This window comes from Mobula birostris, chromosome 19 (genome assembly GCF_030028105.1).
Source record: "Mobula birostris isolate sMobBir1 chromosome 19, sMobBir1.hap1, whole genome shotgun sequence".
Classification (NCBI taxonomy): domain Eukaryota; kingdom Metazoa; phylum Chordata; class Chondrichthyes; order Myliobatiformes; family Myliobatidae; genus Mobula; species Mobula birostris.
Genome location: NC_092388.1, coordinates 10,827,446 through 10,889,932, shown reverse-complemented (window position 1 = coordinate 10,889,932; position 62,487 = coordinate 10,827,446). Strand labels below are relative to the sequence as shown.

General features: G+C 37.9%; 4 protein-coding genes and 1 long non-coding RNA gene across 5 annotated transcripts; 1 reads left to right on the top strand and 4 right to left on the bottom strand.

The window, feature by feature from the left end:
* Window positions 1–5,661: 5,661 nt before the first annotated feature.
* Window positions 5,662–14,907, bottom strand: LOC140212432 (homeobox protein Hox-A9). Its single transcript, XM_072283214.1, has 3 exons — window positions 14,853–14,907; window positions 7,873–8,439; window positions 5,662–7,015 (listed from the first exon to the last, which is right to left on the bottom strand). The coding sequence occupies exons 2-3, from the start codon at window positions 8,411–8,413 to the stop codon at window positions 6,774–6,776; spliced, it is 783 nt and encodes a 260-aa protein (XP_072139315.1). The 5' UTR covers window positions 8,414–8,439; window positions 14,853–14,907; the 3' UTR covers window positions 5,662–6,773.
* A 22-nt stretch (window positions 14,908–14,929) lies between these two features.
* LOC140212433 (uncharacterized) lies at window positions 14,930–19,264 on the top strand. Its single transcript, XR_011889718.1, has 3 exons — window positions 14,930–15,223; window positions 15,324–15,391; window positions 17,917–19,264. It is a non-coding gene; the product is annotated as an uncharacterized lncRNA (long non-coding RNA).
* Window positions 15,162–18,727, bottom strand: hoxa10b (homeobox A10b). Its single transcript, XM_072283211.1, has 2 exons — window positions 17,899–18,727; window positions 15,162–16,322 (listed from the first exon to the last, which is right to left on the bottom strand). Exons 1-2 carry the CDS (start codon window positions 18,653–18,655, stop codon window positions 16,048–16,050), a joined length of 1,032 nt encoding a protein of 343 aa, XP_072139312.1. The 5' UTR covers window positions 18,656–18,727; the 3' UTR covers window positions 15,162–16,047.
* Window positions 19,265–28,491: 9,227 nt separating the features above from the next.
* hoxa11b (homeobox A11b) lies at window positions 28,492–31,621 on the bottom strand. Its single transcript, XM_072283212.1, has 2 exons — window positions 30,933–31,621; window positions 28,492–29,757 (listed from the first exon to the last, which is right to left on the bottom strand). The coding sequence occupies exons 1-2, from the start codon at window positions 31,579–31,581 to the stop codon at window positions 29,525–29,527; spliced, it is 882 nt and encodes a 293-aa protein (XP_072139313.1). The 5' UTR covers window positions 31,582–31,621; the 3' UTR covers window positions 28,492–29,524.
* Window positions 31,622–43,284: 11,663 nt separating this feature from the next.
* Window positions 43,285–44,577, bottom strand: LOC140212303 (homeobox protein Hox-A13-like). The gene is made up of 2 exons (XM_072283006.1): window positions 43,929–44,577; window positions 43,285–43,529 (listed from the first exon to the last, which is right to left on the bottom strand). Exons 1-2 carry the CDS (start codon window positions 44,575–44,577, stop codon window positions 43,285–43,287), a joined length of 894 nt encoding a protein of 297 aa, XP_072139107.1.
* Between the last annotated feature and the right edge of the window lie 17,910 nt (window positions 44,578–62,487).

The following is a 62,487-nucleotide window of genomic DNA, read 5'->3' as shown; positions in this document are numbered from 1 at the left end:
TTTCATTTTGTAAACCACCGCATTTCCTCTGCCATAGATATTCTGTGGAAACCTCTTGGAGTTGCTAGGTAATCTGACTAGATCCCCGCAGGGGCTTTAACCCGGCATCATTTCCTCCTTCTGTTTTACAACTTTTTTTTCATTCTCTCTGTCTCCTAATTCTCTCATTAGATCATGGAAGGTGTCTCCGAAGCGAGTTTCCTTGCAATTGTGACAGTCGCTGTACTTTGGCTTTGGTTGCTTCCTAGCCGAACTTTTGCCTCAATGCGCAAGATTAACTGTTATATTTGTTCGATGTTATACGTAGGCAAGGAACCCCAGGCCACTGTACATACAGCAGGCACACAGTCTAACAACGACGCACCTGGTACGTTAAAAGTAAAGGCTTATTGCAATAAAATATGTTTCTGCATTTGAGTCTGAAATCCTTTAAGAAGCACTTGCTTTCATGTTATTAAATGTTATTTTCTTTTGAATTCTGGTTCTCTCCGGCTAGTTCTAGGCTTTGCATCCGCGAAGATGCTATATCGGGAGGTTGCTGGATTGCATTCGTCTCTCGATCGTTAAAAAAATAATCTTTAGTTTATATACCTCCAGGCTATAAAACTGCTGGTAATCTCCATATTTCCTGTACATCCCTAAAACGAAACGACGTGCTAATGTAAATACCGCAGGAACCGCTTGAGAGATGGTTTTATGTTCTAAACTTTTCCTATAGTACAAATAACTTAAAATAAATCCGAAATCGGGCTGCCAAAGATTGTTAACACACTGACAGGATGCCGGAAGAATATATAAAAATAATTTTTAAAGTAAATTTAATTAACTTAATCAGAACGCATATATATAGCAGAGAGAAGAACCATCAAATAACGTGTAAAAATCATATTTTCTAAGTCTAAACATTCCTCGCAGAAAATAGGTTACCGCTACCGATTGTTCTATGATTAGAAATAATTGATCTCCGACGAAAACTTGAAGAGACACTAGTCAATAGAAGAGGGGCAATTGAATTAAAAAGTAAGGTAATTGAACGGAATAAAATCAGCATTTCATCTATGCAAAATTACTTCAATAATAATAAAAATTGTGCTATTAACTGAAGTCAAATACACGCCAAGAACACCGACGTTCCTCAAAGTTCCATAAAAATCATTTTCAAATAGCATGAAGCAGAAAAATGGCAAAACTATTTTGTTCCAATTTTCTTTGGCACAATATTTCTCTATTTACCAGGATTGCTAGTTTCTTCGTACGGTTGTCCAATGATCATTCCGAACGCGTGGACCTAGTTGCATTTGTTGTTAAATATAGAAGAAATAATAATATTCCGTCCAACATCGTCAGTATGCTTATATTCTGTTATCTAACTAAATTGTAACCTTCTCTATCAAGCACTGATGCTGTTTATTTATCAACAATGCCAAATTCTTATTTTCTTTTTATTACCAGGAATCCATGGGTACATTATACGCAGCATTGTTGTAACAGATCGAATTGAAGGACGTGCAGAAGCAAAGAAAGCGAGATACACGTTAATGCGATTATATCAAAACATTGTGGCCGTAATTCCAAATATTGCCAAAATTTTAGAAATAAAAATGATTTATAAAGCTTTGCAATTATTGCTGGTCTCTAAACAATTCTGCTGTTATATCTTCAGCAGTTCTGGCATATTTGATCTTGCACGATTGAAAATCGATAAATATTCAATTACTAACAATTTCTCAATTGCATAAATAGATAGACAGGAAAACAGACAGACAGAAAGCAGACAGGCCAGCAGAGAGGGAGACGGACATCGAGACGGAAGGACGTATTCACAATAATGGGTAGCAACGCAATATTTAGTAGAAATTTTGGCAAATTTCATGTCATCTGGAAAATTTTGCATTTTTGGAAATCCTATCCCGTTCAACGATGAGCATTTTTTTCTATGACATTTAAATAGACATTTAAATGTTATTGGCAGCCGGTTGCAAATACATGAAAAAAATACTTTATGGAACATTAAGATTATGTTGCACAGCAACAGATCATATTGAAACTGCAGCTGTGAACTTTACACTTCAATAGACAAAGTAGCAACGAGCACTTGATCACGAAGCATATATTTGAAATGCGATTGAATAATAATATATATCTTGGCTGTCAACATATTTTGAAATACCTTTATATCAAATTCCATTACAACTCATTTGCTGTAGTTTGTAATCTCTTATGGAGCTGTAAAACTTCCAGATTCCTCGCTGCAGCTTATTAAAAAAATGGAAGCCTAGTTTTGCTAAATTAGCATAGCATTGTGGCAAGAATGTGCAAACACACGCGTACGGATACACGTTTAAATATATACAATTTACGAGCGTCATTTTTGAAAATATATCGTGAAATAATTATCATTCACGTGTTCGTAATTCTGTGGCTATCCGACGAACTTTTGAATCCATGTACACCACTTTTCAGCGTGGTGAAAGAGCCACGGCTTTGTTCCAAAAGGTAAAAGCGAATATGCTTCCAAAAAGCGGTTGTGCGTTTTTGACTTTCAAAATAAACTTGAGTGAATTTCTTTAAATATTCCGATTCTGGTAATAAATAGGCCTTCTTTAACGCCGGCCGCCCCCTTATTCATTCCAAGACCAATGTGGGGAAGTTCCTATAGAGACTGCCCTTTAAAAAATTATATGCTTAAATGTCGCAGTTTGACCCAATGTTAAAATATTATGTAGGTGACAACGTATGTGTAAAAATAAACGTGTATCCCCTTAAACCTTTTTATTTGGTTACCATTATCAAATTTAAATAAATTATTAATGATTTCATGCAGATTCTAAAACTTATTTGAATGAATTTACCGGGTATTTCACGACGTCCCTATTTAATACTTATCTACATTTAAAATGCACTATCTTATGTTGCACTGAGTTATCATCTTTGCAATCTATAATTTTCTGACTTCATACAAAATAAAATTATCGCTTATTTCAGTAATCTCTTGTTCTCATTCAGACCAGATCACAGCCGCGCGAGTGCGCGCTCACGCACGCGCGCGCGCACACACATACACACACACAACACACGCACACACACACACACACACACACACACACACACACACAAACACACACACACACACACACACACACACACACACACACACACACACACACGCACACACATTTTTTTGCGTGCATCATTGGGCGAACTTATCCTGCCTAATTATGTATTATATATTTTTAGTGTCAGGTTGGTGTTTTTAAATATAATCATCTGAATTCTGATTATAAAATATATGTGATATGGATTTTATTTTCCTTCGTTGTGTTGCATTTAACGAGATTCCTCCTGCTCTTCTTGAAAAGGAAGTCACCATAAATAATTAACGTGCAATCATATGCATGAAACTGCTTGCGTATATGTCTGAATGCATGAATTTGTGTTATAGTTGCGTGGATGAGCGGACGTATTGTGCACGTAGTTTATATGCACGATTTTATGTGCAGATATTTAATGATTCGTTTTCAAGTAACTTTTAATTGCTCTCCAGTACTGCAAACTGCACAGTAGGGCTGAGGAATAGAGTGGAAAATAACCAATTTAAAACGCCTTATTGTACATTAAAAATAAAACACTAAAGTACAAATGGTTTTCAGACCCTCTGTGAAGTGGAATTAATCTGTTCACAAATGAGTTGATGGATTCAAAATGAATATACTCCATCGACCACAGTCCGAATTTACAAGTGTCATTTGTCGTAGATGTTTTCATCCTATTTACAACCTACTGTATAAATAAATCCCGGGGTATAACAGTATTTGCACATTTTGGCAGCTTGGCGGCACTCTTTTTAAACTCTTTTGTGGATTAATACTGCCATCTTCTGGCTGTAGGGAGATCCTGCTGCAAAGAAACTGCTGGCTGGGAATGCCCAGAAAGCCTTGTCTAAACTGTGTTCAATCTAATAACTCTATCGATTTCACTCAGATATTTTCTTATATCTACCCAATTAAATATCGAGCATTTTAAAAACAGACTTAAAATAACTATATATCAGTTATTTTTGCCACTAGACGCAATACATTGGTAAAGAGATATGTGAGGGGCCCACGTTAGAGACGAGACTAATAAAGGTCGTTATTTCCGCAGACCCTTTTGTCTAAGCAGCCAGACAAAACAAATGGATGGCCTTCCCTGGAAAAATACTGATTGTAGCTGGACAGTTGTAAACTCATTAAAACCTGAATTCCAGACGGCTTGCCAGACCCTTTATTTTATTGCAAGTCTCCCTGTTTAGTCTTTGAAGTTCCATATGTAACAACAGAGGGCGTCGCAACATTATAACCCTCCAGACTGAACACTTTAAAAAATAAAATAAAGCAATTTCAATTTACCAACTGTTTTAATATCATAATAAAATTTTATTTTAATTACTGTAAACCCTATTCGTGTGTTGACGCTAGACATGAAGAATACTTCGATCGTCAGTGTCGTGTTTATGTACTTCGCCCCTTAACCTCCAGCGTTTTACACCCCATAAACGCTTACAGCAGTCATTTTATTTTATTGCGGTACACCACTCTGAATTTTACTAACGACAGCCACTGCCAAGACTTGCAGCTACTCGGGCCTTTGCGTCCAAATTCCAAATCGTTTGAATCCCACTAAATCCATCCAAACTGTCTTCGGGGATTTAAAAAGTTTTAGGGATCGTACAATTAGTAAGGAAGTTGCACAAATGGCCAAATCGTGTACATTTTGTTAGGGGAGGAAAATCAAAGACTATTTTAACTTTCTTTGCTTTCAAAGGCTCCGATTCTTTTGTGCTGATATGTTGAGGAAATGGCGGCAAGGATTAGTGCTAGACTGATTTTTTAAAAATATATAGATATTCGTTTCATTATAATGTGATAAAATCCCAATAGCATTGGAGTTTTTTTTCACGGGCAACCGGATCAAGGTTATCTATTTCCACTCCGAGTAAAATTACTGCATTTCTTGCATAAGTAACCCACAACATATCGTATAAATAGCCAGCCGCATTGGAGCATGGCCAAGCGACAAATACAAGTTGTTAGTGCGCTTTTGCAGGTTCTCGGGTTAATTGGTGATAACTGGGCGTTAAGCTCAGATGTATTCAGACCCTGCGTCATCAAATCCGCTTCCAAAACAAAGCTACTACTTCAATGTTTATGATTCTTTTTTTCCTCCACCCGGAAACCTCGAACTCTAGTTTTAGTTACGAGTAAACATCTCATGTTTATTCCGGGAAATCCAAAGAGTAGATCAAATTTTGAATACCAGAACTTTGGAAAGAAACCTAATAGCTTTTGTTGAAATAATCGCTAAATGTTACAAAACTATGTGTTGATATCACAGACTAAGTCTTGGTGCTGAACGGATTTTTCCTTGAAATTGATATATATATAATTTTTATTTCATCATCCCTTTTGTTGTAAAAATTTGGGTTTAATTCTAATATTTTAAACCCGTAAAGAATAGTTGGCGAGTTTCGAAAAATTCTGGAATTAGGGCTCAATAGATGAAATATATTCGGGGACAGAGTACCCCGGAAAGCATTTCCGTACATTGAATTCCATGACGAGAAAACACGTGTATTATGTAGTGAAACATATATTTTATTAGACAACAAATAAAATGACATTTCATTACAAACAGTATAGTTTGGTCAATATGACACGAGGTATTCATTTTAAACGTGTACACAAGTTTAAATGTGTTAGCTTGGCAGGTCTAAAGAAAATCCCATTTAAAACACATTAGTGGTATATGCTCTTTCTATTGCACCCAAATATTTTCCTTGTATTGTACACATTACCTTTATTGACAATATTGTTTTCTTTCCATCGCATAAATGCATCTAGACAGTTTTTAAGAGTGACATTTACACACGAAACATAGGTAGTTACTAGTTATACATATAGGTAGTTTTAAACCAAATCTTATACTTTTCTTTGCACCACAACACCGATAAATACAAAGTGTCTGAGAACTTTATTCGTGCTTTCATCACAATAGACAATAGTATCGTTTAGCAGAATGTTCAGCGCTGCTTTTTTATTTTAAATAAAACTTATATTAGCATTCTATGCAATTCAGTTTCATATACTTGCTGAAGAACAACACAATCGTCATGCACCCAGGCAAGGCCGTTACTCAGCCTCACAAAGACAGCATAAAGCCCGGCGTTTTTTTTTTACAAGTTAATTCACAGTGAAAATAATACAATATATGTCCCAAGTTCACCACGAAAATAACATTTCATGTCCAACACACAGCCTGTTAGTTTTATATTAAACATCCTGAGTTGAGCTGAGTTTTTTCTTTTGTTGGTTTACTCGATCTTAACTCAGACACCGCCCAAGCACATAGGCCCAGTCACAGAGATAATCACGACAGACACAGGGATTCAAGTATATAGGCAGCCTCGTTTGCTGCGTGTAAAACGAGTAAATATTAAACTAATACAGTATTACTGAATTACTGCCCGCACAGAATAGCGGTAGATTAAGAGAAGGTAGTTTTCATGTAAAGGTAGCTTCCGTAGCCACAGACTTAACCTTGCCGTAGATGTCTCCATCTTTGGTTCCCATCTAACCAATGCATTAGTCTTTCCCACCAAGTGTAGTCCAGAACTGGCAAAGGAGTAATTTGTGCTAATGGTATGATATAATGTTCTCAATGTCTTTCTAAGCAGGGTCCGTTTCGATTGTATTTGTGAGTTAGTCCTTTCCCCTTCCAAGATATTTTAATCCGTGTCACCGGTCATCTTTAGGTCGTTCCTTGTTAATCTTTTTCATCTTCATTCTTCTATTCTGAAACCAGATTTTAACTTGCCGTTCGGTGAGATTGAGGACTCTGGCCACTTCGTATCTGCGGTCTCTGGTGAGGTACATATTAAACAAGAATTCCTTTTCCAGCTCCAGCGTCTGATGTTTAGTGTAAGGACAGCGTTTTTTTCTGGTGGACCTTGCATGCAGCCAGTTAGCGGAAGGGTTATCTGAAAGTGTAAAGGAAACACATTTACTTTATTTCCCTTCCCATGTTAGTCAAATATTGCAATATTCCCAGAATCAAAACACCTTTACAGATAATAGGGGGTGGGCAACTCTGGGTTGATGAAACTGTTTTCTGCAAATTCATATGTTCACACTGATTATCTTATGTATTTACATTTATCTTGTTTTTTAAAAATATTATTTCTTTCTTATCATATTGTGTTTTTTGTGCTGCATTTGATCTCGAGCAACAATTATTTCGTTCTCTTTTACACTTGAGTATTGGAAATGACATTAAGCAATCCTGAATCTTCAATCTTTGAATTATTATACTTTTACACGCATTGTTCAGTTCAATGAAGAAAGTCTCTGTACAGAGTTTAAAACGAAGAGATAAAATAGCAGTATTAGACAAATTGTTAATCAAGGTAAAACGTTAGCTAATTGCATTGTGTGTTGCATGCATTTCATCTTTCCAGTGAACTTATCTCCATCTCATTTACTTGCACTTGAATTACGGGGTCTGCAATTAATATCTTCCCCTTCCTCTGTTATAACGAAATGCATACTAGTTCAGTTTACACACGGTTTCTGTCCATGGAAATGCCCTAAAACGTACAAATGAACCTTGATCAAATACCTTGAATTTATGCATAATATTCTCTCTCTCTCTCACACACACACTCACTCACTCACTCGCTCTCTCTTTCACACACACACACACACAAAACGCATAATTAAAAGGAGAAAGATGTTTTTTTATTACTGCACGCAATGAAAAAGTCAAGTATATAAAATGACTCTAATTTATAATCCTTAGAAAAGTTTTTAAAAAAAGACGCGAGATTTCCATACTTACTTGGATCCAAGTGCAGTTTATCTGCGTTTGGCTCAACCTCTCCATTATTTTCAGAAAAGGAAATCTCGGCCAGACGTTTATCACCGGGAGATGGTCCACAAGGATAATCTGAGAGGGCTAACGTGTGTGTTTCAAACGTAGTACAGTCATTCCTGCGGGCAGCTGCGGGCTCAGGTTTGATACCGTAGTGTCTACTGGAAGGTAACCCGGGGAAGGACAAGGTTCCCGGCATGGGATCTAGCCAGGAGCGCATGTACCTACCATCAGGCGTAGCGGCAATAGGTGCCTGGTGCATGTATGGGTGATAAACGGCGGGCATGTTGGCAGAACTCTGAGCATGAACCGGGTTCCAGGACGTACTGAACACGGTCGCTTTAGATTGGAAGTTACATGGGGAAAAATCGGGGTGCTCAGCGAGAGGTGCCTGCCTGGAAGACTGAGCCAATGGACCCGAGGCATATCTGGACGACAGCAGATCCTCGTTTTCATGCATTATAAGAGAGTCGACATAATAATTGCTGATAGTCCCCGATGTCGACATTCTCGGCAAAGACACAGCAAGCGCCTCTGAAAATATGAAAGAGCAGATTTCAATATAACAACTTACCGCCGGGACAAGTACAGTCCGCTAATATGGTGCAAGCGCACTTCCACGCCATTGGATAAATTACCCACGTGACTCAAAAAACAACAATAAAAGATAAATCAATCCGCAGCTTGTAGCGGGGTCAATCTTTTATAGTCATAATTTTATATAGCAAGTTCATATGTTTTTTTATGCAAAGGGATATAATTTCTTCTATATAAACCCGTCGATTTGTTTCTGGCAACTGAAATGTGAAAAAGTATCCGGTTGTATTTCTTTTCTGAGGGGACTACTTTATATCATAATCAATCTTCCCCTCAGATGCTCGTTTTTTTTAACGAACACCTTATAATCGTTAACCTTCTCATAAAATATTATGGAAAGAGTGAAATTATAAACTGCATAAAAACAACGAAGAATGTGTGTTCGGGCAGGTATTTATTATTTATGCTTGGTAAAAACTAAAATTCAAATGCATTTTTAATAAATGATAATTGTTAACGAAGTTTTAAAGACTACCCCTGAGAAGTGTCGTGTGTACCTGCATCTTTTATGCATCGCTCCTTTTAAAAACGAGTTCCACATTAAACCCACTGTGTCAATCTCCGTTTTATAACCGTTTGAGCAATTAAACTACATGTTAGCAAACTATGGCCATTGCAAAACGGCTCTTTACCTACAGTAAACCATAATAAATTACAACTTCCGCGTACAACGTGCTATTTTTGGTAGACAGATGCAGATACACGGGGGATATTAATTTGTTCGGAAATCCAGTAGTCCACACATCTTTCTCTTCGGATTCGTGGACAATCTCCTTCATACATTCACTGGAGGATTATGTGGGCGAAAATTGCAAAGCCTTCCTTCACTGACGGTATTTGGAATTCTCGTCTCTTATATGATTCAGATAGATTCCTTTCAATGGCAAATGAAAACAAACCATTAGACATTGAACAAATATACGAGGCCTATTTCTGTGGATTTCGCCAGCATCAGTATTAATGGCTTCATTTATTACCTTTTCCCCTCGGCATATTAAATATTACAACGAAGTACTGTGCTTTAAAACCTAATTGGGCCTAACCATCTCTCTCACGCACACACGTTCTACCGATATATGTAAGATGTGTGAATGTGTATCTCTAAAGCGACGGATGATTTTACTCAACAAGATTAAAATTAACATAAAGGATATTCCTGAAAGCCGGTATTATGGCCTGGTTCAGAGTTTAAGTAAATAAATATACAATATATTTAATAAAAAATCTGTGAAATTACTTCAGAAATATTTCGTAATAATTTTCCGTTATTATTATAACGTTTTTGCGTAGAATAACTTATCATTGCCGTTCTAACAGGAAATATTTTCTTTTATATCTAATGATCACACGTCGATTCATTTATTTGTTTGGCTTTCCTGCGCTGTATTCGCAGAATAAAATGGTAGTTTTTTTACAGTGTTTCATTGGGACAGCTTTTTAAATGTGTTTGTATGGAGGAAACATCTCAGAATCTGCGAAAGAATTAATAACAGCTATTCTAAATGACTGGCATTGAGCCTAGTTCTGTTTTAATTAAAAATACCCTTGGTCTTTCAGGCCAAGTAATTAGATTTGGCTGTTGAAGCTGTCGATTCACAACTCAGCCGTAATGTTTCAGTTTTAATTTTTATCTTTGTTTGCGGCTATTTGGCCAGCTATATGCGGTTAAAAATATTTCTTCTGCTTAAAATGAAGGTGGAAATAATATCTTGGTGTACCTCGACAGTAGCAACAAAGTCCTCCCCCGCAATCAATGTGAAGTACTTGAACTGTTGCCTTATATCTGATAACGCAGAAATAGTGAAGACACAAAGACAATTATCAGATGCCACTTAAAGCCAACGTGCTATCGCGCTTGTGGTGAATAGATAGCTCCCACACATGCACCCTCCTTAGTACGGCTGCCCTTACAACCATCCGATGATTGTATAAACCTGCAAATAACTGAAACGCAGCGATCTTTCCTCTGGATTTCTTTTAATCTGAACAATTATATTTTTGTTCTTACTCCTTCGACTTTTCAGCGTTTAGGGAGAGTGGGCCAGGAGGGAGATTTTTTTTTGTGTGGGTGGTATGCTGGTGTTAAGGGGGGTTCTGGGGGGGGGTGCTGAAGTCTGAGTCTAAAGTGTCTGCGGGCGAGGGGTGGGGGCGGGTGTTGGGGAGCTTCAGCGGTCGCTTGCGAGCGGACATGAGTATCTAGACAGCGCAATGTTACATTGAAACTGGTGGAGTGATGAGGTCGAGAGCAGAATCAAGATCCATTCAAGTCCAGTGCTGAGCCTAAGGGAGAAAAAAAGAGACGTTTGCGTTTCCTGTGCAGATTGTCTGAAATTGGGATAAAAATGTTGATTTTATATATACATAAAGTGAAGCCACGGGGCCCTGAATCTGTACTTCGCTAAACAGAGCCGTTCATCTAATTAAAATTAAGGTTTTTTAAATGAGATTTTTAAAAAAACGACTAGCCATTAAAACAAAAGTTGGAATGCGCCGCGTCTAGCTGTGATCCTAAAGATTTATAGTTTGTATGTAATGCTTGATTTTAAACGATATAGTTGAATTCGTTGCAAGTAGTATAATCATTACTTTTTTCCTACCAAAACCTAATCCATTCCCTCACCCCCCACCTAAAATATAGTTACGAATTTTGATAGTCTGTATTTCAGTTTAGATATACAGTTGCGACTTTTGTTCAGGCGTCCTGGACGGGAAGCTCACATGTCGTTTGCAAGCTCCAGCTCTCAAGCAAGGGCATTTTAAAAACAGCATAAAGACAGAAAATGTATGACCGTTCTTGGATGCAATTCCTTAAGTTCTCCAATAAATTGTTACAATGCGGCAAGGATGCAGATAATTCAGCGTAGAGGAATGCAACAAGGCATCCACTTCAAGTTTAAGATATATTTGGTAGACAGATATTTCGTATCTCATTCTATGACAAGGCGAATGGATTAAGGATAAAGCTAAATTGCTCTTCCTGTGCAGTGTCGAATTGGTCTGGTTTACTTCTACTTTAGAATTACGTTTATTGTAAATAAATAGCATATCGTTATGAATTCGTGCAAATATTATATCAATGAAAGTTCGGACAAAAGTATTATACCGATGTTTTCTCAGCAAAAAAAATATTTTAATGCTTTATTGAATTATCCAGACAAATTGGATATTCATTGAATGCACATTGTAGTCAGACTAATTTGGAAAGACTGAGAGAAAGCTGACTGATAAAATTTTTAAGGTTGACATAGCCTGGAAATTTCGACTTTTTAGAGGGACTTTACAGCCTTATCATTTAAAAAATGCTGACGCCTATGTTTCCGTTCAGATAACATCTGTGTAAAATTGCAAAGCCCAATTTGTACACTCACAGTACGTGAGGACGATAAACATCTTTCATCGTGTTCGTGTCTAATTTGCTATAAGCAAAATAATTTGACCAAGACTCAACGGTGTATAAACTATATGATTTACATGCTGGCGATATCTACATGGGATTCAAAATTGGTCTGAACGCTTTGGAGCTAAACGCTCACGTTCAGTTGCGAGCAAGTCATGTCTGATGATAGTCTGAGAAAAAAAACAAACATTATATTGGAGTGTGGTAAGTTTACGAATAATTGAATCGCATTTTAGTTCATTCGCAGCAATCCGAAATTAAATACTCAATGTAAAACTGTGGAGGACTGCATGCACTGGTATTTAACAAAAAGGAAAGCGAGCTTTTAATTTAACATTAATGAAAGCGACAACAAAGCTGTCGCGGTTTCCTTTTTTATAAGATTATAAATCGTATGAACCTCGGAGGTGACTGCGAACAACGCAAACGTATTATAATACAAAATGTAACCAGAATGATATTTAAAAATAATATAATTTGTTCTATCAGATTTGTCAAATAAGTAGTAGTTAAAGGACATTAAATTGGGAAAAATAGCATTAAAATATGGATGATATAAAGCACAATTCGATATTTATTCGGATGCGTAATGATTTAAGAAATATCTCCAACTTCTTGGTAATGTATTCGTCTATAGAATCGAGATAAATGAGAGGGAATGCATTTAGTCGAAGGGCAGCGTTTACAGCATTTTAAGTAGGGTCCGCCAGTTACCAGAAGGGATGACCAGTACAAACTTGACTTCCTTCGCGGGTCAATAAACCATGCCGTCGATAGTTTAAGGTGGCACAGCGGCATCAGGAGAATACGAACCTGCTGTGGTGAACCAACGCACTTATTTTTTTTCGGGAGATCTTCTTTTATATTGAACTGAGAAAATAATCAAGATAGGTATTTCTGCTTTACGTAAATTCTCCTTCGACAACATGCTGGATGACATAATTTAATATTGCAGATGAGCCTTTACCCATATATGAATTAAACAGAAATAGTTTCCTCGCAAAGCTAATTTCCAATCGTTTACAGGAACATATGGAAAATTGTATGTAAGGATATTTTCTTTTTACAATATGCAAGTTCTGCATTTTCTCCATTAATTTATTCTGCTCGTTTAACTTCAGAACAATTATTGAACATACATTAGATGAACAATGAATTTAATTTTGCATTCATAAAACAGGACAAGAAACTATGTGGATATAATGATCCTTGCTTTGCATAATGACATTGAAACATCCATTTTAAATAGTTTAATTCCAAAGGATGTTCATTTAACTTAACCAACAAAATAAAGCACCAGTGTGCTTATTTACTTGCTTTGCTTAGATTAAAGCTTCTGTTTGTCTGGTCTAAACAGCCCAATATAATGGGACAAGTCTGCTTTCTGTGTTTAGTCTAGTTTCAGCAGAGCCTGAGCCTCCGACTGAGCAGCGCTTCCACTACGCTCCGCCGAGGTCGCTGTTTCCAAGAACAAACCAAAATTACGCGCCTAGGCGCCATGTAATGATCATAACCGAGGCCTTGTGCCTTTCAAGTAATTTCTTTGTCTTGCACATGGTAGAATACATATGCATAAAATGCGTATCTTAAATCATGTTGCAAGGACCTTTTTTCTATTTCAAATTTTCACCACGAATTACAATATGAACCATGCACAGAATGTATCAAGCAAATATGTGACTTTTTTTAGCTATGCTAATGTAACTTGGAATATTTATCACTAACAAAATGGAAATCTGAAATGCATCGATTACGCCGCCGTACGTATGAAACTGCAGCGATCTGCAGCAGGGTACCGCGGACTATCATCGGTGCTTTCAAATAATGTTTCGACAGCGCACACATATTGAAGGGAAATCGAAATGTATCATATTTAATTTAAACATGAACTTGATCCTTCTTAGGAAAAACAAACAGATCGAATGTAGAATGTTATATTCAGGAAATTCCACATCGTTCGGAAAGCACAATCCAGCTTTAGTTTATAAAATAAAGAAGAATCTCTTGTGCTCTTTAAAAAAAAATACCATTGCATTAATTTCGGAATGGGCGGGGGTGGAAAGTTATACAATAGGAATCTACTATATCGTTTTGCTACACGTTTTTATTCCTGTTACAGAACTTTACCGCTGGCCGTATCAAACCAAAAGCTTTTAATTTTTTTCTTGCTTTTTTTTAAAGTATCTGATGTTTCTTTCCAAACCAGCTCAAGAACTCACTGGCGAAGACGATAACTGCAGTAATTCAGGCAGTTTCGTGTTGTAGAGTTAGACTTTACCCCAACAACATGAAACTACCTAAATCACAGGTCAGTTCTATCTCAGATCTTTAGATTCCTATCACTGTACATAAGTAGGGGGCAATCTGAATGCACATTCAACAAGCTTACTCAGATAAAGGTCACAATCATTGCGCTTCCCGTCAAAATCTTGCATACATTTACCAGAATCGAAGGACGCTCCAACATGCCAGGCTGTTTGTCCCTAAAATTATTCCCAAATAATCGAGGGGTTTTCGGGGTTTTGATGCCGGATTCCAATTCAAATGAATAAATTGAATTGCAAATTCAGCACGAGAATACTTGTTAGACCCCACTAAATATGGCGGGGTTCTTTATTATCCCTGTGCAGGATTTCACGCGATCTCTATACATGTCATTCATTCTAGTAATGATAAGCTATTGTAACTTGCGTGCACTGCAATAATAACGAGTTCAAGGTTTGCCCGAAGAGCTAGTCAGATGGCACAGACAATAAATATATATTTTCTTTTTCTTCTTCTTCCATATTCCCCACCCAAAAAGAAAATAACCCATACAGTAGCATTAACTTTCCTTTGCTAAAACCACAGATTACATTTAAAATATACCAAAAACACGTGTTTGTTATACATGATCCCATACCTATTGGTTTAAATATACGATAATGGACTTCGCTCTTCATACAGATCTCACCTTCATCCTGAATACTTCCAGATGTTTGATCTGCTAGAGTATTTCGATTCTTCAAACTCTTCTGAATTTTGCAGATTTAAAGATCTGGAGTGCATTTTGTTCGAAGAAAACCAATGTCCTACATCCGAGCGGTGCGCTGCTTCCTCTGTCTTCGTGGCTGTTCGCTCAACTGAAACCACTCGTCCAAGACAGCAACAACCCAGATATACTAGCAAGTCATAAAACTCAACAAAAGCCGACAAACGTTACAGCACCATTGCTATATAGCCCAGACAAATTACGACCGTCTAGGTAATATTTAAATAGATTGCAACGGTAATTGCCAGTCTTAAACCCACCATTCCTGTAGTAAACCTTCTCAACAGATAAAGGTAAGGAAAAAACACCGAACACAAAATGAACTTTAAAAAAACAATGTGCATATACCTATCTCAAAGGACTCCGACGAAATACGTTTTATTCATCTTCCAGGGAACACAAGATTTTGTTAACGTACACAGTGCAGCGGCAGTTGGATCAAGCAATTTCTGAGTTTTCCAGTAAGAATATTTCTCTTTTTTTTTCAAAATCAAAAATGAATCAATTCTAGTTGATTTTATTTTCTTTTTAAAAGGGAATCGGCGGCACGGAATAAAGGGTCCCACGTTCTACTTCATTATGTTTGCAACAATGTTTCACATTTAAATGTGCAATGGTGCTCCCGTTCATGGCATGTGATATATTTATGTAACAACACACTTTTACAGCATATTCACATTTAACTTTTATCGACATATCGGTATATGGTAGTAACATTATCCTGGAACTATTTTAACAGCATAAATGTATTTAAATATTACAATGTTCGATTTACTTAGCTCATAATTGGTAACTAGCACAATTAAATGATTGTTGACACGTTCATCATCCTTCTTCCCCCCCCCCCAACCCTATTCCTCCTCAGTTGTTTGGAAAATCGTCATATCGGACGATAACTTCTGTGCATGCCTTACCCATCGATGGCCACACTTATTATTATAGATACAGAGACAGACTAGCTCCACAAATAAAAACAAAACACATAAATCGTATTTATCTACAATCAGCACAAGGCTGAGGCGTCAGAGGTAAGTGGAAAAGGTTTCAGTCTTTTATTAACACTAGCATAACTTCCCGGTGTCTCCGGCTAAAATATTCAAACCAGTGTCTGTGTTTATCATGAAAAGCTGAAGTTTGCTGTGAGCTCTCGGATCCTGTTCTCACGGTTCATTTTCTTGAGTTTCATTCTGCGATTTTGAAACCAGATTTTGACCTGTCTGTCAGTCAGGTGGACACTGCGGCTAATCTCTAGGCGACGCTCTCGAGTCAGGTACATGTTGAAAAGAAATTCTTTCTCCAGCTCCAGGGTCTGATGTTTGGTGTAAGGGCATCGTTTTTTCCTGCCACTCTTTGCAGTCAGCCAGTTAGCCCCATTTTCAGCTTTCACTTCCCCTGTTGAGTAAAAGAAATGGCAGCAAGCAAAAGGAACGAAACAGAGATAGATAGATAGATAAAGAAATAGATAATAGATAGAGAGATAGAAAGAGAGAGAGAGAGAGAGAAAGCAGATGATCAGAGAAACAACAAAATGTTTCGTCAAATAATTTTCAATGGGAAACTACTTGTTCAAAAATGGATACTTTTACCTATGTTCTCTAGGCCATTGTGCCCAAAAATGAGGTACACCATCTTTAGTTGCAACATGAAATATTCAAAATACTGCATCTTCTAATTATTTGAAATTTTCACTTTTAATCTTATAGAAACATGGTCCATTTTTTCCCCAGCACCTGTCAATACCTTTACTGCATGTCTCCATGGTACGGAAAAATAATACATTTTGAATTATTCCGTGATCTAAGCCAGTCTGGGTGTTTATGTAGTATTACAGAGAACGTGGAGTCTTTTAGGATAAATTAGTTTGAAAATTGTACTTTAATAGAATTGGACATAATTTAAACAATTATCAGAAATCCTATGTACTCAGAGTGACACTGTCAGATTCATTTCATTCCATTCTGTAAGAGTGCAACTCATTTCCCCTATCAAAGTGCTAGATTTAATACCAACGCAGTTGGTTATTCAATTTAAATATACTCGTGTAATTATCATAAAATACAATATTTTGCTTAGCACTTCTGCTATCATTTCAAACTTTTAAGTGTTCGGTCCTATTTCTTGCCATGTTTCACATGAAATAAAACCTATCTTCATCCATGCCAATAATCCAAAGAGATTAAGTGGGATTCTTCATTTAAGCGAACAACTCCAAATGTACCAGATCGAAATGTGGAACCCTTTACTTGAAAGCTTTAAGAGTCTTGCCTTTCCACTTCTTTACTTTTTTCACTTGAACTAACTTATTCGAACTTTTTCTTATGAAGTTCGTTAGAGCTACAACTAAAATGATCGGTGGGCATTTCAACTTTGTATTATGGTGTTCCCATATAGCTAAGTGGATGAATTTTACGTACAGTAGGAAATAAACTAGGTAACCTCTAAAACTGTCTTTTCTCATCGATTCTGATATTTTTAACAAAATCCCATGAGCAATAATTCTACACTGGTTTAATAACATCAAATATCTTAATGCAAAATATGACAGCATTATCTTTTATTATTTTGAAAACTTTTCCTATTTTCTTATTTTAACCCTGTTTTCTCGAAAGACGCACTAGATCATAAAACGTCCCTGGTTTCCTTTGAGTATTATTTATTGGCTGTCTTTTATTTACTTTGGACTCTGCGTTCAAATATGCGGTACACTTAAATAACTGTAGACGGGATTCGTGGTTTTGTAACTTATCTGACAAGTTTAGAATCTGAGTGCAATTGATTCCGGAGCGTGGGCTCACACTATAAACTATACTAGGCATTAATTTTTACAGCATAGCTCACGCCCAAAAATAAAAAGTTCACAGGGTCAGAGCGAACCCCCCCTTTGTTAGGCTTGTTGGCTGTACCTGCCACGTCTACCCATTTCAGATTGCTAGCTCTGTAAACCGTCCACTGTCTCTCATGTACCTACCTTTTGTTTCTTTTTCAGGAGAGTTTTTGCTGCTCTCTGAGGGGACTGGAGAAGACTCCTCGTTTGCTGAGGAAGCAGGAGCTTCTGCCTCTTCCCTTTCGGAACCGCAAGTTAAATGGCCGGGGGATGTCCCTTCGCTTCCTTTCCTCCCCAACTCACTCGGGGTCGAAGCTGAAGAAGGGGGTGTTCCAAAACGGATCTGGGTCTGAGGCACGAACGGAGAGGCCCCAACCTGCCCAGTGTTGTTATAGAGTGTCTGTTTGGATGCCGGGTAGGCTTGGGACAGACGGAAATAGCCGGGCACAGGAACCCCGCCGTTAGTAGTAGTGTCACTAGTGGAGCACGACTCTGACGTGAGCCTTGGAAACGTGGAAAGATCTGTTGATGCCGCGCTTTTTGGACATTTCTCAGAATCATATAAGCAATAGGCATTTTCTTCTTTGATATTCTGGGGGAAGGAACATGCTGCTTGCTGGGTTGCAGGTTGATCCATGCGACAAGATCTAGGAGGATCTGACCAGACTTCCATCCCGCTCATGTAGGGATGAGAAGTCAGGACCATACTCTGAGAGTTGTTCTCACTGCGTTTGCTCAGAGATGGGAAAAGTCCACAGTTCTGGATGCCGTATGATAGATCAGAACCAGGCGGCAGGTATACGCTGTTGTTGGGATAATAGGTTCCTTCTCCGCCACGACCCACGCTGATCAGTGAATCTACTAAAAAGGAGTTTGCAGCCGGGCTGTCTGAGCATGACATTGTTGTGGGGTAATTTGGCGAAAGCAGAAGATATCCAGTTCAGGCTGACATTTCTTGTGCAAACACGTTGAATATGATTAGAGATACCTCCGCAGCACGACAGGCGGGACGAGCCAATCAAAAGGCAGAACTGGGCAGAAGCCGCTCCTCTTTGGCGAGGCTACGTCACCAGAACTGCAATAAGGTCACCATATGTATTCGGTAAACTGCAAAAAGCGTGTAAATGCATCTTTATTTATTCAGTTCTACTGTATTACAATTATGGCCTTCAAGTAAAAATTTTAAAAGGCGCAAAATGCTAATTCAATATTACAAGTTTCAATTTAACGAGAAGCCACATTAACAATTACAAGCAGCCGTTATTTACATACTTTTAATTATTAGCCAATGCAGTTGGCAAAAAGAACAAAGTTTTAATTCTATATTCTACAGTTTTATTCGGGCGTAGAGGTTTCACATGAGGATACTCGCGAGTAAACACAAGTAATCTTGACTTTCACCGATCTGATTGTAATTACCCAGCCGCCAGCTGCAAGAGTTTCATAGTGGTCACTGTAATTCAGATCCACGGTGTCTCTTCACTGATTGTTTCTTCCATTGCTATTCCTTGAAGAATCACCTCTGAAATAAAATCCGTGGCTCTATGTCTGGCCTGCGTAGCTTAGAGCTTAGTGGGTTAATGTAACATTCTGCAGCGCTGTGGGTTAAGTGCGGAAGGTCGAAGAAACACCCTAATAAAACAAGCATTTATTCTTATCCATCTATTTCTACAGCATGGATATTTGGTGTGACTGAATTATGACAATTCGTGGTATTTTATCCCAAATCACAATATCCAGAATGAGTTGTTGCGAAATACTTCATCCATCTGCCCATCGACCGGCTGAGCCAGAGTATACATCGTTTACCATACCTATAAAATCGACCTCATCATTTCGTCTTAAAAAATAGAGTGCGTTGCAGTTAAACAAAATTTACAAGCGTCTTAACTACAACCCGATTGAGTTTAAAACAAAGCGGGAAGCGGAAGCTTCCTTCAGACTCTGTCACCCCGTCCCGTTCAGAGGCAACTTAAAAAATGAGGACAGAGAGAAAGCCAAACTGCCATATATTTTTTTTAAATATCAGTATGGAAATGTGGTCTTCGATTGGTGACCTTCTCTCCCCCAATTTAGTATGCAGGATGATTATGCACAAATTAATGTTAATATTTGTGTATTGTTGTAGGAATTAATGCAACAGTAATAAGTGCCCCTCCCAGGCAAACACATAGACACACACACACACACACACACACACACACACACACACACACACAGAGAGAGAGAGAGAGAGAGAGAGAGAGAGAGAGACATCCACATGGTCCTAGACAAGGTAAGAACTTAACCGGGTGTATTTGTGGCTATACGTGTGGTTGTGGATCTGGGTAGGAGACAGTTCTGGGCGTCAGTCGCATTGACTGCATCTTGCTCGGCCACCTCTAATAAAACGTAGCTAGCAATGATGCCGAAAATGTAGTCGTTAGCTTAGGATGTAATATTCAGCCCCAAGCATGACTGTGTTTTGCTACGAGCCATCTTAAAGCCGGAATCAAAATGTGCACCCTGGCCGCCCCACCCCCACCCAGTACCCCACTTCCACTAGCACCGCCACCACTCCACCACCCAGACCCCCCCCCCCCATCTCTGCACTATTATTCCAATTATAGCTATTTTAACTTCTGGCGCTGGATTAAAACTCAGAAAGTATTGTTAATCTAAAGGAAGGTTATTTAAAATATCGTTTCAGTTAAGGTCAGCGTGATATAAAGGCCGGCTTTACACGCGTCGAGGAGCCGTCTCGGAGGATTCCTTATTCTCGCTTGTTTCCTAAGCACTAACGACTATTTAGAATTATCACGGCAGTCCAGAAAACCTATAAAAATCCGAATGTTCTGTATAGAAAAAAATGAAAATATTCCCTTTGCAGTCCCACTGTGCCCATGACACGTGTGATCACGGGAGCAGACAAAGATTTAATGGGGGAAAAATAACAATTATCATCTCTGCCAGAGTCTCATATATAAGGGTTCGGACTACTGTACACCAATGCTAACAAGCGGCGCATTTATGTGCTGGAGACCTGATATTTATCTGGTTCTCTTGGTAAATGTTTCATTGCTTAATAAATTGATACCATATTTGGATAATTTTATTGGTATGTTTTTGGAAAGGTTTAAACGTCTATAACCCAATTTCCTAGTAAATCTGTAATGGGGACAGTGGATTGGTTTCTTCAGTTTCTTAGACACTGCAAGCCTTTCTCAACTTTATGGAGAGGGATGGAGCGAGGGCCGTGAGTCTCCTGTGCACATTTAAAAAAACCCACACCAGGAAGTAATTGAAGCAGCAAGGATTTGCAGGAAGAAGTTTCTTTTTCTTGCTACTAAGGTGTACGTGACTGTTAATTACGACATTGGTAACAGTTAGGAAACGTGGTTAGCACTGCCGAGGACGCAGGGGAGATGAGACGCCTTTATCGTGCAGTTCAGGGGCAGAGACAGAAAAAAATACTAAAGAAATAGCTCTAGAAAGTGCATAATTCCGAACAAGTTAGACGGCACTTTGTGTGGCGATCAGTGCGTTCTGTCTGACATAAAAAAAATGAGTAACGAAGAAAATTTTCTTTACGCCATGCTATTTCGATCGTGGGCATTGCAAGATTTCTACATTTTTTCCGTCAGCGCGTAAATAAAAAAAACATCCGTCTTAAAACGCAGCAACAACTGAGGTAAATAATGCCTTCTCCAGTCAGTGATAAAGGGGCGAACCTAGATAGCAGAGGGGCGAATCGCGGTTCTTCAGTAAATAAGCGATTTCAATGTCTGAGCTGTGCTGGCTGTCTCACTTATGGCTCCGACTCGTTATTACCCTAGATCGTGAACTTAAGACTGAAGGCCAGACTGAATGCCTTTCTCTCTTTTCCGGATAAAGATACAAGGTGAAAACTCACGCATTCACCTCTTTCAGCACTGAGTGAGACTGCTTATAACAATTTTGTTATGGTTTTTTTCTCAATAACAAAATCTACCAAAACTTCTCTGAACTTCAAAGCAGAACTCCTCACCCTTGAAGTGTATCGGCCATTGTACTGTATGTGCGCATTGAAACCTTTTCGGACACGGAACTGGAGCAAACATTTACAATCTGTGGGCTCTGACTTAACGTAATATCAGTTCCTTGTGATGTGCTAAGATAGCTGGAGAAGTCGAAGACACACCATTGTTTTTTTTTGTGTCTCAACGATAAATCTAAAAACAATGTCTGACCTTAACTGCTTTTGTATTCAATAGTTTTGCAGGCAACCATCCCGAGATCCCAATATAGTTGCCTATCAGATCCCTTTTCGGATAAAATGTATCCAATATACATATTAAGGTGTATGGATCAAGCTGGCGACTGAGAACCCGTGGAAATAAAGTGCTCTTTTTCTTTATATTTGTTGCTCAGAGAATAAAGCACTGAAACAGAAACACTGTTCTATAAGTTTAGAAAGTTCTGAAGTAAGAACTTTATATACAGTTTACAATTAAAATACAAACTAACGCCAAAGATCGCAGACAAGAAATGAAAGAAAACAATACCAAATTCAGTAAATATTATTTCCATCTAAATCTATAATTCTAACTAATCTGGTTAGTTGTCGCCACAACACTATTAGAGGTGAGAAATATTTTTTAGGGACAATTTGTTGCATGTGTTTTAAAATTATTTAAATAGTGAGTCCAAGCCGTTAATCTAAAGACATCGTTTACATTCAGAGTTGAATGCAGAATAAACTGAGATCAAGCCAGAAAACAATAAGAATCCCTGTACTGAACAACAAAATGAAATGAAATATAGAGTAATAACAGAAATGGACGTATGGCTGTTTTACGGCTTGGAATGAAGAAAAATTAAGAACGTTATTTTTCAATTGCCTGCTTAAATAGAATTCCGTGAACATGCCTCAAACAATTTAAAACAGGGACAAAAGACTTGCATTTAAACAGCGCCTTTCACAACCTCGGGACGTCCCAAAGCGCTTTACAGCCAATGAAGTACTTTTTGATGTGCAGTCCCTGTTGTAACGTAGGAGACCTGATTCATTTGTTCTACTTCCATCTCAGCTATTATACTGCTATGTAGCAACAGTATCCCCTTTTAAAAAAGACTAAGAAAAAGCGATTGGATTATACAATTTCAAATGAATTAATCGACTTTGAACGTGAACAATGAACAATATTCCACAAGGTAAAGGTTTATAACTGGTGAAATCAGCACTTGTATGATAGCACTTCAATTTAGACGCGTTCAATGAAATCAGCATTCTAACAATTCAAAAGGTGTTCAGACGAAAATAGGGTGGGGAGATTTATAAAAATCTACTATATAAACTGAATAGAATATATAGTTTTCTGTGCCGAATCGTGTATCGATATATCTTTTTTTAATATATAAAACGGGATCTTAAATAATTCTAATGTTAGTTTCCCTTAAGATATTACAGGTAAAATTGCTCAAATGATGTGGAAGCCACGCATTGCCAAATACATGCAAATAAATAGACTTGCGCAAACTCATATATTATTCGACTTGGTTTTAAAGTTAACGAGATTTTGACTAGATGTTGTTGAAACAGATAGGTAGATTTCATTTATTTGAAATTACCTTTTTGTTAAGTATAGAATTTGGAATAATCTGAGCTATGGATTTTCATTTTCTTAACCATATTCTTTAAATGATTGAGAAGTTTTTTTTTTACACGCTGACAGAGTAGCTCACTGGCTTTATAACAAAAAAAAACGGCAATTTAGTTGCACCGGCCACGGTGAAGGTGACACAGCAGGGGTCGAGTCGCAAACTAAAAAGATCCATGTTATGGCCCACGTTGAAAATAGAGTTGGCGGAAAATGTATAATTACAACAAATTCTTTGCATCAGTAATCTACTCTATCCAGAACGTTTCATTCAATAACTTGATACCTCTAAACAATGAAGGATTTGTGGGTATTAATGTTCAATTTTAAGCCATTCCATAATCCAGCATTATGTTCATATTAAGGCAAAATTCAACTATGAAGCGTGCACATGCCAGATCTGTTTAACGTACAGCTTGTACGTCCCAGAACAAATAGTTAACTTTCATTATTGTACCCCCGCCCCCATCTATTCAAATAAAAAACAGACTGTAAGCAGTTCTATCATATTTACCAATTTTCTGTAGTAGACTCTGCTTTAGCAAAATGCTTTACAGCACATTGACGTCCTGCTTTGAGGAACTCACTGGGCAAACAACGGAAGTTTTGATGCAAAGCAATTTGTAAATAGTGACACGTAAAATATATTTTAATAGTTCAAGCACGCAGCCAAATATACACAATAAATTATTTTTGAAAAGTGTTTTGTTAGAAATAGAAAATGATAAACTGATTCTTAAATCAATTATATCAACTTCAGATTGTCTAAACTGTTTTATTTTCCGGAAAGTTAGGAAGATGAATTTCTTCTTTAGCCATCCTACTTTTTAAATTCATCCTTCAATATTTCACATTTTTGGCAATCTCGCGCACTAAATGCCTATTCTTTCCACCGCTTATTTTCGATGTTCACTCAGTTAGATATCTATCAATTAATTGAGATATTTTATCAAAGAGTTTTTGTCTTCTTACACTTGAAAGACGGGAATATCAATAACTTAAAAATCTAGACGCACTGGCTTCTAGTGCGGAAAACCTGATCTCCCTGACAAGAGGAAAGAACAGTTGTTGAAATTGTTTCCTTTGATGATATGGCCTTTAACAAACAAACTACTAATGACATTTTGCACATATCAATGCAGCAAGCACGAAAATTTAAATTCCTCTTCAAAACTGAGATCTATTTTTCGTTGCTTTGTTATCGGTTCCGGTTATTAAATATATTTAGTACTGAAACACCGGAACACACTTTATCCGGCAACCAAACAGAATGAATGAATATTGTGCTGCGTGCAAGTGCTAGTCCTAGACCTAGAGGGCGCTGTGCCTTCAGATTGTCTCAGCTTCCAAATAGCATGCTTTAAATATTGAAATTGTATTGAGTCCTGATAGGAATGCATTTCATGACATTCTTCATAACACATTATTAAAAGATATGAAGATAATAGCTGGAAGTTGCAATTTTTGTTACATTGTCTAAAACAAAGGAATACAATAAATGACACAAGAGAGATTGGAAGTATTTTTCAATTATAGGAAGGAGGTAATTTTTTGCAATTTAACGGAAAGATTCCATAGGCAATAATTAATTAATATTGACGTTGTAACGAAACCCTTTACTAGCTTAGCACAGTCGCATAAAGTTACATATATACAGGCAAGCAAGCAATCAACTGAACTACAGTACCCGCATCCAACACAATTTAACGCAATAATATTTGTTAGACATATCATGCTTATACATTGTTTAGCCAGACTAGTTAACACAGGGTATCACTACGGAACGTAACACTGTACAAGGCAAAATTAATCTTAGATTCCCCGCAGAAGACGGTCAGCAAGTATGACCTTCACATAAAATTTACTTCAAAATGTACAAAATCATGCACTTAATATGCTCCGAATTGACGTTAAATTTTAGCAACTTTCGCATTTCTTTGCATCTAGTTGTAGATTAGTCGTCCATGTTAAAAACACAATATGGTCGATGGATATCAACAAATAAGAGAAATAGTCCGCAGAAGTAGATTAATCTAATTTTTACGTTAACCGTTAAAACTAAGCAGAGCGAGAAATAAATAATCGAATATACTTTGGAAAAATATGCAACCAATGCTTCATAATGTTTCCCCATGGTTTAAAAATGCACAATTATTTGAAAAGACCCTATATCGCTTTTTTATATATATGATAATACGGGCAAACGAGGAAACCTAGCCCAGTTACACGATTCGGTTGACGTTTTAACATTCGATAATATTTAGGAAAACATGAAACTGCGCTAATATTATTGTTATACTTTTGAAGAAGAAATATATACATATTCTTTCATGTTTTAAATAAAATAATAAATGGGAACTGGACAAAATCGGAAAACAGAAAAGGGTCGGAAATGCTCTGAACCTTAAATGCAAAGTTCAGCGGTTGAGCACATTTACACCCAGAGACAGTTTTGAATAACACATATAGTCTTTTTGCGAAAATATTTCTCAGAATATTACACCCTGGTTGTTGGAGGAAATAAGCAAATTAAATTTTACATCGCTTGATGTCCAATGTTAGCATTAAGTTGACAATAAAAATCACGCAATATCGTGCAAAAACGGAAGGAAAAACAAAAGAACGAATACGCGAAACTGTTGCAGAAAAAAACATTTCCTTCCTAACTAGTAAATTCGACAATATACATTGTGTATTGTTTTTATTGTATAACATTCTCGTGATTTATTTAAGAAGCAAGTTTATTGTATTTTCTAATCTAGTTTAGTAGACAATTAAAATCTGTCGTATTTGAAATACGTTCCCTTTCCTAGACATTTTTAACGAAATAAGAACAATTTAAAACAATTCATTCCACCCGAATTCAAATTTCACATTAATTGTATCCTAAGCTGTTGAATTCCTCGGTGATTATTGTGTGATAACATTTCTAGGTTGAAGAATCCATGTTGTATCTGCATGAACCCGATCACCTTTCTTCTGTTAGCAAAAAAAAGTGGTTATTTCTGAGCTTAATTGAATATTCAATTTGGATTAGATTTAATTTGTCAAATAGAGAGGTGCGGTTTTCAATTTGGCTTCAGAAGATTCACATACCTCCCATTAAACTTGTACTTTGGAACATCGACAAAGTATTTTTCCTTATATTTTTTTGCGGTCGCCAAAGCGGCTTTGACATTGATCTAAATGGCGCCACCATGTGGACTGTGTGTGTCCAGCTGGAAGAATTCATGGTCATAGCTCTCTCGTGTAGTTGTGCAGAAACACCGAGCGAACGCAAAACGATATCTAGAGAGGGAGAACAATTAAACTCGAAGATTTTGTTTATATTCCCCGCATTTGGAATTTCATATCTATTGCCCCAATATTAAGAAACAGAGAGCTGCAATTAAAAAAGACTTTACGACTTATCCCGCTGTTAGTAACCAAGCAACAGAGGCGATCCCTTGTCATTTGCCTTTAATGCCACGGCCCCTTCATATGCTACCATACTTGTCTCAACTCCCTCTTCTCTAGATATAAAAACTAACTCATATCTTTAATCACTGTTAGTATCATTCATTATTAAAGCAGCCTCACACGCAACATTAAACTTTCATGACGTGAGGACATGTCTCGATAGTATCTCTGCCAATACTGTTGATCAGTCGCTTATAATTTGTTTCGGCCTCCCGTCACCGCCGGCGGGAGTCTGAGCAGAGAGTGGAAGATTCAGAGCTGATTATCCCTTTCCCCCCCAAGGTTAGAGGTGACGTCCACGACGTAACAGAAGTTCAAAGCCAGGAAACAAGCAGGAAAGCGGAAAAAAATCAGCATTAAAGATATTGTAACACAACTATAATGTATTACAATTTCTTCTAACTTACACCCTATGAACCTTAACAAACGCAGTCCAATATTTGCCAAACCGAGAGCAAAGACCCACAAAATTTCCCTCATGACAGCTTCGGGTTTTTTTTCGTGTGTATGGAATAAAGTTTAAACTAACGCAATTTTTTTTGATTTTTCGTCTAATTTTGTTAATGCGAACATAAGGCTTTTAATATGACTTGAATATTTGAAATTATCATTGTCCGAAATTTGATCTGAATGTCTTATTTTCCAGAATACAAACTAAAGAAACGTACCAATGTATGTAGACAGATGTGGAATGTTATCCAGCTTTAATGGTTGTTTATTACGTACATGAAACGAACAATAGTACAATACTTCGCAGGTGTTTTAGTTCTGTCTTGAATACCCAACAAAGTCTGCCGTAAGAAAAAGCACCTTAATTAATTTTTCTACATTAAGTCCAATTGCGCGCTCTCTGAACGTGGACATGCAAATTTATCCCATTTTAGTCAAATTGATAAATATAAATTATATACAAATGTTAGCAAACGTCGACATCACATTTAATTAAACAGCTTTTGATGAGGACTTTGCTCTTGAAGGAATTGTTGTTTATTTTCAAAATCAAATTTCTTAATGTAGAAAACACCACCTCTGTGATGCATATTCCAGCCTTTTGTTATATTTCAGTGTTTTGCAAAATAAAAAAAAATAGAATTACCAAAAAAGAACATAACGGCAAGCAATCGACCGCTGTCATCTGTCATTTTACCAGAATGAACGAGAAAATAAGCTATTTTGATGATGTTAATAACAAAAGCCACATCGAAACGTTTAAATTAAATTGATAAAATAAACCGAAGGGACTTTCAGGGCTGGCATGTGTTGTCTGGTTACGTGTGGGCGATTTATGGACAATGCGGCCTATAAGTATATCGATCTATAAAAAGCTTATATGTTGAATGTACAGGAAATGTTACCATTGTGCAATAAAACACTCAATGAAAATACTTTTCTGTCTTTGGTTCACACGGATAAAGATGGCTTCAATACTGTAAATACTGCAGACTGGTCATCCTTTGGAGGAATCCGTGACAAGAATAGATGCGTGAGCAGCAACCTTTAAACCCAATTCCTATACACATTCATCTGTACCAAAAGAGCGATATATTTACAATACTTTGTGCTCAAGTATGCCTTCGCGGGTAGCATCTTTTCCCTTTGAAAGTAAAAACTGCATTTGAAAATTACGAAGCACGATGTATCAAGTACAAATAAACACACACAAATTGCTTCAGCGAGCATAAAATAGCCGGTTTTCAAATATCTTATTATCCCAAGCTATGTATTAAATGGTAAGGTGTTAATATATCGAGGCCAACAGCTAAAATATACAGATTTATACATGTAAAACTGAATTTAACCACACTTGCTTATTTTAATGACTAATATAAATTCCACACTCATTAGAAACGGTCTTTCCTTTTGCTATGAATTTCAAATTGGATACTTGCATGCATGTTCTCATTTGGGGTAATTATGGGGGTGGGGGATGGGGAGTACTGATCGTTATTTATGGAAATAAAGGTGATTCTATCGTAGAGATCCGAAGTTATCATCTGCCTTTCCTATAGACAAGTATTCAGTACGCTAAGCAGCGATAAACTGGCATTATTTGCAGAATTGCTGCTGCGCTAAGTTCTCTCCTCCCGAAGGCTGAGATGCAAAAGAACGAGACTGCTTGCTACTTTTGGTAACCGTAGATAACAAATATATATCCAATTGTTGTGGCTGGCATTGAGAGCCACTGAAATGCTCCTAATCTAAAGCATGCGCATCTTATCACCTTATTTTTAAAAATATTCTTATATTGCAGCAGGTCCACAAGAGTCAGTTCTTTCTCCTAGGGCTTCAGTACACGTGTCCGTTCATGTATAGAAGCTGCTTTCTTTCTTCAATTACAAAACCAGTTCTGCTTAACTATGTTCAAACGTTCACCTTGACATCTCAAAGTTAATCTCTAGAGACACTCTCTGTATGAATCATATAGACAACGGATATGAGTTTAGAAGTGTGTGTGTGTGTGTGTGTGTGTGTGTGTGTGTGGTCAACGATGAGCATAAATTCCAGTTACTTTTTAGAGTTGAAACTAGACGTCGTAATTAGCTTTGGAAAGTCGTCTGGCCCGTCAGAGCTGAATTAAAGTGTCTGCTCACAAACTCGAACTTGAGTGTTTTTTTACCTCTGCGTTCTGGCCTGGCCGATTTCATCGTAGAAGTTAGGAAGGTGGAATGCCTCTTTGTAAACTCAGTCTAATCTCAGAGCAATGGATTCGTAGTGTAATATTGAAGGCGGTCTCTGTTTAATTTCTTTTCCTTCATCCTCCTGTTCTGAAACCAAATTTTAACTTGCCGGTCGGTTAAGTTGAGCATCCGGGAAAGTTGTAGGCGCTTCTCCTTGTTAATGTAGACACTGAAAAAGAATTCTCTCTCCAGCTCCCTGATCTGGTACTTGGTATAGGGGCATCTTTTTTTACGTGTACGCTGACCACCTGCAACAGGTAAACAGTGGGTTAAAACGTTGATAGCCGTAAATAAGAGTAGACAGTGCTTTATGTGAGGATTATACTTTTCAGCGAACTGGAAAAAAGTTTTATGCAGTTCCTACATTGTACACAGCGAAATTCTCCACCAGTGCTCGCGATACAGAAAAGTTAGCTAAAGCATAGAAGCGCTTTTAACGTATTGAATGAACCTTAGGACAAAAGATGGCCGCCTCGATGCTCAGAATGGTCGTAGAACTTCTTAAATTGAAGCGGTAATGCTCCCTTTCCAAAGATACTTGAAATCACAAAGGGGCTTTATGTATCCAAAGGGCTAGCCACCCTCTTTGGAAGATAACCACATTTGAAAAGTGAAATGCTCGAGGATGAGAGTATCAAAGACAAAATTAAGCGAAAGGCAAGACGTTTTATTTTATCAAAGGGATTACATTTTAAAAGGATTTGGAGTAGGTGATTACCAACCTAACATTATAAAGATACTGGGAAACTGGAATTGGTTTCCTTTGGGGTGGGGACGTCATTGTGTAGATATTCCGTACTGAAGAAGTCAACAAAAGTAACCTCGAGAAGTAATACTGTAACGCTAAGGCTGTGCTTATCTCACGGCCAGCTATAAAATGTGATTATTAAATAAAATATAGCCACTCCGACCTGAAATAAGTCCTTTTTTATGATGGAAAGCTCCGTGCTAAAGGTATTGCAGTATTTATGTTGCTGTTAAAAATGTCATTTTACCCCTGTTATGTTTTAAAGCGGTTACTTATGGAACTGAATACAACCTATAAATAGTTTTTGTGTCAACACGTGTTTTATAGAATCCGTGAGTTGTATTCATACACGCATTGATCACAGCGGCCAAAAGTCTACCTTTTTAAATAAATGTCCACCTGATAATTTAAGCGATCAGATTTTTAATCCAAAATTCACTTTTTTGAGGTGCTACTTGAGGTATGTTAATGCAGGGATTGGCTGGTGTTATTTCACGGCCAATTTCAGAGCGGAGCACGTGATCCTGTCATTTATATAAAAAAAAGTTTTGTTGGGAAATCTACAGGCCATCCATAAACCCCCTTATATGCTTATAAAACAGCACATAAAATTTTTAACAGCAGCGCGCGAGATCGCAAAACTTTCCCTCATAAGTGGGCACTGATTCTACCTACTAGAGTTGCTGCTTTTTTCCTCGTTGTTGCCGGAAGAAGATTCCGGGCTGCTGCTCCCGGGACTCGTCTCCTTCTCTACCGACACCCTGGAAGTCTCCGAACTTGAAGTTGCTGCAGACGGCACTTTACCTGGGCTCTTTTCCCCGCAATACTCCGACTGCTGATTCTCACCAGAACCGTAGGCGGTCTCGAAGAACTGATCAAATCCTTGCGGCAGCACACCGTTCCTACCCACCGGGTTGTAGAAGCTGGAAGACGCGTTGGAACTGGGGTGGTAAACGCTGGCGCTATTTTTCATTAGCATCTCGCCCATGGTGCTGGTAGGAAGACACTCCCTGTGCATCAGCTCCTCTGCGGAATAGCAATGGGGGAGATTGCTTCTGTGATGCCACTTATTGGAGGGATCGATGGCATAGTCTCTGAAGGTAACTTCTCGCACAGGTTGAACCTGGGGGATATTAGACGAGTAAGAGTATGTCATGGGACGAGAAGCCGGTGTTTGGGGCAGAAAAGAAGGCAGGCTGGAGAAATCCGGACCCGAGACATAATAGGTACAGCTAGGCAAATAAAGATTAGAGCCACAAGAAACCCGCTCATCAAAATCCATCATCGCTTTCTTGGGGTCCCCTAGCGCAAGAACAGCTCGCATTCGCACAGCTAAACATGGTCCTTAGATGCTGCTGCCTGTTTGAAGCTGATCCGCGGAGTAAAAATTTGGAAACGTAAGCTGACGTGGAAATGTATCTCCATACATCGCAGGAACAAGTCAGTCATGTGACCAGATGCCTGGAGAAATTGACATGCATCACTTTGGATTCCCCCTTGCACCAGGAGCGCAAAGCTCTTTACAACTGAGCTCTGCACATTTCTAAGAGGGGAAAAGGAAGGCTCGAATAATGCTGTGAAGGTGTTCAGGCTTCACACCAGAGTCCTGTTTGGCACGTTTACTTCATGTCTCTCCAACTAGCTGACTTGAACCAAGAATAGACGTGGAAAAAAAACTTATAACCATTACCGCGGCTAAAATATATATCAAGCGCTGATTAATTTTTAAAGCGCGATTTTTGAAATCTCTCTCTCTCTCACACACACACACACACACACACACACACACACACACACACACACACACACACACACACACACACACACTCACACTCACTCACACACGCACACACACACACACGCACACACATACACACACACACAAACTCAAACAAACAAACAAACAAACACACACACACACACACACACACACACACACACACACACACACACAGCTACTGGAGGTAAAGCCCGCGACCATTCGACATGTCATTGGAGAAATCCCCTTATCTTTTCTCTTGTCACTTTAATTAAAGAAGATATGCAACATATTTATTCCAACCAACCATTTGCGAATTTATGGATAATAACCAAAACTCTGTAAGAATATTCCAGAAAATGTTATAAGAACATAAATTAAAATGAATAAATAATGATTTATCTTCCAATATCTCTTCTATTTTCAAATCCAAATATCCTCACTCCCCACCTACACCCTCCCCTCCACAAAAATAAGGCATTGGAGCACACAGTCAGTCGTAGACCTCCACAAAGACGTGGGGAAGCTAAGTTATTGGCGACAAGTTCGAAAAAGATGTGTGCTCGTTTGTAATTTCATAAGTGTATCCAAATCGACTCTAGGTTATTTTTTCTCATAAGAATTGATTCCGCGCGAATCTGCCAAGCATCTCTCTTAAAATTGTTATAGTACTTCTGGTTGAAGAGAAACAGGGCATGGTCATGTTCAACACCATCTACAAAACCCGCGCCCTCCCAGAACAATTATATGAATCTGGCATCTATTTAGCTGGATTTCGAGAAATATTATCTAACGCAGTCTAAGATTCAAACAACGTTCACATTTCAGGCAGGATTCTTGTGACTATGTTGTTCAAGACAAAAACACTTGTAGCAGAGAGAGAAAAAAAGTTTCGGACGAAACAAACGTGAACAATGCGGATTGAAAACCACTTTGACATTGGCCGTGGGCACATTGTTCCATATTTCTATAAACTCTCAACAAAGTCACATGAGTAAGGAGCAGTGTTATAGTTAATATGGTTCAGACTAAATAAACAATGGTTTTAGTTTGGCGAGGGAAATATTAATCAGAGAATATCCAATAAAAGAACATTTATTTACATATTTATTTCCACCGTCCAACTGTTTGGTTTTAAATGCACACTAAGAGTTTGAAAGCTTGCGATGAATCCTTTATGCTTTTGAAAATAATGGAACCATAGATAAGAGTTGAAGTTAAACTTTGCTTTAAGAATTTGTCACATATTAGCTTATTGCTGCTCCAAAAACAATTGCGCAGTGCCAAAACAAACAGGTTTCCGGGGGATAAGGACCTTTGCCATAAACATTTGCCAGAAAGACCGAACTTTAAATTAAGTTCCGCGCTCAAAAACTATCTTTACGAGCAACTATGGTAATTGCAAATTAATCATTTTTTTTCCGAATTGTTTCGTTTCGATAAGCACACGGCGATGCTGCGGAAAGTCTCCAGAATATTCGAAATGCCGATTTTACGTGTTTCTCTGGCCTGCACAACCGAATAAATCACTAGCTACAAAAAATAAGTCCATCTTATTAAAGAGTAAATACTAGGTTCCGAAAACATTGCAATATAAAGAACATTATCCAAGCCCAAAATTTGTAACAAGGCTTCGTAATACTGTAGTCTTTTTTTTTTGTTGCATTCAACGTTGGTCAACCGCCTATTTCTAGAATAGACTATAATATACCTTTGCATTATTTAATTAATACATATACATATATACATACACACACACACACACACACACACACACACACATACATACATGCACGGGATAGAACCGCGACGCCATGCTGTGAAATTTGACAATTTTAAAATAATACCCAAATTAATTCATATTCAGCGGTTTAAACACTGATTCGCGAGGAGATATATACATTTAGTAACTGTGATCAAAGCTGCAATGTAAAATATGAAAGTTCGTGATTTTTTTAAATGAAAGGGGAGTCCAGAAGCAAAGTGACGCGACTGTCCCTACACGGATGGGCAAATTCCGACACTGCATTTCACGAAATGACTAAATACTACGCCTACAAGAACCGAAAGCGGTTTAGCCCGACCTATGGTTTTAATAGTAATTTTGACAACCAGCTTCACCGGACGCCCGCATAGACATTGTAGCTGACCAGGGGTTAGCTAAAGACGCCACCTACATGGAATCACTGACATTCCCAGCTAACGTGAGCAATCAGGCGTTCCCAAAAGCGTCAAGGACGCGGTCTTTGTCTGATGAAAATCGGGCTGAATTTTGAAAGAGTAAGCTTTTTAGCCGGACATTGCGCGTTTTTATCACCATTGGATCAAAATCGAATTTCTTGTCGGTTTCCTTTCTCACCAAAGGATTGGATTTCGCATGCATGGATTGCTGGTTTAACGCAATGTACCTAAAATTTTGTAAAGAGAATAACAAAAACCGAGTTTTAGATATTCAATAATACCCCAAATTCAAAAGAAGAAGCTGGCCATTGCATTAAATAAAAGAGGAAAATTAGATAAAATGCAGTCACTATCTTAATCGCTGCGCCATTTTCTAGCCATCTGTATTTCTGAGTTATGATACTTCCTCTACAGTAAGTACGGGCCTTTTTCAAATTTAGATTCAGGATCAAATTAACTTGTTTTTTAAAATCATTTTTATTGATCCTGCAGCTTCCAAAAATATAATCACTCGATTCTAAATGTATAGTTTCAAAAACAAAAATATACCGACCTTGTTGGTCTTATACTAGAAGTAAATTCCGGCCATTTGGTTGATATTTGATGAAAATGAAATCTAATGTAAATGCTGAAGATTAAGAAGACCAGTGAATTATTGCGGCGCTAGCTATTCTCCTGCAGGACTCCGTGGGAGAGTCGAGACCCGGATGAAGCTGAATTTCTTCACTCTAAGGTGTACTTGGAAGCTTTGTTGAAGATATTATTAGAAACGAAATCGCATAAAATCTTTCCGTGTTAAAGTTACAAAACAAAAGCCTGCCGCAAAATAAGATAGGAGTTAAGCGAAGTTTTCATCTGAGCTTTGCGGGGCTTTTGCAAGAGTGTGCAAACGACTTAACATTGAACTTCAACTCTGAAAAAAGCTGCATAAGCGAAATGTTTATACTTTTCTAAACCAGGGCTATATCGTCCGAAGTCATTTTGTTTTCAATACGAAGACACCTTAAACCTATTGATCGTCATGAAAAATATAAATATTTGGATAATGGCCTGCAAGCACTTGTAAAGTGGATTGTGCCATTAATTGAGACGGACTAAACAGTAAATGAAAATCCATTTTGTCGAGTTTGGATTCATTCATTTTGAAATCCCAATGTCCAAACTATATTTACAGCAAGTGTACTTATATTGTCACAGAAAACCGAAAATCACCACAGAATGATAACGGCCAGTCCTACTGCTCTTTGCAGATTTTTACAAGGAATTGTATTCTCATTTGTTCTTCGTTTCTTCCCACGAATTACAATGGATCTTAATTATCGTTGGCAAATGAAGCAACATGTATCTTAATCGTAGATAACACCAAATCAGTTTGCAATATTACGCCCAAACCAATTTTCTAACGCGGAGGTTTTCAATACTTCTGAATATTTTGTTTTGTCTCCCTGGAAGACAGATTAAAAGAGCATCTTCCCGTATAAAGGAAAATATATATTTACTGGTGTACTATGATATTTTAGTCCTGAATCTTTCAACGACAATGTCTGCCGTCCTTTAACAGAATTCTTCTATTTTAATGAAATAGCTACCTTTATCATTAGGTCAAAATATTCTCGTCTTGGAATTGGTACGATAAACTGCGAAAGTTTAGAAGTCGGAGCAATAACATTCTTCATGCTAAGGCGGTGTTGTGAGATCAAACCAAATAAAAACAAATTCTTTCTTGATGATTGGAGGAGTAGGGAGGCCTACAACTTTTTTTTGCTCTATTTCTTTAATCGTAGACATTTCGAATATCATAACTTAAAATGAAAACGATTGGCTAATGAAAATTGCACTCCTTTTGAACGAAAGTCTATGTTGTCTTGTGTGTGTGTGTGTGTGTGTGTGTGTGTGTGTGTGTGTGTGTGAGTGTGTGTGTTTGTGTGTGTGTGTGCTCGGTTGTTTTGTCCCCTCGTTCAATGGCACTGGCTGACAGTGACAAGACAACGGTGACTGGCCGCCATTTTTATGCCTGATGTCTCCAAATTTTTGCACAAAGTTCAGTTAAATACATGAAGAAATTCGCATCTTAATAGAAGGATACGTTGCATTGTTTTAAAAAACTATCCTTAAAGATATTAAGCACAGAAAAAAACAAATCGAGAAATAAAAGGATGCAGCTCCCAAGCTGACTGTTGTTTTTGAATTTGAAAACAACGCCCATTCTATCGTTTAGTTTTACTTTAAGTTGTGTTGACTTGCAATAGGTTTACTGAAGTGACCACCTCATACAATACACATTGAACATTGTGGCCTGTCCTTGCGCTAAAATTGTATTTTCAGCTTGCTTTTCTAATATATTTCTCGTACTCTGCGAAAGCACGATAAATTGGCAGTGAAGCCAAAACGCATCCCGTACTGCAAATTACAAATGAAAATTTTATATTTTAACTGTTGCTGGAGGAAATTATCTTATTTTTCGAAATCAAACGCATGCGAGATTTCCGTGTTTTTATTGGAATTGCAATTCGAAATCTCCCATTTCTCCTTTAGTAACTAGGGATTATATTGATTCTGATTCTTAACCTATGTATTTTCCAAATAAAGATTTATTAAAACTATGGCATGTTTATTGTGACAATCTATCCTTCTTTTCAATAAATTCAAAACCTAGCGCTCAAATTGTCTATCTATCCAGTGACGCAGGAGGGAAAAAACCTCAGCAGTATTTTTAAGCTCACTCCGGCAAAATAAATGGATCATTAATTAATATTGAGCCTTCTCTTTTGAACAATTACACCTAGCCGTCATAAAATTGCCGCTTTCTTTACAAATAAGCACAATGTTTCGCTTCCGAGAATTATTGCGTCTATGATGTGCGAATTTATTTTGAACTATTAATTCATTACCGTGATTTTTTTTTTGCAAGAAGCGCATTGTTGGCGTGCATTGCTAAATTCACGGGATGGTTTTAACTCTAAAACACACGGAATTTAATAAATTGAAGTTACCTTTTAGACACGATAGCATGTTTAGGACTTCGATAGTCATGAGCAATAGAGAGATATAAAGATTGAATAAAACCTATTGATAGTTGAGCGGTGAATTTCGGCAGTATATTTCCTCCCAAATTACACAAAATAGTGATATTACTTACTAAATGGCCCGTCATTAATTGCAGTATATAAGCCAATCTGAGCCTTCATGAATACCGTAATATCTGCAATGTGCGGCAAATTTCACCTGAACTGTCGGATTTGAACTTGAAAGCTCCTTACTTTGAACTTGGCTGGTAGTCACAGATCGGAATTTAAGAACGCCGTTCGTTAAAAGTACATTATTCGCCTCCACATGGCGTAAATCTGTAACCATTCCCTTCGTTGTCAGATGTATTATTCCAGCGTTCCGATTCTTATCCTTTCAATAAATAGCTGCCGGCTCGGAATGCACAGGTGCGATGCGTTCAGAACATTTCCTGTAGCCTTATGTTAATCCCTTGCCCAGTTGGTATACTCAGATAAACGAGGCAACCTCCTAATTGCACCTAATCTTTGGTAGGTTAAGCATATTCCAAGTCGTGATGCAGTTGTCTCTCAGTTGAACGTCCAGAACCCACACACGTCGCGTATGTGCTCAGCAAATCTGCAATAATAGCAAAATGTCTCAATCCCTTTGCCTGAAAGAATATAAAAAGCCGAAATGAAATGCTGGAATTAAATATCAACAAAGGGACAAGTCCGCGACTGAATACGTCAGGGATGAAGTGAACGGTGTTACTCCAAAAATAGTTAAACAAACGAATTTCAGCTGCATTTATCCTGGTGTTTTATTGCTAAATTGTGTAAATTACTTTGGAGATTACAGATCTGAATATGTTTAAATACGTTTGCCTTTTTATCTCGACTGCAGACGTGGTAAATATTTTGAGCTCAATACGAAAATACAAATATATACCGCCTCAGTTTTTGAAGAACATTTCCTCACGCAACTTCGAATGAAGCTATTACTGCAATTTTTATTTTATCTGCTTACACTTGATTACCTGTCCCGTTTGGAGACGGGAAGTGAACATTTTACTGTTAATCTGTAAAGTATTTAAAAACAAATCATTTTAACAAAGAAGTGAGAGCCCATTCACATTCCGAATAGAGAAGCATAAATAAGGCTACACAGTAATAGATATAGTTCGACAAATTGTTACAGAAAGGAACATTTCCATGTGTATTATTTTGACAAAACATCGAAGGACCTCACCATACTATCAGTTGACTGATTGGTAAGTCGATATAAGAAAGTAACGCGGAAAACCACTCACAAACCTACCGGAAATTAGATTTACTTTCAGAAATAATGAACATAAATACTTTCAACAAATTATTTTTGCTTAAAGTGTTCTGCAGAAGTTATTTTAATTCAAGGCTGGAGTGAGTTGAAATGAGTAATAATACAACTGAATTCAAACTTTCAATCCATGCTTAGCAAAGAAAATCTCATAAATTGAATGGTTGGGTACGATTTAAAATAAATTCTAAATTGTCATGCAAGATATACTTTCAGCATTTGGAGGGGCCAAATTGATATTGTTAAATACAATTGTGCTGATATAATCACATAAGTAAGAAAATCTAGAAAGTAGATTGCATTTATAAATAGCGTCCACTTTAAATCAACGCCTGAAAATACTTAATGAAGTGGAATACATATTCCCTTTGAAATAAATTATAATGCTTAGAACGCGTGTTACCTTAATCTTCCCAAATGCAAAACATAAAATTGGTTATCCAGAAAATACATACTCTACACGTGAAATGTTCTTTGTCCTAATTTGTCAAAAGTAATACTTTAATCATTATTAACTTCAATTCCCCATATGTACTCGCGCATATGAAATACTACATAACTTATGCTAATCTATTAAAGACTAGTTTACTTGCTGGTATGCATCTGTAATTATTTCCACCTATTAATCTGTGGTACATAAACCGCAAAGTAAAATGTTTGCGTATCATATAATTTTGTATTTTATGAAGCACAGTTTCGTTTTGCGGGGTGTACAAGATACGTAACCGACTTAATATTTCGCTGCCATGGTGTCTTATTTGCAAAGAGTTTCATCGTTGGACCTATATTGTGTACAAAGTCAAATCCAGTATAGCCTATATTTGGAATGTATTTATAATCTATTATAAATCAGAGTAAAACAAGGAAGTAATTATTTATATTCATTTAAGTAATCTCTACGGAATTGGAATTAAACAAAGGCTCAATCTGATATTTCCTACAGAAAATCAAATTTATTTTTGAACTTAAATGGTACAATAATATTTGATGAAAAATTGTAAACTTGATTCAATAATTTTGAAGTAAAATTGACTTAATTTTCGAAGAGCAACGTACAGTACGTTGCGTGTATAGCAGTAGGTAGTTTAAAGTCGAATTTATCGAACTCGTTCATCGTTGAATTCAGCTGTAATTTTACTTATAATATCCCTTTGAAGTAATTATTCATAAACATTAAATATACTTTTCAGTATTTCTTAATATTAAGAGTGTTGGTTTTGGATACTTTTTTTTGCCTGGTAGCAAGTTTTACTCAGCAGTAAATGGGAAAATATACGCTTTTGGTACTTAGTTGCGCATATTACGTGCATCATGCAGTGAATGCTATATTCCGTCAGAATAAATAACAAGGCTTCAATCACATAAAGAGAAGAAGTAATCAAATAAGCTATTATATCACGATTAATGAGGAAGAGCGCTGCAGGCAGAACATATACTCGGTGACGTGAACGGTTTTAAACATATATATATGATCTTTGTATCTATCTATCTATCTATCTATCTATCTATGTATATATATTAGAAATATATGTTCATTTATTCTAAGTAAATCTCTACAGTTGAACTTTCATTATTGGCACCGAACTCTTTCAACAGCCTAAGGCTAAATGAATTCAGAAGTGCCAATTCTAAATTATTATGCTTTCTGCTCTCTGTAGATATCACGCAGATAACTACGTGGTTAAGTTTCCTATTTTTTCATAAGGCAATACATAAATAACAAGAAATGATGATTCGACGAAAGCGAGTGACATTGCTTAAGGGTTTTGCAGCGCTTCCGCCGGTACTATTTGTTACTTAAGGCCAACAAAACATATAACAGCCGAAATAAAAATCTGCATGGCATTAATTTCTTTGGAAATAGTTCTCAGTTATTCGTATAAACATTATCTGTTTGACAACACCAGCGGTTACTTATTATTAATAAAATATAATAAATATTAATATTTTGTTGTCTTAAGCAGATATTTCGCAGTATTTTTACACAAGATGTATCTAGAACAGTAATAATTAAACCACCCTCATGAGCCACAACGTGGGTGGCTCTACCCAGGCATTTCCCTACAAATGCCCGTTTGGGTTTTGCAAAAGCCATGCTGTGATTGGTTCGGCTACGTCATGAGATCAATGTAGAATTTTATAATCCCACAACATTTTGACAAATCAGCTTTCATGCTGCGAACTGTAAACCTCCCCCCACCCCCCACCACCACCACCTCGATTGTTGTCTCGGATGCATTAGGAAAAAAAAGCACTAGAGAGAATAAATTAAAGGTTGATAATTAGGCGTCCAATATTAATTTGATGTTATTGCAACAAAGTAGACAGGTTACTTAAGGAAGTAAGCTTACCTCACAATTAATAATTTCACGGAACCATTTTCTATAATATCCACGATAAAATAGCGGACTCACTGTATGATTGTGGAATTTATCTGCAATTCTGTGTGTTAAAATGAAAAGTTGCGGTAGTTAACATTTTCAATGAAGATCGAGTTATAGTTTTCCATGTTCACCACCCTCGGCGAAAGACGGATTACGCAACATCACATGCAATTTCCCGTGCTTTCCACTTGAATTGTATATAGACCGTATATTTTGAAATTCCTAAAACGTCGCGTAAAATTCCTTACATGGAGCTTCTAAGCAATACCTTTAATTTCGCAAGATGAAAAGCGAAATTCCACAAGTACATGACCGGATATTATGTATATAATATAAAAAAGCTATCCTGCCTAGAGCAGTTAGATACGGATAAAGGCGGAACAACAATGTTATAGACAACTGATCATAGATAATTCGATCACTATAAACCCTTCAATGCACTTTATAAATATAACAGTGAGAAATTTTACTCGATCAGTCTGTTTACGATTTCTTTAGCTATAGAGGTTGAAATGTAATTGCAAGTGAAAGTTAACTCACAAAACATACAACCATACCCCAATATTGATATGGATTCTAAATTCTCTCCCCTTGGATATTGGTAAAATAGCAAACTTTGGCGGAGGAAATATAGTTCATGTATAGCCATTGAAAAATCAAACATTCTAAATAATTTACCCGGAACTTTCTATTATGTTCACAATGCATAACCATTCGTTAGAGTTACTGACCTACACTGGATGCTCCCAGTTCACTCTCAGCACCTTTATAATTGATACAGTCACGTTCGGTTGTTCATGCTTTCAAAACCCATATAAATGAATGTCTGCAGATGTAACAGTAGATGGCGCACTTGCTCTACATATGCACCTCATGACTATTCATGAGCTGTTAATCGTCAAGGTCAAAGACTATCTGTTTTCGTCAAGGTCAAGGTTTAAGCCGCCTCCCCCACCCCCATCGCCCTGCCTCCACGTACAAAGCAAAGGGAGCATATATTTTTACCCAGAATATGGAAAGAGTTACTTAATGTTCCCAAACTTTTGGTATATATCGATACAAATTTAGAGGTCCAGTCTACAGCTTCCATCAAAATCTTGAATCTTTATCTGGCGGTGACATTCTTCCATTTAAAAATAGAATGGTTGGATATATTTACCGAATAGTAAATTCGTCGGTTAGTTCTCAGAATGCACGCATGGTTTCCACGCATTTTGAGTAACTTGCTTCGCAACAGGAAGAAATCTAATTAGCCACTTCGACTTTTTTTTTGTCTTAGAAGTTTCTTAACAAAAACTATGCAACGCTGTAGTTTATGAAGACCTTTTATTCGTGAAATAATTTGTTTTAATGCAAGTAATTCAGTAGATGATTAAAAGACAATAGGCTATACAGATTAAAAGCTGCATAATAGTAATGTAAAACATATCTTAATTTCATGATTATCATTCGTGATTTAACGTTGCAACTATAATTGGTTTATATATACCAAGCAAGAGGGGAGCATGCAGATATAACAATCCAACAATTTTTTTTTAAATACAATTGCACGCGAACGTTGTCATCTTTAGGAAGAAAGCTGTGCGCCTTAAGCCTGCATAGAGATTAATGCGACGTGAGATGTGTATTATAACTAGCAGACTTATTTTTAAAAAGCTTCATATTTAGTTCATTTCCAAGTTTGCAAAATTTGTCTTTCAGCTCTGTGGAAAATGACGCTCTACACTTATTATTACGAAAGCCAACGGTGCTCTTAGGTATGTACATTATTAGAAACGTAGAGTGCTGGAATTGTATGCATTCACATTCCCATATGCATTCCTATTTAGAATATATTCTTCCATCTACCTATACATTAATATCTTAAGAGACAGCGCATCCCTTCCAAAGAAAACGTAGTGCTTAAACATACTTTTATTATACATTTTCACGATATATCCCATGGCTTACCTGAGGATAAAAATAACATGCACTCTAGTAGCTTTTTTTTTAATAACTAAACCTTTTCAGCAAGTTTTCTTTAGGTGCTCTGATGGCATTTTGCGAAGGAACTGTGTGGAACAAGGTTTTACGCTTATTCTTTCTGAGTGTTTCAGTCTATATGCATACAACGTTTCCCACATTTGAAAACAGCAACCCTCTCGATTCCTGATTAAGAGGTTTGATTTATTTCTGGCGAATATTAAATTATTTTAACATGATATTTTTGTACACTGTCTCTCTTGAACTTTGTGGGATGTTTTGAGAAAAGTAATATTCAGGCCGAAAAACAGAAAAGAAATCTACCATCAAGAAAGTGAGCTGAGATGGTTTCTTTTTCTTCAGGCTGAATTGTTTTAAAATTTTCAAAATATGTCCAAGAATTTTTGGAATTGTCGCACTAGCTGTTACTTTTCAGTTTGCTGAGAACTTTTTTTTCCTTAACTCGTCTGTTTTGAAACCAAATCGTGACTTGTCTTTCCGAGAGGTTTGTTGATGCCGATATCCTCCTTCGCTTGTCCTTGGTGATGAATTTATTGGTAGCATATTCCCGTTCAAGTTCTTTCAATTGCACCTTGGTGTAAGGCACCCTCTTCTTTCTTCCACGTCGGAAAGAGCTGGGGTCCGAAGGATGCGATACGACGTCTGTGGAAGAGAAATGCACATCTTTACCACCTCTGGCAGCTTAGCTGTCGACGTCAAATAAACCAAAGTTTCAAAGCAGATCGTGTCGCTGGAGTCAAGTTCAACATCACTGCACGGAGATGCTACTGGGACTGCATTTAATAAATTAAATGGCACGCCCGGAGATATAATTGTAATCTGTGCAAAGGCCGAAGAAATGATTAAAAACATGCAAAGACGTATTCAGGCACCACATTAAAATACAAGTGCTGATGGCACTGCGAATATCATTTCTTAGTTATGGTCTATTTCTATGTTATTCCGTTACCCGTACGTATTTGCACGTCAGACAGATCGTTTTCCCCCTTCATTGGACGGGGTTCGATTATGGGCAGCGTGTTAAGTTCTATCAATATTTACCTGGCAGACTCGACTTCCAGAGGTGGGTGGCTTGAGGTTGCTCTTTCGCACAGCAGACTTGCCCGTTCCACCCGTTGGTGATTGCCCAGGGCTGGTAGCTCTCCATGGGCAATAACGTTTCGTGTCGCGGTTCTCCCGGAGCGCTGATAGTGGGGACCACAGGTACGTCCAGATAGCTGGGCATTGGTTGGTATGGTCCCGCGTAACCTTGGTAGAAAGCAAACTCTTTAGCTCGGCTGGTGAATTCCTCGCCGGCGGACGTGTCCATGTATTTGTCAGCAGGATAACCAGACAAGCTGGAGGGCTGCGCGCAGGACTTAATGTTGCTGTGGTGGCTCATTCGGCAGGGATAGTAACTGCTCCCAAAGTATCCATAAGGAAGAGACGCACTGGAGGAAGTTTGAGCTGCAGGACAAGGACTACACTGTTTGACAGGTTCAACAATGCCAGAGGCTGGTACTTCAGTCGACGAGTAGGCAGAACTGGGGGCTAAGGATGCTGGATGGGCCATCAGATTCCTGCATTGATTTGCTGTGAAGTTCCCTCCTGAAAATCCATCCATGTTTTTATTAATTTCATCCAAATTATTGTCGTAGACGAACATCACCGTGTCGATCCAGCGAGGATGAAGTATCAGTGGCGTTGTCATATCACGTCCTACATTGAGACTAGTGGCCGTTTTAAAAGCCCCCAAGACTGAAAAGAGATACTGAACCTCTCAGACTTAGCAGCGTTGACGCGCCAATGTCGCTGAAACCTGCCTCCTTATTGGCTGCGAGTTGCCCACGTGATATGCAAAGTACATGATAAACATCTGAAGAATAAAAAAGGTAGATGTTCCATTAGTCTAATAAAGTAACGTTTAGATATTTACGTGAACGAGTAATTGAAATAAAACGCATGTATCAAAATGTAAAAACACCATCGCTGCACAAAATACACCATGTTTATGTAAATTATAGAGGTGGATTTACATGAAAAAAACTTGGCCATTCTAATAAAAAACAATATTTTGCATAAACACAAAAGTGCTCGACGTTAAATCTGTTGCTTTTGTTTTGCACGAAATAAATAATTCTCATTTAATGGGGTTTACGACGTAAAGGATTTTAAATACCTATTATCTGTGTATATTCTTGACTATCGTGCCAAGCGTTTGGTTTACTGTCCGGTAGATGAAATTACGGTTCATCCTTATTATCATATGTATCTCCTACCGATTACACTGTAGTATTTTTGTCAAGGCCGCTGCCGGTTGAGCATAGCATTTTGTTAGGATGGGTTAGCACTTTACCTTATAATATACAAATCGAATCACTGTTCTCAGCTAACAGGAAAATAACGCTTGAAGAAATCGGTAGTAGCTGCAATTTATAGTGAAAAGGAAACATCTGTATGACCTTTATATTGCTTCATGACATAACTCGTTAAACCAAATGGTAATAATGCCGAAGAAAAGTCCAAAATTATTCCGGTGTGAATGTTTGATAAAAAGTGATAATTATTTAAAAAAAAACATCTATTCACTCGCGATGTCATATTTGTAAATAGCATATATACCAGAACGGCGTGTGTTGGAATCAATCACAAGCAATTCGGAAACTGAATTCATTTTACTGATTTTCCATCCGCACCGGACAACTAATATATTTACCTGTAACGTTAGTCGTGAAATTCCTATCCAGCTTAAAATATATTAATATCAAAGGACATTTATAAGCCAGATAAGAATATTGACTAATTCTTTTCCTGCTTTTTGCCAGCCGCGATTCCTGAAGTTTTTAAACAAATGTCAGGTTTAATTTCTTCCCCCGCTAATGCAGTCGCTTCCTGGTAACTTGCTGGCTGCTAAATGTGCATTCACTGAGTAGGAGCAGCGTTCACGGAACTGGATTTCGCATTAAAATATCAGTAAATGTGTTTTATGGGCAACTGGCACATGTAAGTAGACGGAAAAGCGATAGAATTGTGAATTATTTAATAATATCTGCCACATGGTTGAATGTACTAAAATCTATAACTATAATTTATTTTATAATATCTAATGCGATGCTAAAAGCCTTATTTGATGGATTCAACTACATTATTGCGGTATTTAGAATTAACTCGGTGAAATTTGGTGGAAAGCATGGCCATAAAACGTCCAGCTAAACGCAGATATCACATGATGGAAAAGAATAGCTGGTGAAATAAAGAGGGGGAAAGGATCCAGAACTGTTCGGCAGCACTGAGTCGTCAGGAAGGACGATGTTAATTCAATTCTAGTCATTTACTTTGTACATGGGACCTTGTGGTAAGTGGAGTCTAACTCACATCATAAGCGAAGTCGTCAATCCTCTTTCAGTCAGCAGTTGGTCTTATTCCTTTAGCTGAAGACTGAAGTGATGTAGCTGCACTGAACAATCACTTTACTATTGCAATGCCTTTTATTCTTTATAATTTCCACCTTCCCCTTCCCCACGCTATCTACTTCTTTCCTGCCTTATATTCTCTTTCCATTTTCAGACTTTCTTTCTGCCGCTCTTCTGATATTGGGATCGGGCAATCACTATAAACAAGTCGTTAAATAGTGTCCTTTTAATCTTATTTTAAAAATGTAAGTAATGGGAAGCTAAACGATTTAAAGACGCCGAATCTTCACTGATGCAGACCATTGTTAGTAAAATAAAGGCTATTGTTCCAATTAAATTGGATATAATCCCTATCCGTCGACTTCCGTGCCTTGAAATAGTGTAATTAAAATAGTCTCTCCGCTGTATATAGAGATATTCTACATCACCTTTCCTTTTGAAATCCGAGTATACAACGTTTTCCAGGTTACAATGCAAAATGTATTGAGATGAGTTTAAAACACATAATGCCGTAGTAAAATATAGACAGGCTAAATTGGGAAATTCTGAATAGATTTTGTGAGATTATTCTTTCAAATCTATCATCAGTTCACACGGTGGGAGCTCGTTTAGTTTGCACTCCAGTGATAATTACGTGATAAGATGATTGGTGCCCCAGTGTATCTGTCACTGATAGACAAAGATTCGCTTCTTCCCATAATTATTAGTTGGTCAATCTTATTAGTATCAACATTTAATGTAGCTTAATTTTCCCCAGCATTATAACCAACGGCCTTACCAGAATTTGTTCTGATCATGCAATATTTTGAAACAGCACAATTTATCCCGTAAATATTCCAAATTAATCCTTAATAACGCTTTATGTGCTCACGTAATCTCAGCAGATTCACAGAATTCACAGATTCACAGAAGATTCACGGAATTGACAGATTCACGTTTAAGTTTGTAGATTTGTCCCATATAAATACTGTACCCATTTATCAGGTAATGGGCAAAATGGGCTGAGACTGCACTATTTTGGAATATCCTTCGATCTGAACTCATTTGAACAACAGCTTGATACAGCGACCTTTTTTTTAAAAAAAAGAACATTATTTAATGCAGAGACGACCGCCCCTCCCCCAAAAATACATTTTGAATTGAAGCAAGCATTAGTCTGCGCACTTTAGGGTAGGCTGGACCACCAGTGCCTTCCGCTTTGAAAGAGTGTTATGTTAAGGAATGGGCTCGATATAAATACAATCTACAGCATATTCAAACGGTACACTGCAGATTACACTACAAAATGGCAGCGACCAAATGGGCAGCTCTTTTACATAGGGGTTAGACACGGCCAAAGGCCAAGGTCAAGTTGAAAGTTGCAGTCTAGCCAATGTGAGTGCTGTCATTCACGCGTTGACGACCTTGTCTGAATTCTTATAAAGACAAGCCGTGAGAATTGACTTTTTCATTGTCATTTTATTTGTTTTCTTTTGTTTTCGCTCACAACCCTCCAAATGTAAAAAAAATTCCACTGACCGTACCGTCTTCATTTCCAGGCTGTTTCTGCATTGTTGGCATAGGATGTGAAATAGATGCAGTCACTTTGCAAATTAGACAGCATTGCATCCGGTTTAAATGCACTGTTTAGGAAACCTCTTGCTTTGAACAGAGTGTACCACAGCCAAGTTAATGTTACTTGGAAAGATGGGGGCATTTTGAACACGCCGAACTACCACGATGAATACTGCGTCAAGTAATGAGGGCCATCTTTCCGTGCCAGGAGCTATCTCCAGGCAAGGTTTCAAACTACTTTTGGATCCGTACATCACCAATGGAAAGCTTTTTTTCCCCCTGATAAAGTGCAGCAACTACATGCCTAGGAGGTAACTGTGACTAAGATGCATGTGTGCCTGGGAGGTAACCCTGCCGTTATGCCGGAATTGCTCACGAATTGTAGTAGTTATTGTTAGAACTTTGCAAAGTAAAAATGCATTTTTTTTAGAATATTACCTACTAATTCTGCTTTCAATGATGCTGCAATGCACCCACACATAAGCATTCGATCTCGTTATTTCCTCTGCGTTGTCAGCCCGGAGCTTTTAGCTTTGCCCTTTCGGGATGATGTTATGAATAATTGCTATAATATGTGCCCGAATACCAAATCCTCGCAAGGACACAGCAGTAACCAATTTGTGTGAATGTAGAACGCATTGGTTAATAAGTCGATTAAAAAAAACACGTCAAAAATGTTTTTCCGATGTCAATACTGGTATGATGAATCGCTTTATACTTCACCTACGGGTATTCTTTACAAATTTTGGAGGGGGTTCACGTTATATAGACTTCCCATTTTCAACTTATAAAAAATGTGTGCTTGATCCAGGAGAGGTTAGTTTTGATTTCCACTTTTAAAAAAATTCTGAATGTAATCTACAAATTGCTCTAGTCAAACATCTACGACCACTTGTCTGACATAATCCTCTGAAGCAAGAGGACTTTGGAAGTATCTGTTCCACATATTCACCTATTTATCTACTAAAAGGGCATTTACGTGGATACAGAATGGCGTTACTGTTAGAACTAGATTTTCCCTATATTTGAAGTCACCTCAGAACCACAGAATAAAAATATTTGTATCATGTCATAAAAATATTCTTAGACCACACTGTGAGTTGTAGCTCATATACTCTCTATTTAATTCAAATCTTTCTCCAATTCCTTTTGGAAAATGTTGAGGTCAAAAGGGGCACGTGCTCTCAAAATTGCTGCTTAATTTCCTTTAGGACTAATGCCAGGTAAATATCCTTAAAGGGGAAATAATACTCAATTCCTCTAGGGACTGCGTTTAAAAAGATAATCACAATATGCATGGCACATCTTGTATTTCTTCAGTGAAAATTTACTAATAAGACCTGTCAATTTAAGAGTTGTTAAATAGGTGACAATTTGATTTTTGATTTTCTATCACAAAAGTCATAGAATAAATCATGTTAGTTATAATTCAATAACCACAATCCTTTATTCTATGCTACTAAAGGTATCTTCTAGTACTATTGTTTAAAAAAGGCAATGTTTAAAACTTCTAAAAATATATATTACGTTACTCCACTGTGCCTGTGCTATTTATCACCTGGGTCTTTATGTCATTTTCCTAAATCAATTAAATTGCAGTTGTTTCAATTATTATGAATCCTATACGGTATATATTTTGCGGATATTTACTCAACAGAGGATCTCTACCAATTAAAAAAAAGCCAAGCGCTTCATATTTCTTTTCTGAAATATTATCCGGTAGCCTGACTGAGATCAATCAAAGTGATTAATCTGTTTTGTTGTCCATGAACGGATTAATTAGTCATGAACTTGCTCAGTCTGCGATATAACATTCATATCAATAAATACGTGGACATTACTGATAGAGCATGACTGTTCTTTCATCACTTAATCCTTGTCGATATCAGCACCTTCACCCATTATTTATGAAGTATGCGGCGAAGATTGACTTCTCAAATGTTTTACTTATCATTGGAAAATCATTGTTATTCGCGAGAGGCATAGAATCAATGATGTTTGTATTAGTTCGGTTGTCAAGCTTATAGTAGAATAACATGGTAAAAATTTAAATATGAATTGTGTTACATTGGCCACTATCATGCATCGAGCATGTGTTTGAAACGAGTTGGGTTTTCCAGTGTTCAGAGCAAGACGGAACTCATCTACATTGACAAATCCAGATAAGGAATGAATAGCTATATTGAATTTTAGCATATATTGTATATGATTCTTCACACATGTGGGGCCACAGTTTGCATTTGCCATTAGGTATGACCTTATTCACATGTTAAGTGTGTAAACATTTGGAGAAAACAAAATGCATATCCGTTACTTCATAACGGCCATTCGTGGACCTATTGACATGTGATTATCACCGGCATATTTAAAAGCAAATTAACTTTAATCAAAAGATGCAATTTTGTAATAATCAAATCCCCATTTCTTGGTAAATATATTCTAACAAAGAAGATTTTATTTCAGCTTATAACTTGGCACGCACAACTCACATGGGTTTTTCTATTTGGAAATTTCCTCTTAATATACTTTGTCTTCTATTCATATCTTTATTGTAGGAAAAAAACACAAAAAAGATCTGTGGATATTTTCAGCTCTAAACCCAAATACAATGCCATTTCTCCTTTCTGGACGCTTGTTGTAAACTTACATGAAATATTAGTAAATAAAAAGGACAATTTCAGTGTGATTGCTCTATTTCAACACAGCAGTTCATGGCTGCATAATTAGTTCCAGTTAGCTGGAGGCTAACGAGCCTTTTCTCTTTCTCATGATGAATCCAAAAACCGGTTTGCTCCATAATGTGAAAAATTATTCCCATTTTAAACGTGCTACAATTTGGAGCTAGTTAAGAAATGTTATATTTCGCCACCTATTTTCATCCCCTATTTAATAGTCTTATGTTCTTTCTTATTACCTCACCATTACCGCCGCTAACCCCTCGAACCACAACCCATCCCCACACACACTCACGGGCGCGCACGCGCGTGCACACACACACACACACACACACACACACACACACACACACACACAAGCACGTACACCAGCATCACCACCAACTCTGCACCATTTCAAATTTAATTTCACAATCTAGAAAGGTGGTTTTCTCGAAACCACTGTCGAATTTTGCATTTTGGTATTTAATATAATACGGATTCTTCTAACTATGCTGAGCTCCTGGGTGGGCAGGTTCAGATGACTGATCGCTCCAAGCTGTGAATAAATAACACTCAATCATTCGATTCAACTATTTCGGCTCTTATGTTTATTATTAATTGTTATGATTTATTCTTACATAAGAAACTTCGTCAACAATTCAATGTTTATAAACTTATATGACAAAATTTAAGTTTGTATATCTCCAGGAGGAGGAAATATTTATATATACAATGTATATACTGTTCATATGCAACCAACGTTTATGTGACTTTGAGGTACCGAATCTCGCTCTTACATGTCTGCAAACAACTATTCGCTCTGTAAGTCTACTCCAATAATAAACTTAATGATTTAAAGATTATAGAAAGTTAAAATTTCTTTTAAATTGACGATAAGACAAGACCTATATATCAGTTGAATTAAATATATAAGAACAACGAGAAAACAGGGAAACAACAATATTTAATAACAATATTTAAATATTAAATATTACTTAATGTAACTGATATCCACACTATGTTAAATAAACATTACGTACTTTATTAAGTGTAACGCTAAATTAAACTTAAAGCCGGCACTCTGGGACGTGAACATATTTTCACAGGCCTTAATAAGACACTTATTATTTATTTGGTATGGTTGTATTAACATTGTTTCTATTACAGTGTGTATCTCAATTGCATAAATTTAATAGTCTGAGTGACTATATCTTTCTTAACTTCATTTGCTGTAGATGTTGGTAAGCAATGTTTAAGGCTGCTTTTTATGTCCCGGAATTATTTACCCTTGAGTTATTTCTTTAAATGTCAATATCTAATATTTATTTTTGGTTATTATTATACACGTATGACTGCAAAATCAGTACAGATATTTCTGGTGAAGGGTCTCGACCCGAAATGTCGACTGTTTACTCCCTTCCATAAGTGCTGCTTGACCTGTTGAGTTCCTTCAGCATTTTGGTGTCTGTTCTTCAGATATTTCCTCATCTCCTTTTATTTTGATACAGTGAATGTAGTTTAATTGAAGCGTATGTTCCGCCTTAATAAGCCATTAATTCTCAGAGAACCACCATGTAGTATATATTCACCATCGGGCTATCACTTAAGGTGCAATTCAATCGTAAACAAAATATATTCCGAAACGAAAACTTCTTTCAAAGCAGTTCGTCGTTGATTATGAAACTTGTGTTGTAGCGAGACATATTCACACAAACTATGTTATCGCTGCCGGGCTTCGGCAATTTGTATAAACACATCGAAACAAGCGTCGAGACGTCCTCATTCATAAATGCCTCTGAATGTCCTCAGTGACTTTTATACGTCTCGGAGATGGAGGTAACTTGGAAAAACGATTGCATTATTTTTTCTTTCTACAGTCTGTATGAAAGTTATTTCCTGAGGAGTAAGAGACATTGCGTCACTTTCCCAGTAAAATTGTTTTTAAAAACGATGTAATCGTAAAGTGATTATCTCTTACTATTGTTCTTTACTGTCGCTTTCAGTCCGAATAATTTCTTTTTGCTAATTCATGAACCTCAAATGTAAGAGACAATCAACTTGATATCAAGCACGGTTGGTTCTCTGCTGTATGGAGAACGCATTTAACTGTAATATTCGGATAAACATCCAAATTAAATCTTCCATGCCAAAATTCAATTTTATTTTCACACGAGATACTTTGTATCGGGAATTACAGTCCATTTAAAGCCGAAAAGCTATTTAATGTTATTTAAAGGAGAAGTAACGACTCCAAACTTATTTTCTATTTCCCCCCGCTAGCTAATGGAATGCGGATTATTTTAGTTAAAACTATATACTACATATATTTCTGCAATTTTTTACACTGGTGATTTTATTTGACTTATATGTCTTAATTGACAGTTGACCAAATCTTTGTGAGTTAACTTCAGGATGTAAATATTTCATCGAAAATATCCTAAGTTTGATCACAAGTCGTACCCACTTGTTCACTGTGCACCCCCATCATACCAACAAAAGGCGGGTTGTAAATTATTATCTGCACTGATGGTATTGGGCTATCTTCCGTGTCTGTTTGTCGGGATATGTCTTAAATTGACTAGCGAGTTCAGAAAGCTGTGGCAACTCCATGAAAAAGCCTGCCTGACCCGTGCATGTTCAGCCCACTTTCAGGTCTTGATGCTTCACCAGCATCCAGGATATCTTCAAAAGGCGATGGCTCAAAAAAGCGACATCCACCATTAAGAACCCCTTTCGCCCAGGATATGCCCTCTTTTCATTACTACCAACAAAGAGGCGAAAATCAACGTTTCTGAATGGACAATTAATCAATTGTCACTACCTCAGTCTATTTTCTCTCTTTCTCCGCTACTTATTTAAGTTAACACATATATATACATATACAGACACAGATTGGAGAAAGGGGAAAATAATGCAAACAAATACACATACATTACTGTATATATAAGTTATTGTAATTTATATTTTTATCATGTATTGCAATGTGCTGCCACAGCAAAACAACACATTTCACGGCACAATCGAGTGATATTAAACCTGATTCTGATTCTGTTTGTGAGATCAGTCAAGGGGTTCTCCGCAATGACTGCGACTCATAACCGCCCTGTTGCCGAGAGGAGCAGGGAACTTCACCAACGCTTGACCCAGGATCTCGATCGGAAGAAGTCACTGAAAAACATGAAACGGTAAATAAATGTAATCACTGGCGGTCCGAAAAGAAGTAAAAATCATACACCTATAACCCAGATTTCCAAACCAAATCATTCCTGTAATCGCTTTGCAGTGACTCAATTTTGCCGCTAGATGTCCGCAGAGGTAACAAGAGCGTCAATAGTGCCATTCTTCTCTGATGTGGGAGTTTTCGTCTCCAAGCATCGCTGTTGTTGGGTGACCTTGATATTGTGTTTGCCTGTTCTTCGTGGAACAGTACTTATGAATGCAGAATTAAACCTTCTACGGAGCTACACAAAGTAATCACTCTTAAAACAGGACGTATCCTACGCGTATAAATGTGGGTCATTTGTTATTGTAACTGTTGAAACAGAAAGGTAAAACCATAAAAAGGCTTCCAGTAAATTTCAGTCTATTCAGATCAAAAACACCGAAGCAGTAACTACATTCACTTTGCCAGTTGCAAAATGTGATCTCACTTCAGAAATATTATTTGTATTGAAACCCAGAAGCTCATTTATTTTAGGGTAGGTTCGCGCATTTTATATAAACGTGGTGAGGGCCATCGGCGCTGAAACTGAGTACATGAAATATTGTTGGACAAATGGCCTTACTCCAGCTAATTTAGCAGGGGGCATGGGAGGGTTGAGATTTATTGGTCATTACGTCTGGCAGTGCACCTAGGCTTTCTTCAAAGGCACCTAAATTAGACTTTTGAACAAATATTTAGTCTCTCAGCAATAACGTGCGTAGTGCCGAACAAATGGAGTGTCCTTGGTGTCCTGGACTAGGTTAAACTAGCTAAAGTAGATAACCCTTTCCCTCCCCATATTCTTTTTTGTTGGCATTGCCCGTCCTTTTGCACCAGCGCCCAACAGTAACATGTTTATATGGTGACGCATAGCTAGCATTTTTTCGACCGAAAATATAATTTGCCTTTCACATTTATTTTGTTTAAATTATCGTCTGAAGCAGCGCCTCGTCTAATGTTACTGTTGAATTAGACTTCAGTCTTTCTCTTATTAATCTCGGTTAAATAAGTCTTCCTGACGAGCAGGAAAATTAAACGAATCTAGAAATCCTTGAATAAGTATTTCACTTTTAATACGTTCTTACAAATAATTTATTTTCCACATTACTGCATTTCAAGTTTTTGACATTCTGAAACAAGTTATAAGCGCTCTATATTGCAATAAATTTAAAGTTTTGTACCTTAATAAACACAAGAGACTTTGCGGATGCTGGAAACCCAGAGTAACACACACAGAAAGCTGGAGGAACTCAACAGGTCAGGCAGCATCTGTGGACAGGAATAGAGTCGATGGTTCGGTACGAGACCTAATGAAGGGTCTCGACTCGAGCCGTCCAATGTTTATTCCCCTCCAAAGGTGCTACCTGACCTGCTGAGTTCCTCCAGCATTTTGTGTGATTATTTAATACCTATATTTTTGTTCTGTTTCAATGAACTCTTGATAGGAAATACTGTAGAAACAGGTGAAGAGGGTGTGGTCTATCAACATATAATCGCATGTGCTGGGGTTCGGTATGGTGGTCGGAGAATAAAACTCAGCTTCACAGTAAAATAAATCAAAGACCAGCTTCGTTTCGTCGGCTGGAGAACATCTTGTTGTGATTTGTTGCCGAGCGCATCTGATCATTCTGTGCATAAAAACATTGCTCCCGTTGTCTTCGTTAGATCCAAAGAATGAGTGGGGGAGAAATAACACGAAAACATATCGATCGAAATGTGGGTGCGGGAAAACCACCGAGCTGCTGATTGGTTTAAAAGCATTCGACCACTTCGCAAGGTGTTTTATTGCCTCTGTGTGTTGCGGGCAGATTGGAGTAACGAACACATTGACCCTATCAGCATCCTCAGTGCGTCTTATCAGCGGCACTCCGACAACTCTAATAGTACGTGACTGCTCTCGTCTAATGAAACCAATACGTTTGTGCTTATTAATTGGAACACATTCGTATAAAATTGTTACTGTCAAGTATTTATTTTGGTATTCTGTATACAATGTACATTTTTTCAGAATTTGTTAATTACACCACCTCAGAAAATGCTGGTAAATTCTTTAAACGAATAGTTTTTGTATTTCAAACGCATGGTTGCTGCCACACAGCCTTCCTCTCCAGGAAGCCAAAAATCTCCTCGGTTACCATTACGGACAATAAAAATGCACTAAAAGCCACGAGTCATTATTTAGATTAATGCCATCGTGTACTGCAAAAGAAACCGGACTATTTCAGCTTTAGTTTTGATCATTGTGAATAGAGTGCTTTAAACTACACTTACAATTAACAAGAAAGGGTAACAGAACGATTACAAATCCGATTAACTTTCTTTGTCTTATGAAAATCGTGATGAAGTTACGCTTATATCGATTTTAACTGGTTTGAAATGGTAGTGTTAAGAATTTTAAGACTCTTCAGCTGTAACTCAGGAGAACCCACTGACATGTGATTAACTACAGACTTAAGACACTTACGAAAAAGCCGCCGCGAAGAGCGCAAGATTCCGCCCCCGCCCCTCGTGGCAAGTATAATATCTTCTGAAAGGTAAATTACGGTTTGATCTTAAATCCCTCATGTTTATAATGCAACTATCCAACCTGTAGATTTTACGAGGCCGGCGAACTTGCGTAAGTCCGCGAACTTTAATTAGTTTAGACGGAGATGTGAACCAGTTTAATTTATATTTTTAAAAAAACACATTCTGGCCTGTTCCACATTGTAGACAACTTTTTGAATTTAGATAATAGCCGCTTAGTAGGAACGGCGTATATGTACTTAAAGGTAGTTTTTCTGCAGCATTTCTGCCTAAAATAATAATAATAAATAAGTTATAGAGCACTTTTCATGCAAGCGATGTAGTTCAAATTGCTTTACAATAGGATAAAGTGCAAACATGAAAATAAAAGACAAAACTATGTTACTTAAAAACAGGGTTGAATAAATAGTTTTTGAAAATACTTGTTAATTAGATAACCCACCTTTTTATTGCTCGCCGTGTCCTGACATTGAAATCGATCTTTCTTGTGAGTTAATCTTAAACGACCTCTAAACTACGTAACTTAACTAAACGTCCCTCTATTCTGAGGCTGTGCCCTCTGGTCCTAAACTCCCCCACTATAGTTCTTAACTAAACTTCGGATTTCCGTGCTTTTAGTTTTAAATTTGAGTTCGTTTGCTTAACCTTATGCGAATTGCTCCTTTCATTTCTTGCTTTTTTTTTGGGGGGGGGAGCTGTCATTGTGTATACTACCATTACCTTAGCATTTCTCCGCAGGGAATCACAATCTAAAATTTAAGGAAAACGGCCAACAAATTTAAGTTGTTTGTTTTGAGCATAATGACGTGCAAGAACCCGAAGAGAAACAATGAATGATTTTTTTTTGGTGACAGGAAAAAGAAACGGCTCCGAAGAAGTTAAGTTTGTGCGAGGGAAATGTGCAATATAGGACACGTAGCTTCCGCCGGTTGGGCTTCGCCGCCGTTGCTGGGCAGTACTAGGGATGAACAGGAGGGGGAGCACGACGACAGGGAGTGATCACCACAGCAGCCGCGCAACTCTCTGAAGCGTGAAGCACAAATATAGTGAGAAAGAACGAGAGAGAGGGAGAGAGGCGGGGAGCTTCTGGAGTCTTTTGAAACAGCAGGCAGGCAACGGCTTGATCTCCTTTGCCTCGTTTCCAGTTCTGCCGCAGCACGTTCAGAGGTCGTACTCCACTTTAGTTATAAGCACCGTCTTTGTTGTAGGATCCACTGCGTTAGAAATAATTTACAACGGAGGATATCATTAGAAATATTTGTTATGGTCAAATTTGGTTTCTGCCTTTTTGTGTTCTCACGGGTATATTGTTTGGGAATAGCGTGCAACGTGAGATTTCACACGCAGCGTGTGAATAATTGTAAGACCATAAGACATAGGAGAAGAATTAGACCGTTCGGCCCATCGAGTCTGCTCCGCCATGCCATTATGCCTGATTTATTATCTCTCTCGGCCCTATTCTCTTGCTTTCTCCCCGTAACCTTTGATGTCCTTACCTATCAAGAACCTGTCAACCTCCGTTTAAACATACTCAGTGACTTGGCGTCCACAGCCGTCTGAGGCAATTAATTCCACAGATTCACCTCTCTCTGGCTGAAGAAACCCCTCCACATCTCTGCTGTAAAGGGCCGTCCCTCTTTTCCGAAGCTGTACCCTCTGGTCCTAGACTCACCACTCTATCTATGCCTTTCAATAGTCAATAGGTTTCATTGTGACCCCCCCCCCCCTTCATTCTACTAATATCCAGCGAGTACAAGTCCAATCACATCAGAATCTCTCTCACATTAATCTCTGATCCACGGAATCATTCTCCGGAACTCCTCTGGACCCTTTCCAATGCCAGCACAGTCTTTTTTAGATAATAGGCCCGAAACTGCTCACAATATTCCAATGCAGTCTGACCAATGCGTTCTAAAGTCTTAGAGTCTTTTTTTCTCCAACCAGAGGAAAAGGATCTTTGACAAAGTACACAGGCATTACTTTCAATTAAGAAGATTATCACTGTAGGATGGAATCCAAAATGACACTAAAGGCGGTTTAGTTGTGTGAATTTGACTGTTTCCCTGTGACCAGCTGTTACAACGGGGAACTAATTAAGCGTGCACAATTAGTATCGACCCAGAGGGACGACGAGTAACTCTCAGCCAATCCTAAGCACCGTGTGCTGGGAGATCGTCAGGGGATGGTAACTAATGCATGTCCATATTCATTTGCTGATATTAAAAGGGGGATCAGGGAGGGGGTACTTAGCCAATCTTGGGGTTGGAGGCCGGAGAGGGGTGGGAGGGTGGGAGATATGCTGTTGTTGCTTGTATTGTTCTGCTGAACAAGCTTGCTGTGCTCTGTTGGTGCCAGATAAGTGTGGATATTTGTGGGCACATCCTTGGGTGTGTTGGCTGGTTAAGCAAGCAACGCATTTCACTGTATGCTTTGATGTACATGTAATACATAAGTAAATCTGAATCCTAATCAGAAACCTGTGCCTGATACAACCACTTGCATTTCCCTATCACAATTATATTATTAAAGACCCTCAGCTGCCTGGTAGGAATATTAGCAGAAAAATAAATGTCTTTTCTGCATAGCTTTCCACTGTCTCTATTCTTTTTTTTTGCTCTACTGCAAATGCCTGTAAGAAAATGAATCTCAGAGTCGCATATGGTCAAAGTACATATACACATACGTACATTGACAATGAATTTACATTGCACTTTGACACAGAAGCAATGAAGGTGATGATTAAAAGTAGTAGATTTTTAGGATATTTTTTAAATGAGTTGGGAGGCTCAGTGTCTTTGAGGGTTGGGGAGTTCAGAGTTGAGGCCTGGTGGGGTGCAGGTGCAATTTCCAAAGGATCAACAAATGGGAAGCTAGGATTGACCAAAGCTGGGGTTTGGAATGTTGTAGAACCAGATGAAATTGCAGATTCTGAAAGGAGGGAGGCCATGAAGGAACTGCTACTGGAAGATGACATGTGTTAGGAATTGGATGCATTCGGGGTTGGCACAGTGGCATTACGGTTAGTGTAATGCTTTACAAATGTATGCTTACAATGTTAAGTTTTGTGATCAGGGTTCAATTCCTGCCACTGGCTATAAGGATTTTGTACGTTCTCTCATGGCCATGAGGGTTTCCTCCAGGTACTCTGGTTTCATCCCACATTCAAAGACATTTGGGTTAGGGTTAGTGAGTTGTTGACACAGCAGAAACATGGCATCACTAGTGGACTGCCCCAGTACAATCCTTGGACTGTGTTGGTTATTAGTGCAAAATAAAACAGTTCACTGTATGTTTCAATGTACATGTGACAAATAATTTACTCTTTATAAAGCTAAACTTCGCTCAGGAGAAGTCCTGAGTAAGCCTGCCCATGCTGCCCAAATAGGTACCCATGATCCCTGCCATGCCTGCACTTAACTAGACCAGGTGTATGTGGATGGGTCTCTGCACCCTGGTGTCCAGCTGCTTGGTTCAGGTGGCTCTCTGAGGATATCCCAACTCCAGATGACCTCCAACAGCTCCTGACATGCAGGTCCTGTAAAAGCTGTCACTGATAGCTGTAAGACTGCTGCCCCAAACAAATTAGCCCCATTCACTGTCACTTTACACTGACACTCCACACCTCACACTGACACTGACACACTCCTCTCCACAGTCCCTCACCACCCCCTTCATCCCCCCATTCACTGTCGCTTTACACTTACACTCCACACTTCATACCCACTGACACATTGTCCCATTGTGTTTTCATATGTCCTGCTGCTACCTATAAGAGTTCCTCTTGCCAAGAGACAAATCGTCATTGATCATTTCCTGTTCAGATACTCCTCCACCTAGTGTCACTTATGAATATGCAATCAGTCTATGTATGTAATCTTATGAATATACAGCCAGTTACTAGTACATTGTGTTTCACAGGATTGATTTTATATTTATATTTATTGTGCATTTTATCCTGTATCACATCCGGAGTAACAATTGCTTTGTTCTCCTGTACAGTTGTGTACTGAAGAATGACAATAAACAATCGTGAATTAACAGCTTTTGAAAACCATACATTCAGATGTATAAATACTAATTAAAATTGAAGTAAATAATTTACATTTAAAAGGCATCCTTAGTCTTGCGAGACCATGGATCTGCACCTGGAAAGTCTTCACTCTCCAGGGCGCAGGCCTGGGCAAGGTTGTATGGAAGACCAGCAGTTGCCCATGCTGCAAGTCTCCCCTCTCCACGACCCTAATGTTGTCCAAGGGAAGGGCATTAGGACCCATACAGCTTGGCACCAGTGTCGTCGCAGAGCACTGTGTGATTCAGTGCCTTGCTCAAGGACACAACACATTCCCTCGGCTGGGGCTTGAACTCACGACCTTCAGGTCACTAGTCCAATGCCTTAACCACTTGGCCACGTGCCCACACAATTGTAATATGTGTGTATTACAAAATAAGGAGAATTGAAATTGCACAATACACAAAAGCAATTAAAATTATTAAACCAAAGTAAAACAATTTATAAGATCTTACCCTCTCTCTTAATGTCTCCTCATGGTAAGTGTTTGAATCCCCATTGAAATTATCTGAGAGTGCCACAGTAGTCTATCAGTTAGTGCGACGCAGTTACAGCTTGGGGCATTGGAGTTCAGAGTTCAATTCCGGCGTCCCCTGTAAGAAGTTTGTACGTCCTTACTGTGAGCGCGTGGGTTTCCTCCATTTGCTCCAGCTTTCTTCCACATTCCAAATATGCACCGAGTAGTAGGTTAATTACTCATTGTAAATTGTCCTGTGATTCGGCTAGGGTTAGGTAGGTGGGTTGCGGGTTCTTGGGCCAAAAGGGTCTGTTCCATGCTGTATCTCTCAATAAAATAAAAATAAGTAAAACTTTTCCTTGGTTTGGTGCATAGATACCACAGTAAAAATAGGATCTTTGGCTGGATTCTGTGGCGAGACCCTCTATGGTGAAAATAGGAAAAAATGGCCTTTCAGCATAGCAGTCCAGTACTGAGTTCACTTTCAAGTTTTGATCATCAGGTAACAAAAGTCTGTCGGTTCTCACCCACTGCAATTCATTCTTAGTTTTCACTCAAGGAAGTGCTGGCTTAATACCTCTTCCAAAGCATGCTAACAATGCTCTGTGCTGCTCTGCAATGTCAGCCTAGAGTATTTGTTCAAACCTTTAGCGGATGTTAAAGCTGCAACCTACCGACTCAAGAAAGGGGGGGAAAGCTAAAGAATTCAGCCAGTCTGACACTTGGTAAATGAGCTTGGGGATTTAAGAGCTGATTCCATGCTCGCCGTTCCTGGCAGGGAACAACCTCCACGGGGAGAGCAATGTGGGAAATTGTGTACACGGGGCCTGCGGTTTCTCATACCTTCATCTTAATAGATGGAAAATCACTGACTGTGCACCTACAATTTCCTGCGTTTGTGCTTCCTGCGATGGCTGCACCCTGCCGGGAGTGCAGGATCAGCCTTTAGGGTACAGGTACAGAAGTCATTAAAAGTTAGCTTGCAGGTGCAAAGAGAACCATTTAAAGTTGAAAGTATGCAGGACCTTAACACAGAAAGTATCAAATTTAAATGCCTGAAGGTCATAGAATTGAACTTGAATGTTCTGTTTGGTGTTAAATATATTTTTATCTGCCAGGAGCACATCTTGTTGTAGCTAGTGCTGCTGGTGTACATAATTCATGGAGTGAAGCTGAGTGGATAACTTCACTCACCTCAACTATGAACTGATTCCACAACCTACAGACTCACTTTCAAGAGCTGTACAGCTCAGGTTCGTGGCATTATTTATTTGCTTGTTGTTTGTTTATTTATTTATCTATTTATTTAATTTTATTATTATTAATATTATTGTATTTGCATAGATTTGTCCTCCCCACCATTAAGCATATTTACAAGGAGTGCAGTTGCATCCATCATCAAGGATCCCCAGTCCAGGCCATCCAGGAGATGAACGGATACGGGGAGAAGGTAAGAGATTGGGGTTGAGGGAATGATGTCGTATCTGTCAAATAGGGGCCGTGGACAATTCTGATTTGATGGAGGATGGACGTGAAAGCACAGAGGAACATCTGGAGAAATTTCTGAAACGCCCGTCCGCTGCTGTCGTTACTGTGTGGTCGGGAATCTTTCGGAGGGTAGGCCTCAAAATTCCCGGCCTTGCCTGCTTTTGGCGACCGAGAAGGAGATCGAATCGTTCGGACAGAGATGGCGCTCAGTACTCGGTGTCGAAGAGCTGATCAGAGTTCGAAGTTTTCGGATGA

Bases quoted from the DNA above. Each gene is read 5' to 3' on its own strand.
- LOC140212432 (XM_072283214.1), bottom strand. From the start codon at position 8,413: ATGTCGACATCGGGGACTATCAGCAATTATTATGTCGACTCTCTTATA. The intron at 7,016-7,872 runs GTAAGTATGGAA...TTACACTTTCAG, and splicing joins TAAACTGCACTTGGATCCAA to ATAACCCTTCCGCTAACTGG.
- hoxa11b (XM_072283212.1), bottom strand. From the start codon at position 31,581: ATGCGAGCTGTTCTTGCGCTAGGGGACCCCAAGAAAGCGATGATGGAT. The intron at 29,758-30,932 runs GTAGGTAGAATC...TACCTGTTGCAG, and splicing joins GGAAAAAAGCAGCAACTCTA to GTGGTCAGCGTACACGTAAA.
- LOC140212303 (XM_072283006.1), bottom strand. From the start codon at position 44,577: ATGACAACGCCACTGATACTTCATCCTCGCTGGATCGACACGGTGATG. The intron at 43,530-43,928 runs GTAAATATTGAT...TCTCTTCCACAG, and splicing joins CTGGAAGTCGAGTCTGCCAG to ACGTCGTATCGCATCCTTCG.
- hoxa10b (XM_072283211.1), bottom strand. From the start codon at position 18,655: ATGTCATGCTCAGACAGCCCGGCTGCAAACTCCTTTTTAGTAGATTCA. The intron at 16,323-17,898 runs GTAGGTACATGA...TTTACTCAACAG, and splicing joins TCCTGAAAAAGAAACAAAAG to GGGAAGTGAAAGCTGAAAAT.